The sequence below is a fragment of the Elaeis guineensis genome, chromosome 15, assembly GCF_000442705.2.
Source record: "Elaeis guineensis isolate ETL-2024a chromosome 15, EG11, whole genome shotgun sequence".
Lineage (NCBI taxonomy): Eukaryota > Viridiplantae > Streptophyta > Magnoliopsida > Arecales > Arecaceae > Elaeis > Elaeis guineensis.
In genome coordinates this window covers 67,333,994-67,406,082 of record NC_026007.2, presented here as the reverse complement: position 1 = coordinate 67,406,082, position 72,089 = coordinate 67,333,994, and positions in this window count along the sequence as shown.

The following is a 72,089-nucleotide window of genomic DNA, read 5'->3' as shown; positions in this document are numbered from 1 at the left end:
GCCTATCGGTGCAGTATCTAATACCCATCTTCGACTTGTAGTCGTTGAACTCCTTCACCGCAATGGCTTTAGTGAATGGGTCGGCCAGGTTCTCCTTCCGTCGATCTTCTGAAGGTCGACGTCACCTCGATCCACGATCTCCCGGATGAGATGGTAGCGGCGCAGAATATGCTTCGTCCGCTGGTGTGCCTTTGGTTCCTTCGCCTGAGCAATGGCTCCAGAGCTGTCGCAGTAGAGCAGAACTGGACCAACAAGGGAGGGTGCTACTCCGAGCTCGGTGATGAATTTCTCAGCCACACCGCTTCTTTGGCAGCATCTGATGCAGCAATATACTCCGCCTCGCATACTGAATCAGCCACAGTGTGCTGCTTGGAACTCTTCCAGCAGACAGCCCCACCATTAAGGGTAAAAATAAATCCTGACACACTCTTGCTATCATCGCGATCAGACTGGAAACTAGAGTCTGTAAACCCTATAAGTCTCAAGTCCGATTCACCATATATAAGCCACTGGTCCTTAGTATTTCTTAAATACTTCAGGATGGTTTTAACAACCTTCCAGTGATTCTCTCCTGGATCAGATTGGTATCTACTCACTACCCCTAGTGAGTATGCCACATCTGGTCGTGTACATGTCATGGCGTACATGATAGATCCCACTGCCGAAGCATATGGAATCCTACCCATACGCTCTCTCTCTTGAGGTGTTGTCGGACAATCCCTCTTCGAGAGAGAAAATTCCATGGCCTATCGGTAGATAGCCTTTCTTGGAATTTTCCATGCTGAACCTTTTCAGCATAGTATCAATGTACGTGGACTGGGATAAGCCAAGCAACTTTTTGGATCTATCCCTATAGATCCTCATTCCTAGGATGTAGGAAGCTTCTCCCAAATCCTTCATGGAGAACTGTGACAATAGCCAAATCTTTATTCTCTGTAATGCAGGGATATCATTCCCGATTAAGAGAATTCATCCACATACAATACAAGAAATACTACTGCTGGACCATAAGCCCACTTATAAATGCAGGGTTCTTCTCCGTTCTTAACGAAGCCATACGTTTTGATCGTCCTATCAAAACGTATGTTCCAACTCCGAGATGCCTGCTTAAGTCCATAAATGGACCTCTGTAGCTTGCACACCTTAGACTCATCTGTGGATGTGAACCCTTCAGGTTGTATCATATACACCTCTTCGTCCAGCTCTCCGTTTAGGAAAGCTGTCTTCACATCCATCTGCCAGATTTCATAGTCCAGATGGGCAGCTATCGCAAGCATAATCCGAATGGATTTGAGCATTGCCACAGGAGAAAATGTCTCGTCATAGTCTATACCATAACGTTGACGATATTCCTTGGCAACCAGACGGGCTTTATAGGTCTTCACCTTTCCGTCTACGCCCCTCTTCCTTTTGAAGACCCACTTACACCCTATGGGTTTTACTCCTTCGGGTGGGTTAACCAATGTCCACACATCATTGACCTTCATGGACTCCATTTCGGATTTCATGGCCTCTAGCCATTTTTCAGAGTCAGGTCTCTGCATTGCATCCATGTAGGTGATCGGATCCTCATCGTTTTCATCAAGTTCGATAGGATCACCATTCCGGACCAAGAAACCATAATATCTGTCCGGTTGATGTGGTACTCTACCAGAGCGTCTTAAGGGTGCATAATTAATGGGCTCCGGATCTGATCTAATCAAATCCGGTTCAGGTTCAGTAACATGTGTCGGTTTTTTCACCTGTCGAACTTCGTCAAGTTCGACTTTAGAGGCAACAGTTCCTTCACTAAGGAACTCCTTTTCTAAAAGATTGTCTTAAGGCTGACAAACACCTTTTGCTCATCAGCAAGGTAGAAATAATACCCTTTGGTCTCTTTTGGGTACCCTATAAATTACACTTGTCAGACCTAGGTCCAAGCTTGTCTGTAATTAAACGTTTAACATAAGCCAGACACCCCCAAACCTAAGGTGCGAGAGTACTGGCTTACGTCCATCCATATCTCATATGGCGTTTTGGCTACAGACTTACTCGGAACTCTATTTAGAAGGTAACAAGCCGATTCGAGCGCATATCCCAGAGGGAGATCGCAGACTAGCAAACCCCATCATGGATCGAACCATGTCTAACAGGGTTCGATTCCTCCTTTCAGACACACCATTATGCTGTGGTGTTCCAGGAGGAGTCCACTGAGAGAGAATCCCATTCTCCCCTAGATACGTCAGAAACTCATTGGAAAGGTATTCACCTCCTCGATTAGATCGAAGAGTTTTAATACACTTTTCAGTTTATTTTTCTACCTCATTTCGGAATAGTTTGAACATTTCAAATGATTCCGACTTATGCTTCATTAAATAGACATACCCATACTAGATAGGTCGTCTGTGAAGGTTATGAAGTAGAAAAATCCACCTCTTGCGCTTGAGCTCATGGGTCCACATACATCAGAATGTACCAGACCTAAGAGTTCACTGGCTCGCTCACCTTTTTCAGTAAAAGGTGACTTGGTCATCTTTCCAAGAAGACAGGACTCACAGGTTGGAAGTGATTCACAATCACTAACTTCAAGAATTCCTTCTTGAGCCAACCTGTTATCCTGTTCTTATTGATATGACCTAGCCTACAGTGCCAAAGGTAGACTTCTGACACATTATCTATTCTAGAGCGTTTACCGAATTTTTGAACCACATTAACAGGCTGTGATAGTAAGTAAATTCTATTATTTAATTATCCAACAAATATTGTAACACCATTCAAAATGATATTGTAAATATTTTTTTTTATTAAAAAATCATAACCGTACATGGCCAAAAGGCCTACAGAAATAATATTTAATAAAAAACTTGGACAATAGTGACATTCACTCAGAATTACATTACAAGAATTGATTACAAGACTCATAATTCCTAAAGCTAGAATTGGAACTTTGCTTCCATCTCCAACATTCAGGAACCTCTCGCCTTCATCAAATCTCCTACTGACCTGCAGACCCTGCATCGAATTACAAATATGATAAGGGCTTCCGGTATCCAATACCCAGGCAGTAGTATCACAAATCGAAAAGTTGCAAGGAGTTATCATATAATTACCTTGCTTCTTCTTTGGCCTGTTCGGGTCCAGGGAGGCAATGTATTGAGGACAGTTCCTCTTCCAATGCCCGTGCTTCTTGCAAAAGAAGCACTCCGCCTGGCTCTGGTCATGCTTGCGCTTCTTGGTCTGACCCCGTGCTACTGTCCCAGCATGAGATTGCACCTTCTTATTTTTCTTCTTCTTGTTCTTCTTCTCCTTCCCAAAGGGTTGACGACGAGAAGAAGACCCTCCCACTACATTCACCGACTCCTTATGGAGTTGGTGATCCTTCTCAAAGTTCTGCAGCAACCCAACAATCCGTGGTAATTTACTGCAGGCTTTGTCATTCGAAAATGAGTAAGAAATGGGAGGAAGGACTTGGGTAAGGAATTAAGGATCGCATCCTTACCGAGCTGCTCGTGCAGAGGAAAGCCCAATTTGCTTAGGCGCTCAATCATCTCGATCATGTACAGTACATGATCAGTGACTGAGGCCCCATCCCTCATCCGAGCATTAAAAATGGCACAACTAGTTTTGTGCCTTTCAACGTCGTCAGGCGTGCCAAAGGAGTCGTTCAACATTTGAAGCATCTCCTGTGGCTGGGCATTCTCAAACCTTCGGCTGAACTCGTCATTCATTGCTGCCAGCATAATACATCGAACGGTGGTGCGGTCATTGAGCCACTTCAAGTAAGTGTCTCGGATCGCTTTACTAGCGTTCGGAGCTGGCTCCTCAAGTGCTGGATCCGTTACTACATAAAGGATCCGTCATGCTCAAGGACGATTTTCAATTTTCGATACCAGCTATCGAAATTGGATCCCATGAGCTTGTCATTATCTAATAATGACCGGAGCGACAGGGTAGTGGCCATAGCTGCTTAAAGAAAAACGAGACCTCTATTAGTACATAAATTAATACTAAAGACTTGGACTTTAGTCTAAAGTTTTTTCCAATATTTTTACGAACTGGTAGCCTCATCCTCCAATTCGAGAATTACTTTAATTCCTTAATGGGTACTAGAATCCACACAGACTACACACGAGCCCAACTTTGGTTGGTCAACCCATGTGCATCTATGGGTAGGTTCTTAACCAGTTGTTTCTCTAAACAACTTCTAGTAATTATTTTGTCCCAGAACCTAATCAGTAGGCTTTGGCCTCCACTGAAAAGATCTGGTTAGGTCCAACCATTAACATGACTTAATTTAGTGAATCGGACCAATAAATGATCAGGCCCGACTTTGGCCGGCCAACCTAACCACCATCAGAAAGACTCAATCAAATTATCATATTATGAATAATAATTCCATTAGCCAATGAGCACCAGGCCTTTGGGCCTCCAATGATCATTGAACTAATGGACTCATTATCATTCACTTAATGGGAGGCTATGACTTAGTTATCATTATAACTTAATCATTTTAGGGACCTAATAATTTTGAGGATTTTATTAAAGAATAGTAGAGAAGAAATCATCCAGCCAATTTCAATCCTCCCACTGACTTCACCAAGTCAGATTAAAAAAAAGGATTTAATTAAAGCTGGCATTAGGAGCACCTAAATCAGTCATACTGATTTACCTAATGACATGGGTGAGCTCTAATCACCAAGTGATCTAATCAAAATCTAACTTACCAGATTGGTCAGGTAAGTGAGATCAGTGGTGGGGATTTGCCATTAACTCGTCAATGATCGAATCAATGCGAGTAGCTCCCACTTAAGAACCACTGGTCAAAACTGTCAAACTTACCTTAGACACCAACCGGTTCATTAGTTTTAATTTTGATCAACTTAGTAAATAGAGCTCCACCGCGTAGCCATGAATTAAGTCCATCTTGGTCTAGTTAAAGACATGGACCCATTCAACTACAACTATTGAAGTTGAGTCTAGAGTATCCTTGACCTAATCTAATTCAACTTTTGATTAGATTTGACCAATTACTCCAATTAGTCCATTTTTTAAACTAACCTTAGGTCTAACCCAATTATGGACCTAATTCATCTAACCCATTGACCCAAAAGTTTATGCAATTGTCTTAGGTCTTAATTCACAATTCTAGACCTACTAGACAACACTTAATTCTTTTAATTAAGTACTTGGGCTGATGGGTCAGGGTTTGGTATTTCGAAAATAATTTTCAAATTTGAAAGATTTTATTTTCTGTTCACCAAATGTGTTAACTCATTTCACAAACGGGTCAGCACATTTCATAAACAGCAATTCTATTGCTCATTTCATAACAGAAAATAACTCAAAATAAATCATAAATTTTTTTTTAGATCTAATCTAACACATTCATGATAAATTTCTTAATTAAGTCATTTCGCTGCTTCATCGGCATGGGATATAATTGCATCGGCACCCCTACCGCCATAGGAGACCCCATCGAATGGGAAGAGAGGGCCTTTAAACCCTACTTTTCTCCTATGACCGGACGGCCATGGCAACCAACCCAATTAGATTACTTGCTACTTGGATCAAGTATATCTAAATATACAAATTTCAAAATTTAAATTTTAAATTTCAAATTTTAAATTTCAAATTTCAAATTTTAAATTTCAAATTTGAGATTTCAACCAAATTTCAAATTTCGAATTTTCAATCTTTGAATTTTAAATTTTGAATTTTGAATTTCAAATTTCAAATTTCAAATTTCAAATTTCAAATTTCAAATTTGAGATTTCAACCAAATTTCAAATTTCAAATTTTGAATTTTGAATTTCAAATTTCAAATTTCAAATTTCAAATTTCAAATTTGAGATTTCAACCAAATTTCAAATTTCAAATCTTTTTGAATTTCAAATTTTTGAATTTTAAATTTCAAATTTAAACTTATAGATTACACCTTAATCTACGCATGTATATGTATATCATATTCTAGAACCTGCTCTGATACCAATTGAAGCAAAAATTTAGTGCAGGGGCAAAATGGTAATTTTAAAACTTTTTCAAAATTACTATTTTACAGTGGAATTATTAATTAATCTCATTAATTAATACTAATTAACCCTACACTAGGATCTAAATATGATACAACAGCATACATTTAAATTTGAAATTCAAATTTGAATCAGTAAACGTTTTACAGTACTGTGTTCAGAACACATCACCTTTTGTGGGTAGTCGATCACTGCAATCTGATTACCGTCAGAGGGCTCTGATTATCATATTGCAGCCACCCAACTGTCTGGCCTCTGCGGATCGTCCACACGAAGCTCCCGTCTGATCAGCTCCTCACGAATGCTAGTTCGTGATTTCACTCTTTTGATGGCAGATGTTGATCGAACTCCTTCGATCGATGTGTGCCGACTTCTCGGATGTTCCAGATCGTCTGCACAGTTACTTGAGAGGCTGATGGATCTCTCTCTGAAATTTGGTGGACTCACGACACTCGTGGCACACCAATCTTACTTCCCGAACCCTAGGTAGAAACCCTAGGGTACACACCAAAAACCTTGCGCCCAATTTTCTCTCTTTTCTTTCTTTTTCTCTCGAAAGGTTTTGGACCTTCACCTTGCGCAGAAGCCTTCCTCACGCCCCAAAGTTTCTCTCCTAATTTTTCTACGCACGTCCCACCTTTCTCCTCTTTTTTAAAACAATGTCGAACGTGTCTTATCCGCATGAGAGGATAAAGACAAGAGGTTACACATTTGAATTCAAATCAAATTTGAATTCAAACGAAAACCAACTTATCCCTATCCTTTTGGGCATGAGAAGAGAAGGGGCGTGGCTCTTTGTGCGTGGAAAAAGTTTCACGAGAAACCTTTTCTCGTGTAAGTAATGTGGCGCACAAAATGGATAAGGATGAAAGGGCAAGTGATAAGTTATCCATTCAAATTCAAACATGCTTTGAATTTGAATGGCTAACTAATTATTTTATCCATCTATATGGCGCACAAATGAGGACGTGGGGAAGAGTTTTGCGTGAGAAAAATTTCACGAGAAGTTTCTTCTCGTGAATTCAAATGGGTGCAAGGAAGTTGGGTGACGCAGGGAATTTAAAACAAGGTGGTTTGATTCAAATTGAGCCAACCTAGTTTAAAATAGGTTGAGCACAATTAGACCAAATTAAACCCAACATAATTAGGCTTAATTAGGCTTAATAAAATTCTAATCAAATCAGGAATTAACTAAACCTAATCCCTGATCAAATCAGGGACTAAACCACCTTAGCGATTAGGTCAACATTTAACCTAATCGGGTCAATCCAAACTGAATCCAATTCAATTGGACTTGATCCAAAAATAATTACTCAATCAAATTGAGTTAATTAGTGATTAAATCACTAATTAAACCTCTCATAAATGTTGAGTCCAAATCCGATGGGCAATCAGGCATCAGAGACCATCGATATGAAACCCTGATCAAAGAGTTCAAATTTCAAATTCAAAATTCGAAATTCAAAATTTTGACCCCGGTACCCAAAATGTGTGGAACTCATGATTAGAGAATCCTAATTCTCAATCATAGAGTTCCAGATAGATAAGACTCATAATCAACCATCAGATCAGAAAGGAACCTCTAATGTGTGTGACCCCGCAGGTTCGAACCTAAGCCGGTAGCACAGGAACCAATTTCTGTACTAATCGAAGTGACCATCTAGCAATGGTACCCGACGATCGGATAGGTCGAATAATCGCAATCGCAACATTCAGAACCTACGTGAATATGGTTACCGTATAATTCATCCCTTTTGACCCATGTGTTTAGGATGACTCAGAGTTAAACTGTCAACCCTGATGATATCATCCGAATCATGCTCAACTCAATTAGTCCTGTGACTCCTCACTAGGACTACCCTGGCCAAGGTTTTGCTAAATTGAAACACGACTGTACACAGCTCCTAAACTGGAGTGGTCAATCCCATCTTGACACACGCACCGACAAGTCAAGTACTTGACTACACCCAGCAACCTTCCGTCACTGAATTAGAAATTCAGGTAGTCCAGTGCCTAAGTGTAGTGAGTTGCTTGCAAGTCACCGTGACGGTCTCAGGTCGGAGGGACATTTATACCCATATCCCATCGGAGCAAATCTTGACAGCAGAAATAGCTCCGGAGTTGGTCACGTTCAGTGCAGATGTACCATTACATCTCACCTGTATGCCATACCAGTGTCTCCACACTCTTTGGTTATGAGGACAACCAATCCATATGGCACACAACGACCTATGCTCGATAAATATTGTCGTCCTTGGTAACAACGTATCATTTGGTCGCGAACATGTTTAAGGACTAAACGACAAATCCTCCTTTGTCGAGTCTAAATAGTCCTAAGGACTTCACCACAACACAGGAGTTCATTAGAAGATGAAACATTTGTGATGAAAAAATACCAAAATAACTTTTATTTATTTATAATTCATGTACTAATACAAAAGGAGCACAACCGTCAACAGGCTGACGATTGGCTTTGGGACACTATTCCCAACAGGCTCGACCATAATTTTTTTTTATAATCAGACTGACTATTAAAGTTTTATCTGAACCTACAAAATAAATTTCTGACCGAAAGATTTTTTGGTGGAGACCCTTCAACGCTCAAGTTAGCTTGAAATTGGAGAACAATAGTAAAAGAGCATTTCGAGACCTTTCGAGAGCTTACCTTGGGGGTCTCCGTGCCTCTCTATTTATAGAAGAGGAGTTAGAGTCGTACACGTCATGGAGTCTGGTCAGTTTTCGATTATTGTGCGTAGATTAGACTGGTGGAAAGTTATTTCCATTCGGGGCATGATCCAATCATGGAGATATTCTTCCTTATCTTGACTTTCTTGAATTGAAGGAAATACGGGATCAGTTAACGAAAATTACTGTACATCATAGTCGGAGGTTGGCTCGAGCCAATCTGAGAGAACGACGGTTCTGGCCCGAGGCGAATCCAATATACTAGCATCGGGGGCCATGGCCCATGACGGCCCAAGCCCGAAGCCCATAATTACATTAAATTTTTTGCTGGCCCCTGCCCCCAATGGTGAGACCCTCCTCCACGACTCATTAAATTTTTTACTGGCCCCTGCCCCCAATGGTGAGACCCTCCTCCACGACTTCGCGACTCCTCCGGCGCCTAGCTCCATGACTCTATCAGTCCCAGCCCCATGTTCAGACCTTCTATTCCAGAACTCTGCCCGCCGCCCACTGCTCCGCACTCCACCGCCGTCAACCCCAATCCTAAGCCCGAAACCCTCCTTCTCCATGCTCCGCCGGCAGCCCGACACCCACTGGCCATTGCTCCGTGACTCCTCCAGCGCCCACTGCTCCGTGACTCTGCCGGCCCCAGCACCGCCCCAGCTCCGTGCTCCGTGACTTCATGACTCTGTTGGCCCCAACCCTCCTTCAGACCTTCTTCCCCGTGACTCCGCTCGTCGTTGGGTGCCCATTGCTCCGCGATTCCGTCTGGCGCCCATTGCTTAATTTGCGACTCTCTCTGCCCACTGCTCCTCTTCCTCCCTTCCAACGGCGACGACCGATGAGCCAACGTGAATGAGGCAACGACCGGAGACGATAGAGAATCAGAGGGTCACTTAATTGCTCCTTCTCCTCTCCTTGCTCAATTGTTGTATTTACATTTTTACTAATTTAAGAGAGTGATAAACATGAGTTTATTTTGATCTAGGGTTTTTCTTTTTCTGAAGTCTGTTTCGGGACTGGGTGAGGGCCGACCTACCTTGGCAGTTGGTTCGCTGCATATTATCTTCGACTCTTCTCTTCTCCGGCCATCCCATACAATATCTTTGTCAAGTAGTAAGTTTTTATTGATCTAATTGTATTTACCTTAAATTGATTAATTATCATGTATAAAAAGCTTATTAACGAAGGAATTTATCATTTTGTGATTTTTTCAGATAAAATTATGGAGAATTTTTTGAAAAAACAAACTCCCTCCGGCAAAATGGTGTAATTTATCTTTTGTTATACATTGGATCTATGAGAATCATATATTTTTATTGTCATTATATATAATGTGCCCTAGCGATAAATTTTTTTAGATTCGCCATTGGTTCTGGTCGAAATTCGAACTGAATCTTAAAGATGATTATTGCTGACTCTAACGTACCTTGGCCATATAGTCAATCGAGGCTGAGGCGACAGTCATAACAGTATCATAATCAATATGGTGGAATATCTTGCTCCTCCATCTTGTCCTTCAAAAATAATACTGGTTTTAGATCAAGCTGAACAAGTAGAGAGATGGAAAATACAACGATAACACTCGCCAAAAGTTTCATTCCACCCATTTGATTTCCTATTGGATAATGTCCACCTGCCCTTCTGTATACGCTTGTAACCAACAATCAAAATACTCCCTTCTGCATGGATCTTCAAATGTGTAGCAAAATATTGCTCGACAAATAATCATGCAATGCTGTATCACGATGGCATTGACTAAGTTCAATGGAAGTTGATTAGCATAAATCCATCTGGTTGAGTTGCAATCTGTGATGTCAATGATTGCACTAGGCCATATATTCATTAATACAAAATTACATAAAGAGGGTATTTGCAGCTTCTTACACCAATCCTTTTTTGCTATAATGAAGTTTTCACTTAGTTCTCGTCTTTTATAACTGTACATTGAACATGGAACAGTGGATGTTCCTTGCCTCAGACATCCCCGTAGAATACAATTGCGTTGATCTAGTTAACGCATGCCCTTTTGGAAACCAAACAATGTTTCAAGATGGCCACCCACAACTCGAAACCCAGCCACTGTTATCAACACAAGAAATACGGCATGCACTATGGTTTGCACTACCGAAGGGGAAAAGATTCTCTCATGTAGAACACCGGGAACAGAACTTGGTTACCAATCGTTGCACTTGTTACTGCAAACTTTATTTTTTCTTTGAGAAAATTACTAGAAGGAGAACTTGAACAGCATGTAATGTCTGTAAACCTTCCCAAGATTCACAATCTGGGATGGAAAGTTGGGATGGTACACAACATCTGAAAACCCATTTTTCTGGAGGCGTAGAGCAGCATACTGACCATAAAGAAAGCCACGTTTCCCCTTGACTGTCTTCAAAAGGTTGCGAGTGTGAAATTGTACACACATGCATACATAATACATGCATGCATGCATGCATACATGCAAACATGTATGTATGTATGTATGAAATTTAGTTATACAAATATCTTAATTTCCTTATAAAACTAACTAAAATTTTCATATGTCATGAATGTGCGCCAAAGGAATCACTGAAACACCTCGCGTGAAATTTAACATATACAGCGTATAGGATATCAGAGTTCCTGCATGGAGTTCACTGATGTGTTACAATATTATTGAAGCTTGCCAAATGCAGGCTTGCTTCCTATAGTGATTAATTATTAGGGGTGAAAATAAGTCTAAGCCAGTCAGGAGTGTGGAAATGTGTTATTATCCATTCCCAGTTCTAATGGGTGAATGTTGAACTGTTTCCAGCATTACATGGCTGGTGTCTGCGGTAACCGCAGGGGATGACCAGCTTTGTCTTTGCAGCTTCTCGAAAGCCTCATCATGAGCACGTAAAACCCAAATGCCCATAAATATTGTATACCGGTGGCAAATAGTTGTCCCTAAGAAATTTTATGTTGACTGTCAAATAATATATTTAATTCTTGCATTAAAAGCTAATATAAGTGATTACAATGATGATGATGATGACGACAGAAGAACAACCCATTTGGCTTCCTCCAATGAACCAATGCCTGTTGAAGGAACCTTGAAGAAAACCAAAGGGAAGCTTATAAGGCTGCAAACGATAGCTCGAAAGACCGTCTTTAATTTTGTTGGATAACACCTAGAGTTCCCCCAAACACTTCAGTAGGGTCTGTGCTCCCCTTCATTGAAGAGAACGGCCTAATGAAGTGTCTGAGGGAACTCCAGAGGACAACCAACTTGCCTGATTAATTACACTTCTCGTCCACTAAATGGTTCTCGATAGAGGCTCGGAATTTGTTGAGTGACACCCAGAGTTCCCCCAAACACTTCAGTAGGGTTTATCCTCTCCTATATTGAAGAGACGGCCTAATGAAGTGTCTGAGGCAACTCCGGGGGACAACCAACTTGCCTGATCGCACTTCTCGTCCAGCAACTTGGCCCAGTAAATGGTTCTTGTTAGAGGCTCAGAATTTGTTGAGTGACACCCGGAGTTCCCCCAAACACTTCAGTAGGGTTTATGGTCTCCTATATGGTAGAGAACGGCCTAATGAAGTGTCTGAGGGAACTCCAGGGGACAACCAACTTGCTGACCTGCCTTATCCTCACAAAAAATATATGAGGAAAGCCCCGCATCAAACGTTTGAGAAGCTCACAAGGCTCACATCCTCGCTTCTTTACCAACTTGTTTTGGAGAGCACCACCCTTGGTCCCTATTTATAAGATTTTCCCTCGACCGAAAGCTTCTGATCAGCTCACAAAAATGGTATCCATTAGCACGGGGCACAAAGAAACACCTGGTATGCATGAGCTAGCCTGCATACATTGAACCTAGCCTCATTTTCGGCTCCTGCATGTGGAAGGAAGGGAATCCCACATGCACGCCTTTATCTCAACCTGTTGGTAGGAATCGTTTATGGGTCTCTCATGTCCCTTTTTATCCATATGTCGGTCTCTCAGAGATGCCAACCCCCTCAAAAAAACTGGTCTCGGAGCGAATACTCCTTATAGTCTGCTTCTCGATGTTCTTCACCCACTTGAAGTGATGCACACACATTCCTTTCATCACATGTTCAGAGCCGGCGGCCCAAGATCAAAAGAAGATTATGATCAAATTATATGTTGGCGTGTCACAGAGATCCACAGTTGGTTTTTACGATCAGCGAATTAGGTTTTGAGGGATGGCCAGATGGACAAGTAGAAGTAGAAGAGAGCAGAGAGCCCACCTCCTGACTTCATGGCTGAGGCCATTGAAGCTTATTTGGCATGGTATCTGGAGATAGAGACGTAGCCAGTAAGGATAACCACAGGTGGCACTGTGACCACCAAGGATACCTTATTCCCCTTCCTTCCATGCATAGGATGGGATAGCGTCTAGGTTCATCGAATGTGGCCGGTGCCTATAGAATTTCGGAACCCCTTATCAAGATAAATGAACAGAGAGATATCGCGTCATAAATAGGCCTTAGAAGTGGCGTTCCTGAAGCAAGAGTGGAGCAAGAGTTGGGTGTCCCCTGGAGTTTCTCGCCATCCACTTCGGTAGTCTAGCTTAGCACCGCCATGAGAGCCAGTTGTTGCTCCATACATAGTCCATACTACGTGATTGGGGGAACTCTGGTCTCTGGATGAGAACTAATATAATTAACAGCCGTGGGATGTTGTTAAGGAGATAGCTCATGGCCTTGTAGTTGGCTGTCCCTTGGATTTCCCTCGGACACTTCATTAGGCCTCTCTCATAGGAGGAGCAAACCTACTGAAGTGTTTGGGGGAACTCTGGGTGTCACTCAACGTAGTAAATATAGGCTTTTGAAGATATTGATGAGCTGCTTCCAAGCTGAGCTGAGCTTTTCTCATGAGTTCACTCTAATCAGCGTAAGTTCTTCAAGGAAAGCCGAATTGGCTAAGTGGTGACCTCTAAACATGGGCAGTCCAATGGCACACGTCAAAGACTAGCCAGTGCCATCTTGTTTGCCCCATATCTACTTAATGTAGATAGCATCTTGATCATAGTTTCTATTCGCATATGCAATAAAGTTAATTAAACAAAATATTGGTTTTGAATTTTCTTCTGTCTTCCATGTTGTTGTTCGTCCAGCTTCTAGAACAAGATGTATACATGCTTTAATAGATTTTGTAATTTAATTGTCTACTTATTTAGTGGAAATAATTCATTATATGCGAGAATATTGTTGGGAGTAAGAAAATATATATTCTCCTAAAATTCAATTAGCTCAACAACTATGTGATTGCATTTAGAGAATATATATTCAATATAAGCTACAGTATATCAGCTAGCTTTGTTATTTCATCATACCATTGTGTGCTCGACGGTTATAGTTATGGATGTATTAGGACATACAATTGCATGCTTCAGTCTTTCATTCGGTAACTGCTAATCAATTATTATACATTTCTGTCCTTTTCCAACACATGAACCTGTTTCAAAGGAAGTATTTTATGCACCTCAAACCAAATAAAATGAATAGCCTAAAATGGCCCACAGACAATGGCGGATCTAAAAATTTTGCTTGGTAGGGTCAATATAATAAAAGAAGCAAAAAAGCTATAGAGAGAGAAAAAAAATATTAATAATAATAATAAAATATTTTTTAAAAAAATAATAAAATTTATAAAAAATAATAATGTATAATATCTTAAATATCTTTTATAATAAAATATTATAAAAGAGCATCGTATGTACCATCCATCGCATGATGGACGACTACGCGCGGTCATGTGTGGGCATGCATCATACAGCATGCGGCCCCACGAGACCCCACTTGGTCATCCATCGCATGATGGATGGTGTGTGCTGTCACAATAGAGAATATGCACTCTTAAATATAAGAGGTGCATGAATGGGATTGGGATGAGATATTAAAAAATAAATAAATAAGTAATTAATAAACAAAGAGAAAGAAGGAGAAAGAGAAGGAGACAGGGAGAGAAGTCAAAGTGATGTGAGAGAGGGAGAGGAATAGAGAAGTAGGATATGTGAGTCATTAAAGAGAAAGAGTGTATGTCATACTTACTCTTTTGATGTAATCTTTTTCATCCTTTACTTCAAAATTTTACATGAAATATGAGGTCAATTCATAAAATTAGTGGGGTCAATTTTGACTTTTTTTCATTAGTATATATACATATCTAATAGTTTTTCATTTCTTTTTGTGATGTCAATTGACCCCACATTCACCCATATGCATCCACCAGTGCCCATAGGGAAGCCAAGATGTCCATGAACAATATTCTACATTTGTTTAAAAACTTCAAAATACTTACCAAGAACAGTGCTGGTGCAATAGTGGCTTGAACCAACTGTTGAAGCAGAACACCCTTAAATTACTGATGACTTTGGCACCAAATTTGCCATGCTACAAATCCAAAACATCCGGTTCGACCATGTAACACAGCCGCATAAAGTCTAAAACGAAACCCTAGAGATCATGCTAGACCTATTACTCAAATGCTAGGTCAAACACATCCGAAACTATGTATTCTGGAATTTTGAAAAAGAAAAGAAAGATCGTAAGCTTTACAGCCTAATAAGAATCCCTCACACTCACACTAGCATGAACATGAACTATCTTTTAATAAATATATATAACTAATAAGAAAATAATAAAATTATGTTCACTAAGTTAGCATTTTTGAACTGGACAGCAGGATCCTTGTGTAAAACTACCTTGTAAAACTCTATTGCTAAACCCCCTATGGAGACGAAGACATATTATTGTTCCGCTATCTTTTTTCTATCCCCCGTGCTTAAATCATCTAACTCTACTTTATAAATTATTTTAGTATCTATTGCGGCCAAAACCCAAACTGGTGAGGTCGGATTTTATCTCCCCGAAAGAAGATGCGGCGAATGGATCTTTGTCAGAAAATGAGGTAGAGGAGACCTCAGCTAGAGATGAGATGGAAGTATCTTCGGCTGGAGATGAGGTAAAAGTGTCTTCAGCTCGAGATGAGGTAGAAGTATCCTCAACCGGAGATGAGGTGAAAGTGTCTTCAGCTCGAGATAAGGTGGGAGTATCCTCATCTGGAGATAAGGTAAAGCCCTTGGCTAGATATGAAGTGGAAATATCCTCATCTGGGGATGTGGTAGAAGTATCCTCATCTAGGGATGAGATGGAACTATCCTCATCTGGGATATAGAAGCTTCCTCATCTAGGGATGAGGTAGAAATATCCTCATCTGGGGACAAGGTAAAGCTCTTGGCTAGATGTGATGTAGAAATATCCACATCTAGGGATGAGAAAGAAGTATCCTCATCTGGGGATGAGATGAAAGAGTTCTCGATTGGAGGTGAGGTGGAGTCCTCCTGGATGCCAGAGCTGGACCTGCAAAACAAGTTTCTAACCAAAAAAAATTTTAAGTGGAGACCCTCCGACGCTCAAATTAGCTTGAAATTGGAGAACAACACTAAGAGAGTATTTCGAGGCCTTTCGAAAGCTTACTTTGGAAGTCCCCGTGCCCCTCTACTTATAGAGGATAAGTTAGAGTCGTACACGCAATGGAGTCTGGTCAGTTTTCAATTATTGTGTGTAGATTAGACTGACGGAGAGTTATTTCTATTCGGGGCATGATCGAGATATTCTTCCTTATCTGAACTTTTTTGAATTGAAGGATGCACAGGATCAGTCAACGAAAACTACTGTGCATCACAGTCGGAGATTGGCTCGGACCGACTTGACAGTACCACGATTCTGGCCAGGGGTGGATCCAATATACTGGCATCGATGGCCATGGCCCTCGACAGCCCAAGCCTGAAGCCCATAATTTCATTAAATTTTTTACTAGCCCCCTGCCGTCAACAGTAAAATGCGACTCTGTGACTCCTTCGATGCCTAGCTCCGTGACTCTACCAGCCCCACGTTTAGACCTTCTATTCCATGACTCTGCCCGCCACCCACTGCTCCGGGACTTCGCCGCCGTCGGCCCCAGTCCTAAGCCCAAAACCCTCCTTCTCCATGACTCCGCCGCAGGCCTAGCACCCACTGGCCACTGCTCCGCAACTCCTCCAGCGCCCATTGCTCAGCACCGCCCCAGCTCCGTACTCCATGACTTCGTGACTCCGCTGGCCCCAACCCTCCTTCAGACCTTCTTTTCAGCGACTCCGCCCGTCACCGGGCGCCCACTGCTTCGCGACTACGTCCGGCGCCTATTGCTCCATGACTCTCTCTGCCCACTGCTCCTCTTCCTTCCTGCCAACGGCGACGACCGACGAGCCAACGTGAATGAGGCAATGACTGAAGATGATAGAGAATCAGAGGTTCACTCAATCGCTCCTTCTCCTTTCCTTGCTCAATTGCTGTATTTAACATTTTTACTGATTTGAGTGAGAGATAAATATGAGTTTATTTTGATCTAGGGTTTTTCTTTTTCCGAAGTCTGTTTCGTGACTGGGTGAGGGCCAACCTATCTTGGCAGTTGGTTCGCTGCATATTATCTTCGACTCTTCTCTTCTCCAGCCGTCCCATACAATATCTTTGTCAAGTTGTAAATTTTTATTGATCTAATTGTATTTACCTTAAATTGATTAATTATCATGTATAGAAAAGCTTATTAGCGAAGGAATTTATCATTTTGTGATATTTTTCAGATAAAATGATGGAGAATTTTTTGAAAAGAAAACTCTCCGACAAAATGACGTAATTTATCTTTTGTTATACATTGGATCTATTAGAAACGTATACTTTTATTGTTATTATATATAATGCGCCTTCAGCGATAAAATTTTTTGGGTTCGTCATTGGTTCTGGCCGAGGTCCAAGCTGAGTCTTAAAGATGATTATGGCTGACTCTTGTTTATCTCGGCTATACAGTCGGCCAAGGTGACGGTCCACAATAGTATCATAATCAATATGGTGGAGTATCTTGCTCCTCCATCTTATCCTTCAAAAATAATGCTGGTTTTAGATCAAGCTGAAAAGTAAAGAGATGGGAAATACTATGGTAACACTCGCCAGAAGTTTCAGTCCACCCATTGCATTTCCGATTGGATAATGTCCGCCTGCCCTTCTGTATAGGCTTGTAGCCGACAATCAAAATACTCCCTTCTGCATGGATCCTCAAATGTGTAGCAAAGCATTGCTCGACAAATAATCATGCAATGCTGTATCATGATGGCATTGACTAAGTTCAAGTTGATTAGCATAAATCCACCTGGTTGAGTTGCAATCTGTGATGTTAATGATTGCACTAGGCCATATATTCATTAATACAAAATTAAATACAGAGGGTATTTGCAGCTTTTTACACCAATCCTTTTTTGCTATAATGACGTTTTCACTTAGTTCTCGTCTTTTATAATTGTACATTGTACATGGAACAGTGGATGTTCCTTGCCTCAGACATCCCCGTAGACAACAATTGCCTTGATCTAGTTAACGCATGTCCTTTTGGAAACGAAACAATGTTTCAAGATGGCCACCCACAACTCGAAACCCAGCCAGTGTTATCAACACAAGAAATACGGCATGCACTATGGTTTGCACTACCGAAGGGGAAAAGATTCTCTCATGTAGAACACCGAGAACAGAACTTGGTTACCAATCGTTGCACTTGTTACTGCAACCTTTATTTTTTCTTTGAGAAAATTAGTAGAAGGAGAACTTGAGCGGCATGTAATGTCTGTAAACCATCCCAAGATTCACAATCTGGTATGGAAAGTTGGGATGGTTCACAACATCTGAAAACCCTTTTTTCTGGAGGCGTAGAGCAGCATACTGACCATAAAGAAAGCCACCTTTCCCCTTGACTGCCTTCAAAAGGTCGCGAGTGTAAAATTGAACACACATGCATACATACATACATGCAAACATGTATGTATGTATGTACGAAATTTAGTTATACAAATATCGTAATTTTCCTTATAAAACTAACTAAAATTTGCATATGTCATGAATGTGCTCCAAAGGAATCACTGAATCACCTCGCGTGAAATTTAACATATACAGCGTATAGGATATCAGAATTCCCTGCATGGAGTTCACTGATGTGTTACAATATTCATATTGAAGCTTGCCAAATGCAGGCTTGCTCCCTATAGTGACTATTATGGGTGAAAATAAGTCTAAGCCAGTCAGGAGTGTGGAAATGTGTTACTATCCATTCCCAGTCCTAATGGGTGAATGTTGAACTGTCTCCAGAATTACAAGGCTGGTGTTTGCGGTAACTGCAGGGGATGACTAGCTTTGTCTTTACAGCTTCTTGTAAAGCCTCATCATGAGCATGTAAAACCCAAATGCCCATAAATATTGTATACAAGGTGGCAAATAGTTATCCCTAAGAAATTTTATGTTGACTATCAAATAATATATTTAATTCTTGCACTAAAAGCTAATATAAGTGATTACAATGATGATGACGACAGAAGAACAACCCATTTGGCTTTCTCCAATGAAGCAATGCCTGTTGAAGGAACCTTCAAGAAAACCAAAGGGAAGCTTATAAGGCTGCAAACGATAGCTCGAAAGACCGTCTTTAATTTTGTTGGATAACACCTAGAGTTCCCCCAAACACTTCAGTAGGGTCTGTGCTCCCCTTCATTGAAGAGAACGGCCTAATGAAGTGTCTGAGGGAACTCCAGAGGACAACCAACTTGCCTGATTAATTACACTTCTCGTCCACTAAATGGTTCTCGATAGAGGCTCGGAATTTGTTGAGTGACACCCAGAGTTCCCCCAAACACTTCAGTAGGGTTTATCCTCTCCTATATTGAAGAGACGGCCTAATGAAGCGTCTGAGGGAACTCCGGGGGACAACCAACTTGCCTGATCGCACTTCTCGTCCAGCAACTTGGCCCAGTAAATGGTTCTGATTAGAGGCTCAGAATTTGTTGAGTGACACCCGGAGTTCCCCCAAACACTTCAGTAGGGTTTATGGTCTCCTATATTGTAGAGAACGGCCTAATGAAGTGTCTGAGGGAACTCCAGGGGACAACCAACTTGCTGACCTCCCTTATCCTCACAAAAAAATATATGAGAAAAGCCCCGCATCAAACGTTTGAGAAGCTCACAAGGCTCACATCCTCGCTTCTTTACCAACTTGTTTTGGAGAGCACCACCCTTGGTCCCTATTTATAAGATTTTCCCTCGACGAAAGCTTCTGATCAGCTCACAAAAATGGTATCCATTAGCACGGGGCACAAAGAAACACCTGGTATGCATGAGCTAGCCTGCATACATTGAACCTAGCCTCATTTTCGGCTCCTGCATGTGGAAGGAAGGGAATCCCACATGCACGCCTTTATCTCAACCTGTTGGTAGGAATCGTTTATGGGTCTCTCATGTCCCCTTTTATCCATATGTCGGTCTCTCAGAGATGCCAACCCCCTCAAAAGAACTGGTTCTCGGAGCGAATACTCCTTATAGTCTGCTGCTCGATGTTTTTCACCCACTTGAAGTGATGCACACACATTCCTTTCATCACATGTTCAGCGTTGGCAAAAATGTTGAGAAGAAGATCAGGGTGCTGATTTTGCTAGCGTCACTTTTTCCTTCGTACGAGTCCTTGGTGACTGCTCTTCTAGTGGGAAAGAGCACCATCAAAATGGATGAAGTCACCACGGTGATACTTCAGAACGAGGTTCTCAGGAAGGAGAACCCGGCTTCGAGCTCAGGTGATAGTAGCTCAGCTTTGATGGCTTCTGGAGAAGCAGGAGGCGATAGACGGAGCGACAGGAGATCGCAATGAGGACGGTCCAAGTCTAGGAGGGATTTGAGCAAAATCAGGTGTTATCGGTGTGAGGAGTTGGGGCATCTAGTCAGAGTTTGCCCTCAACTCAAAAATCGGATGATGACTGCTGTAGCGACGGCCGACAGCGATTCAGATGGAGATATCTTGGAGATATCTGATGTGATATCTACTTCTTCCCAGCAGTGGATATTAGATTCTGCATGTCCCTATCATGTATGTTGTAGAGATAAGCAGTTTGACTTTCTGGAGAATAGTAAGGGCACTGTATATCTGTTGGATGGATCGAGCTGTGCGATCAGAGGCATTGGGACGGTCAACTAGAGAACACATGACGGTGCAGTGAGAAAATTGGGAGAGGTCCGATACATCCCCAATTTCAGACGGAATCTTATCTCACTTAGCAGACTGGATTTGAGAGGCTACAAGATGGTAGTTGGTGGAGGAATCTTGAGGGTGCTACGCGGCGATAGGATTGTGCTTGAGGAGAAAAAAATGAGCAGAGGATATTATTATCTAGCAGGAAGCTCAGTGCAAGGTGGAGCTTCGAGAGCTAGGTGGAGTCCAGATCGAGGTGGAGCTCCAAGAGGCGAATCAGACACGAGACAGAAAACTCGGGAGGACGAGAGGCGACGTCGCAAGGTGAGATTTCTATTGCCACAGGACGATGCCCCGAGCAGGTCTTAGGTCAGGAGGAGCACAGCATACGATGGAGATGGGATCGAGTAGCCTGGCTCGACTCCCATGTTTGCCCACCATGATCAGCAAGCGATTGCCCCAAGGTATGGGGGCGAGGAGATCCAGAATTGCTCTCGGAGTTTGGAGGAGGCCGAATTCGAGTCGAGGTAGAAATTGTTAGGATTTGACACCTTAAGATTCAGCCCACATTGAGCCCATGACGAGGTTCGCGGTGAAAAATGGAGTCCAATGAGACTAAGATCAACCCAAATGGAGCTCGGACGGAAGAGATACGAGCTTTTGAAGTCAGCACGAGATTCGAAGTGGTGGAGCGACGTCAGCACGGCGGCGGCGGTGGAGCGCGGCCCAGGCGGGGCCAACGCATGGGACGCGTGGCCCAGGTGCGCTGCCCAGGCGGGCGTGCGGCCCAACCGGGTGCCCGGCTCAGGCGGGCACGCGGCCCAACCCACGCATGCGCGGGGCCCAGCCCTGGCCCAGGCGCTCGGTGCTGGTGCGGCCCAGGCCCGCGCGTGCGGGCCGGCCCAGGCCCAGGCACCGTGCCTGGCCCTTTATCCCGGTCCACCATGGACCTCCTGGTCCATGACTGGACCTGTGGACCGCATGGGCGTTTCCCACGCATTTCATGCGGTCCACGGCACTATTCTGTGGATCGATCGCTATCAAACGGCATGGGTTGATCCTGCTTTCGATCCGACAGCTGGAGAAGGTTATTTAAGGTCTATTTGAGCCAAATTAGGATTTTTAATCCTAATCTAACTCTTGTTTAAGGCCTATAAAGGGTTGGGAACGGGAACAAGTGGCCTGAGTGTGTAGCGGCTTAGTTTTATCTCATGAAAATCCATGAGGTCTGTATTCGTGCGGAAACCAACCCGAGAGAAGAAGAGAGAGGCACGAGGTCGCTGAGAGAGGAGCAGGAGGCTCCTGGACAGCGGATGCCAGTTACTTCAGGGGGATCTTCCAAGAAAGAATTTTTGTGAGGAAGAACTTCCTGTGATAGAGAATTGGGTGTACAAGGGTTGAGGGTGATGTCTCCTCTTGTAAATTTTTTTTTCATAGTGAAGTTTGCATGTCTCGTGGAGACGAATCCTTTTGTGGCTGATCCACGTATTTTGATTGTTTTGTTTTGTTTCTTCTTTTTTCCTGCTACATCGCGTGGTACTGAAAAGGTCCTAGGAGGTGGTGTCCTGACCAGACATCCATCCAACACATGGTGTTTAAAGAGTTCGATATTTTTTATTCCATCTCCCAGGAAAAGAAGCCCAAGCATATGAATTGTCAGAACTTGCCACAGGTGGATTCCTGTGTTCATAGGTTATCTGGGGATCCTTTGAGAAACTATCCACATTAGGAGCCAAGCAGACCGCATAATTTGTGATTGAGGCATTCATTGTGCCTGGTGACCGCAGGAGGGAAAGAGATGATGTTTGGGCTCAGCATATGGAATTTGAGGGTTAATTTCCACTCAATGGAACTTTTAGAAGAGTGGAAAAGATATGTGAGGTTCAGTTGTTGCTAGTTTGTCTATTCCTGAGTAGGAAAGATTATCCCATGGAGGCAGATATCACCAGCTTGGCTCTCTGTTTCTCTGGGGCGTCTTCTGTCCATGAAGCTGTGAAATAATAAGTACTACTAAATTCATGTAGATAGCCGGAATGCTTACCCAGAAAGAGGCTATTGTTTCTCTCAGAACAGCCCGCAACAATGCAGCCACCATCTATGCACATGTTCGGCCAATCTCCTCGTCGCCTGGTCGCCGGGAACAAGCGCCTGCAAAAGAAAGTCCGCACTGACCGGAGGCGGCTCCGGCGGGGACCCTCCGACGGTCAAGTCAGAGAGGAGACTAGGCAATAGCGAAAAAGAAACAAGGAACTCAACGAGAGAGGGAGAGAGAGAGAGAGGAAGAGCTTGAGAGTTTTTTGAAGGAACCTCTTGAGCACTGTTGCCTTCCCAGATTTATAGTAGGAGGTGGTATGGCCCCGCCGTCGGTGATGTAGACAACTGGAGGGTTGTCAAATCACCGGAGGTTGTCATGTCGTTGATGAGCTGACAGGTCTTAGGAATTAATTTGCATCCTTGGCAGGACAGCGCCCCAGGTTTTCTGGTAGGGCAATGCCCCCTGGCGCTCGTACGGCATTTGCTTGATAGGACTGCAGCCCATGCTGCTTATTCGGCATCTAGAAGGGCCTGTAGAGGTAGGACGTCAGTTATCCAAACCGATGGTGAGTCGGCGGTGCCCCACCCGATAGGGAGTCGGTGACGGGGGATCGGCTCTCAGGCGATCAGGGGCGACGTTGACTTGTTAGGCCGATCCACTCCGGTCGGACACGATCGGTAGTCACTGTCGGTGTTGCCCACCGTCGGTCGGGCGAAGTCGGTCAGGCAAAGTCGATCGGGCGAAGTCGGTCGGCCCATTCTCATGGATAGTCGGGATCGGGACCCGTAGTCGAGTCGGCATTGAGGACAGTGGGCGCTGGTGAGTTGGCAATAGGGTCGGTCGATATATCCCAACAGTTGCCCCCCCACTCCAAAGCCTGATATCACATTGGCTCGCGTCTCCACGCGGGTGGGGCGTTGGGCGAAAGGAGTGGATTCTTTATTGCGTCCTACCTTAAATTTGCTGATCTCACCAGCGGACGATCCGGACAAATCGATGTCAGGTGTCCCGTCATTCGATGACTCGACGTCAGACAATCTGGTGTCAGGTGATCAGGTGTCAGATGATCGAGTGTCGGACGATCCGATGTCAGACGATCGGGTGTCGGACGATCCGTTGTCAGACGATCGGGTGTTCGGCACCTTCTGGGAAACGCAAACCGCCATCCGACGCCGGCTTTGGGAGCGCGGGCCGCCGTCAGGCATCCCATCGGGGATGCGAATCACCGCAGGCAATTTAATTCTGGGGTGCGGCCCTTCTGCCACGCGTCGGGAGGTCGTTGGGCCGACGTCATCCGCATTAATGAAGGCGATGTGGCCCGATCTGGGATGGGTACGCCGAACCGTCGGGCCGGAAGAGGGCCCGGGTGCTGCCACGTGTCGAACATCCGAGAGGTCTCGGTTGGCGCAACCACATCCCGACCGTCGGACAACCCTATATATATGGGGCCACTCGTACTCAAAGCTTCATTTCTCATGGTCTTGCTGCGGAGACTCTGCCCAAACGGTCTCTCCGTCGTCGCCGGCAGCTGCCCCCATCCCCGTTCTCGCAAAGGTTCATCAGGGGTTCGTGCCCCCTTTTGCTTTGCTTTTGCTTCCTTTGAAATCTTTTCTTTTCTTTCTCCTTCTTCTCCGGTTTTCCCTTCTTTTTGGTTCCGGTGTCATGGTCAGGACCTCTCCTCAGGAGCCTCGGTCGGGGAACCCGACCGATGATCTTCGGTCGACCCCGAAAGTTGAGGTTTCCTCGCTTTCGGGGTCGAATGTCGATCGGCTTCGGGATCAGTATCGTATCCCGGGGCAGTTCCGACTCTCCGTCCCTGGGGCCGGGGGTCGGGTTAACAATCCGCCCGTGGGCCAGGTGGCTTTGTACGTCGAGGACCTTCGGGCTGGTCTTCGACTTTCGATTCCGGAGTTCGTTCGGAATCTGCTAGATTATTACGGACTTTGTCCGGCGCAACTGGCACCGAACTCAGTTCGGCTAATAATCAGCTTCGCCCTGTTGTGTCAGCTCTTGCCGACCAACCCTCGGATCTCTCTCTTCGGACATTTTTTGTCCTCCGACCCCACCCTAAGGCCCGAGGGTGGTGGCTCTTCAACCTCCAGAAGGGTCTTTCCTTCATCACTGGCCTTCCATCGTCCATTCATGGGTGGAAGAATCAGTTTTTTTTCGTTTCCTCTTCTTCTCCCTGGGGCTTCCCTTCTCACTGGGGCGTGCCTCGAACCGAGGCAAACGAGAACAGCCGAGTGGAGGCGGACGACCGGGAGGACTTCCACCGACTCAAGGATATGTCGGTCCCGAAGCAGAGGGAGCTTGTTACCGAACAAGCCCTCTATGATGCTGGCCTGAGCCTGGTCCCCCATCTAGGTACCGCCCGATCCATCGGTTGTCTTTTCATTTCGCCTTTGTCTCCGAACATACACTGATCCTCTTGTCAAAATCGCAGGGACACCGCCGAGGATGAGGCCGACCGACGTCGAAATCAGACAGTATGCGGCGAGGAAGAGGCCGACATCCGGGGCCGGACCCTCACGACCGCCGAAAAAACCCTCAACAGCAGTGCCGACCGTCGTCGCATCGGCGGCCGATCAGTCGGAGCCAGTAATTGCACTCTCGGCTCCGACAGCGCAATCGGAGGAGCAGCCGACGGAGGAAGCGGTCGAAGGAACGTCGGTGGCTTCGTCGATAGGAGAGGCATCGGACGCCGTTCGGGAACCCGAATGTCATCCGTCGGCGCCTGCTGCTACGACGTGGGGTGCTCAGTCAAGCTCGAGCATCCCCTCCTTACTCGATCTACGGGCCTGGGCAGTCGATCGGGGAAAAGCCCCGATGGCCCCGCTGACGACCCAAGGTCGGGAAGTCGCGTCGCGTCACCTGGCGCTCAGGCCTTCGAAGGAGCGTCGGCCCTGGCCGACCACAACTTGGCCAGGAGGCTATGTCAGGGAATCCTCCTCTCAGCCGACGTGGAGGTCCTGAAGGCTCGGCAGGTGACCGAGATGCTGTCTTCGTTTTACCCGACCATGGTCGGGGTAAGTTCTGCTTCGTCCCTTTCCTTCTTATTGTCTTCATTATTTCGCCTTCCTGATGGTTAGTCCACGTTTGCAGTTGATTTACACTATGTTCGAACTGGAGGTCGGATACCTGAGGTTCGGGGACATCCAGGCGGCCTGAAAGGACAGGGCGACGGCTGTCGAAGCTGACAAGGTGGTGCTGGTCGAACATCTGAAGCAGTCGATCGATCGAGAGGCGAGGCTGGAAGATGAGATCTCTCATCTCGGGTCCGAACTTAAGTCGGCCCGAAAGGAAGCCAAGCGCAAGGGTCCGACCGCGCACCGACTGCGGCGTGAACGGGATGGCATCGCCACCGAGTTTGAGGCTGAACGCGAGCAGCTCCGGATTAGCCTGGAGAATCTCGCCAAGGTCGAGGAGGACTTGTCGATTGCCCAAGCCGATGCCGACATAGCGAAGGCAGAGGCAGAGTCGGCGAAAGACTCCTTCGATCGGGTGGAAGCGGAGGTGAGGTCGGCGAAGGAGTCACTGAGTCGGGCGGTGGACGACTTCCGTGGCTTCGACAGATATCGGGAGGAACTCCTGAAAACCGACTTCGCATCGTACCGGGTGGGGTACGAAGATGGTCAGGATGCAGTCCAGGCCTTGTACCCGGAGCTGGACCTCAGCGGTATCATTCCCCCAGAAGCTGAGGACCAAGCTACGAAAGAGGTGGCCGACCCGTCGTCGGGAGACGCCGCTGCGGCGGAAGAGACCGTCCCAGAGCAGATCGCCGAAGAAGAGACGGTCCCAACTCCCGAACCGACTTCGATCTCCGATCCAGCACCGACCTTCGATCCAGCGTCGACCTTCGATCCAGCATCGATCATGGTGGATACACCGATCATCCCCGAGCTTTTCTCGGTCGAAGAGATTGACTCCGAAGAATGATCGGGGTCTTATCTTCTTTTGTTTTTCTTTGCGCACTTGTAACTGGGCTTCGGCCCAATTTTGTAGACCTGAATGTACTTAAGAAATTTTTGATTTCATTTTCAACTTCTTTTTCTTGCCTGTCAGGATGTGCTGCGACTTAGAGTCGTGGAGTCATAGGGTCGGAGAGTCGCAGTCCCGACGTACCACATTAGGACACTTAACGACATCCCAAGTTGTTAGTCGAGATAGTCGGTAGCACGCCGTAGGTAGGCAAGACGAACTCTGACCACTAACCGCCCATCCTAAGGCCTGAGCCGAACGTCCGTCGCTAAGTTGTAAATCGTAGGCCAGAGACGAACGTACGTCGTCCTGACATGAGTCGGGGGTCGACCGTCTTCCAGGCGCGAGTCCGTTGAGTCGGGCGTGCTAGCGAAGTCGAAGGTCATTCGCAGGGACGAAGGTCGACCGACCTTCGGGCACACCCCGATGACCCGAATGTCGTCTGACACGATCAGTCGGATGGCGTCTGATACATCATCGTACGGCGTCGACGCATTTGGTCGAAAAAGCGATGGTAAGTTGAGTTCCCACTACCCAGACTTAGGTCGGATACTTGCGTCGCGCCGTGTGATAAACGGTGGTAAGCCGAATACCCTCCGATTGATCGCGATCGGGTCGGTAAGTCGCGAACGCGATGTCGGTTGCGTTGGCACTTTGCCTTTCCCGGCCGGAGCTGGGTCGGCAAGTCGGCCGATCATTTTGCTCGATCATTTTGGCCGAGAGTTTTAGATGTAGAAGGAGTGTAACTCCCGTCGTCGCAGATGCGTCGGTCCTTTAAGCATCCGATGCATCGTTGGCGGTCGGCCCGTCGGCCCGCAGTGGAATGTCAAGTCCGAGTCGGGACGTCGGGGGCTCGCATCTCTTGGTGAGCACCGAACAACAGTCGAAGAGTCGAAATTCCAGACTCCAAAGTTTAAAACTGAGTTCGTATTCCAAATGGGGAGATACAGAGTTCATTGATAGAACAACCTCAGATTGTCGACGTTCCAAGTCCGTGGGATGGCCGTCCCTTCTAGGGTCTCTAGCCAGTAAGCTCTCGGCCCATAGGTGTCGGCTATCTTGTAGGGTCCCTCTCAATTCGGGGACAACTTTCCCCGATCCAGGGGTTTCGAGACTTCTGCCTTTCTCAAGACCAGGTCTCCAAGTCGAAAGAGCTTCGGCTTCATCCTGGCGTTGTAGTATCGGGTCACCTTTTATCGGTAGGAAGCCATACGAAGTTGTGCCTCGCATCGGAGCTCAGATAAGAGGTCCAAGTCGGCTCTCCGACACTCGGAGTTGTCCGGCTCACGATACTGCTCAACCCTGGTTGATGGCAACCCGATCTCCAGCGGGATCATGGCTTCCGTTCCATAGGCCAAGCTGAAAGGTGATTCCCCGGTCGGGACCCGGGGTGTCGTCCGGTATGCCCACAGGACAGAGTTCAGCTCCTCGACCCAGAGGCCCTTGGCTTCATTCAGTCGATTTTGAGTCCATGCAGTATGATCCGGTTGGTCACCTCGACCTCACCGTTGGACTGTGGATGCCCGATCGAGGTTAGTCGGTGCGTGATTTGAAACCTTGCACAGAAGTCTCTGAAGTCCTGATTGTCGAACTGTCATCCATTGTCGGTAATGATGGTGTTTGGCAGTCCGAACCTGAAAATGATGGACTTCAGTACGAAGTCCTCCATCTTTCACTCAGTGATTTGCGCTAAGGGTTCGGCTTCCACCCACTTAGTGAAGTAGTCGATCGCGACGACGATGAACTTCCGTTGTTCGGATGCCAGAGGAAAGGGTCCAAGTATGTCGATTCCCCATTGGGCGAAGGGCCACGGGGCGACGACCGGAGCAAGTTGGCTGGCGGGTCGGTGTTGTATGTTGGCATACCTTTGGCATGGTTCGCACCTCCGAACCAACTCAGCCGCGTCCCTTTTCATAGTGGGCCAGTAGTAGCCCTGTCGCAGGACTTTGTAAGCCAAGGACTTGCCCTCCAAGTGATCACCACAGATTCCTTCATGTACTTCTCTGAGGGCATAGTCTGCATCGGTCGACCCTAGGTACTTCAGCAAAGAAAGGGAGAATGACCTTTTATACAGTCGGTCGTCGATCATCACATATTGGGAAGCCTCCCACCGGAGTCGTTTGGCTTCCGCAGGGTCTTCAGGGGTGGATCCGTCGGTCAGGTACTGAGCGATCGGGTCCATCCAGCTCGGCTCTGCCGCCAATTGCAGCACCCCTTCGACCTTGTCGATGCTCGGCCATTCAAGACTTTCCATGAACATCCAGCCCAAGGTGCCGTAGTCGGATGTCGCGAGCCTGGAGAGCACGTCAGCCCGAGCATTTTTCGCCCTGGGGATGTGAAAGATCTCGAAGACTTGAAGGGTGCTACGAGATCTTTTACTTTTTGGTGGTATTTGGCCATGGTCGGATCCCGCACTTCAAACTCGCCTTTGATTTGCCCAACAATCAGTTGAGAGTCGGAGAAGACTTTGAGTCAGTCGACCCCGAGCTTCAGTGCCAACCTCAGGCCCGCGACGAGCGCCTCATATTCGGCCTGATTGTTGGAGGCTTTGAAGTCGAATCGGAGGGCGTGCTCGGTATCCACTCCCTCCGAGTTGGTAAGCAGAAAATCGGCCCTGCTCCCTCAAGCGTTGGAGGCTCTGTCGATGTGCAACACCCAGATTGAATCGGGGTCACATTCGGAGGTCCCGACCTCCTCGGGCCCCTCTTTTTCCGACGGTCGGTCGGTCGTCGGGCATTCGGCGACAAAGTCGGCCAGAACCTGGGCTTTGAGAGCAGGCCGCGGTCGGTATTGAATGTCGAATTCGTTCAGTCTCACAGCCCATTTCGCCAGCCGTCCCGACGTGTCAGGGCGGTGCAGGATTGCTCTCAGAGGTTGGTCGGTGAGGACCACGATAGCATGTGCCTGAAAGTACGGATGGAGCCGCTGTGCTGAAATGACCAGAGCGAAAATTATTTTCTCTGTCTTTGAGTATCGAGTCTCAGCTTCGTGAAGCACTTTGCTGATATAATATATCGGTTGGTGGACTCGGTTCTCGTTCTATCGGACGAGTACCGAACTAACCGCCTCCGGAGAGGTAGCCAAGTAAAGGTACAGGATCTCCTCGACTTTCGGCCTTACAAGTAGTGACGGAGAAGCCAGGTATTTCTTCAGTTCCTCGAAGGCTTGTCGGCACTCGTCCGGCCAAGAGAAATGCTTGGCTTGTCGCAGGGTTTTGAAGAACGGGATGCATCTCTCAGCCGATCGAGAAATGAATCGGCTGAGCGCGATGATCCTTCTGTTGAGTTGCTGCACCTCCTTCTTGGTGTTCGGATATCGCATATCGATGATGGCCTTGATCTTCTCGGGGTTGGCCTCGATTCTCCGTTGCGAGATGAGGAACCCCAGGAACTTCCCCGAGGTCACTCCGAAGGCGTACTTAGTCGGGTTCAGCTTCATCCGGTGTCGTCGTAAAGTGCTGAAGGTTTCTTCGAGATCCCGCACATGATCCGAAATTTGCGCACTCTTCACCAGCATGTCGTCGACATACACTTTCATGTTGCGCCCGATCTGATCTTTGAAGACCTTGTTGACAAGTCGTTGGTAGGTGGCGCCAGCATTCTTCAGTCTAAAAGGCATTACTCTGTAGCAGTAGAGGCCCTTGATGGTCACAAAGGTGGTGTGTTCCTCATCTTCGGGCACCATTCAGATCTGGTTGTACCTGACAAAAGCATCCATGAAGCTGAGCAGTCGATAACCGAACGTCGCATCCACCAGCTGGTCGATCTTCGAAAGTGGAAAGCTGTCCTTTGGACAGGCCCGATTCAAGTCGGTGTAGTCGATGCAGATCCTCCACTTTTCGTTGGCTTTTTTCACCATTACGACATTGGCGAGCCAATCGGGATAGGTGGTCTCTCTGATGAAGCCTGCCTCGAGTAGCTTATCCACCTCCACGTCAATGACCTTCTGTCTTTTTGGAGCAAAAGATTTTTTCTTCTGCCTTACCGGCCTCATCGCTGGGTCGATGTTGAGTCGGTGTGTCATCGTCTCTGGAGGAATTCCCGACATATCCGTCGCCGACCAGGCGAATACGTCGATATTGGCCTTTAGTAGCTCAGCCAAATGTCGTCGCTCGGGGTCGAGTAATTGAGACCCGACCCACATCTTTCGGTCGGGATTTTCCACTATTGAGATGGGAACGAGCTGTTCGGTCGGTTCACCACGCTCTTCTTCTTCCCGTTGGTCCAGCTTGTCGACCGTTAGGGGGCCCTTCGATTCGTTGCTTTGAGTAGAGATCTGAAAGCATCGACGGGCGAGGCGTTGATCTCCGCGCATCTCTCCGACTCCATTTTTGGTAGAAAATCGAACCAGGAGATGATACGTCGAAACTATCGCCTTGAGGGCATTTAGTCCGGGTCTTCCAAGTATGGCGTTGTAGGCCGAGAGCACTTGGACAACTGTAAAAGTCAAGTGGACTGTGCTTTGTCGTGGTTCGGCTCCAACCGTCACAGGTAGGGTAACTTCTCCTTCCACCACGACAGCATCTCCAGCGAAGCCTATCAGGGGCGTAGAGACTCTCTTTAGTCTGTCGGCTGACAGTCGCATTCGGGAGAAGGTCGAGTAAAACAGAACGTTTGTTGAACTTTCATTATCTACAAAGATTCTTTTTACATCATAATTTGCTATTGTTGCCGAGACAACAACAGCGTTATCATGGGGAGTTTGGATACCCCGAACATCTTCTTCTGTAAAAATAATTACATCGTCCGGGCATGGCTTCTTCGTCGGCTCCCCTCCAGCAGACGTCCCCGGGCTCAGTCGTTTGGAAATCATATTGATGACCCCAGCCGTAGGTCGGTTATTCGTCGCTTCTTCAGTCGGCTGGGGTCGTTGATCGACGACGGGCCGGGTCGACAGATTCCTCCGAAACTTGTCAAGGTACCCCCGGCGTATGAGGGCTTCAATTTCATCCTTAAGTTGGATGCATTGCTCGGTATTGTAGCCGTGGCCCCGGTGGAATCGACAGTACTTCCGTCGGTCGAGGCCCTTTGCCTTCAAAGGTGGAGGCCGTCGCAGGTACTCTTCCCCTTTGATCTCCATCAAAATCTGTGCACGAGGAGCAGAGAGAGGAGTGTAGGAGTCATACCTGGGGCGTGTCGGCCTTGGGCTCCGCCGTCGGGGCGACCTCTGGTTCTGTTGTGGGGGTGAGACCCGACTGTCGGTCGGGGGCTTGCTAGGCAAGGCGGGGTCCTGACCCTTCCTTCACTTCTCCTTCGGGCCCTTGGGCTCGACCAAGCGCCGGTCGGAAACTCCTTCATCCGCGCGCATGTACTTGTATGCACGCTCCAGCAATTCAGCGTACGTTCGGGGGAGAGTTTTGTCCAAGGAGTAGGTGAATCGAGATGCCCTCAGCCCGCGCTTCATGGCCGAGATGGCCATGTCTTCATTGAGGTCCCGAACTTCAAGTGTGGCCGCGTTGAATCATGCCACGAAGTGTCGAAGCGTCTCATTTTCTCCTTGTTTGAGGGAGAAAAAGCTGTCCGATGTTCGCGACGGCTTCCGACTGGTGCTGAAGTAGACCACGAAGGAGTGCTCGAGCTTCCCGCAAGAGTGGATACTTTCCGATCAAAAATCGGAGTACCAGGCCCTGGCAGCTTTGTGGAGCGTGGCGGGGAAGCCGATGCAAAAGAGAGCGTCGGTTGCCCCTTGGATCGTCATGAGAGCTTTGTAGCTCTCCAGGTGGTCGATTGGGTCGGTGGAGCCGTCGTAAGGCTCCACGTGCGGCATCTTGAACCAACTGAAGATCGATTCGTCGAGGATGAGTCGGGAGAGAGGTTGGATGGTCTGGAAGTCAACATCGTTCGAGGACTTCTGCCCGTCCATCTGCAACTGGGCAAGCCGACAGTCAATTTTTTCGAACCTGCGTTCGTAGTCGTCGATCCGTCGGTGCTGAGAGACCCCAGGGGTGGAGTCTCCCGACGAATCCGAGAGGAAAGCAGACGGTGTTCGCGGCCGCTTCTCCTTCCTCGCTCGTTCCAGCAGGGAAGGAGATGGCCGTCGAGACCGACGGGTGTCACGCCGCGGGCGCCCCTCCTCCTCTTCCCGGGTGGGAGTGCTGTGGCAGGTGCTCCGGAGGAGGCGACGGAGATCGGTGCGGACGTCGGCGGCTGCTCCTGGAGGGCATCGAACGTGCCACCGATTGCTCGACCGGTGAAGGCAGTAGCCGGATCGGTTGCTGCTGAAGGCTTTTGACCGCGTCTGTCAGCACGGTCATCTGCCGCACGATTGCCACGATCTGTGCCTCCATGGTCACCGTGGGGTGCGGAAAGCTAGGTTCCGCCATGGAGGGTGGAGGAGAGGCCTCTTCCCGACGGGAAGAGCGCCTCGTCGATCCAGTGACCCTCGACCGCTGAGCTCTTGTCTTTGTCATCTCAAATTTTATGGGGGCTATAATCTCTGATGCTGTCGGTCGTGTGATACCATTACCCTCTTTCCTGGTGCGCCAATCTGTTGCGGCCAATCCCCTCGTCGCCTGGTCATCGAAAATAAACGCCCACAAAAGAAAGTCTGCACTGATCGGAGGTGGCTCCGGTGGGGACCCTCCGATGGTCAAGTCAGAGAGGAGACTAGGCAATAGCGAAAAGGAAACAAGGAGCTCAATGAGAGAGGGAGAGAGAGAGAGAGAGGGAGAGCCTGAGAGTTTTTCGAAGGGACCTCTTTAGCACTGTTGCCTTTCCCGATTTATAGTAGGAGGTGGTATGGCCCTGTCGTCGGTGATGTAGACAACTGGAGGGTTGTCAAATCGTCGGAGGTTGTCAAGTCATTGACGAGCTGACAGGTCCTAGAAATTAATTTGCGTCCTTGGCAGGACAGCACCCCAGGTTTTCTGATAGGGCAATGCCCCCTGGCACTCGTACGGCGTTTGCTTGATAGGACTGCAGCCCATGCCGCTTATTCGGCGTCTAGAAGGGCCTGTAGAGGTAGGACGTCAGTTATCCAAACCGATGGTGAGTCGGCGGTGTCCCACCCGATAGGGAGTCGGTGACGGGGGATCGGCTCTCAAGCGATCAGGGGCGACGTTGACTCGTTAGGCCGATCCGCTCCGATCGAGCACGATCGGTAGTCACTGTCGGTGTTGCCCACTGTCGGTCGGGTGAAGTCGGTCGGGCGAAGTCGGTCGGCCCATTCTCATGGATAGTCGGGATCGGGACCTGTAGTCGAGTCGGCGTTGAGGATGGTGGGTGCTGGTGAGTCGGCAATAGGGTCGGTCGGTATATCTCAACAGCACATAATAAAACATTTGGAAGGAAAGAAACCAACGGATTTTCATATTTGAAGCAGTCTCATCAACAGTGATAGGAAGGAATGTATTATTTCTATTTGGAGACTGGATCTCAACCGCCAAGAAGAAAGTGCTCAGCCAGGTTTACAGCATTCTCCATCAGCCTCCAACTTAACATCTGAATGAATCACTAGAAACCTAATTGTTGCTTACTTTTGCTCCTGGGACTGGATGTTAATAGTCGAAAAAATCTAATTTGAAAATGGCCTAAAGAAATTCTGTTCACTAAGTGAGCAGTTTTGAACTGGACAGCAAGATCCTTGTGTAAAACTACCTTGTAATTCTCTATTGCTAAACCTCATATGGAGGCGGAGACATATTATTGTTCCGCCATCTTTTTTTCTATCCCCTGTACTTAAGTCATCTAACCCTACTTTGTAAATTATTTTAGTATCTGCGGTGGCCAAAACCCAAGCTGATGAGGTCGGATTTTGTCTCTCGGGAAGAAGATGCGGTGAATGGATTTTTGTCAGAAGATGAGGTGGAGGAGTCCTCGGCTAAAGATGAGATGGAAGTATCCTCGACTGGAGATGAGGTGAAAGTATCTTTAGTTCGAGATGAAATGAAAGTATCCTCGACTGGAGATGAGGTCAAAGTATCTTCAGCTCTAGATGAGGTGGGGGTATCCTTGTCCAGGGATGAGGTAGAGCCCTTGGCTAGATATGAGATGGAAATATCTTCATTTGGAGATATCATAGAAGTATCCTCATCTGAGGATGAGGTGGAACTGTCCTTATCTTATCTGGGGATGAGGTAGAAGCTTCCTCATCCGGAGATGAGATGAAAATGTCCTCGTCTAGGGATGAGGTAAAGCTCTTGACTAGATATGAGGTAGAAATATCTTCATCCGAAGATGAGATAGAAGTATCCTTATCTGGGGATGAGGTGAAAGGATCCTCGAATGGAGATGAGGTGGAGCCCTCCTGGATGCCAGAGCTGGACCTGTAGGATAAAACTTCTATAGTCAGTCCGACCATGAAAAATTTATGGTCGGGCCGTCATTGTCTGCCACGTGTCCCCCACCCCACGAATCACAAAGCAAAAGCAAATAGAGAGGAAAAAAGGAAGGAGAGGAGGGGGAGGGAGGGGGTTGATGGTGCCGGAGCCGGAGGAGGGGAGGGGTAGGGACGATGCGGACGGCGGTGGGGTAGGGCTGCGATGGGGGCCAGTATGCAACCGATCGGGGGTCGGGGTGCTGGCATCGAGGCGGGGGGCTAGGGCAAGGGTGGGCAGCTAGGGTGCAGGGGTCCATGGCGGGGGCGGCACGGACGTCGAGGGGTCGGGGTGCAGGCGGTCGGGGGGGTCAGGGTGCAGGCGTCGGGGCGGGGGGGTGAAGCAGGGGCGAGGGGCCGGGGTGCAAGTGCCAACGGGGCGGAGGCGAGGGGCTGGGGGGCAGGCATCGGGGCGGAGCCGCCGAAGGGGGATGGTTTGGGCATGGAGGCATCGGGGCGGGAGGCCACGGCAAGGATGATGCAGAGGCATCGAGGTGGGGGGCCGCGGTGGGGGCGACCCGAACATCGGGGATCAAGGTGCAAGTGGTCAGGGCTGGGGTGCAGGCATCGGGGCAATGGGCCGGGACAGGGGGCGGAGTGGGGGTGGGGGGCGGAGTGGGGGTGGGGGCGCCGGCGGGGTGGGGGTGGGGGGCTAGAGTGCAAGCGTTGGGGTGGAACCGCCGAAGGGGGGTTTGGGCGTGGAGAAAAAGAAACATTTTTTTTTATGGATGGAGGACACGAGGCAGATGATGATGGCTCGACCATAATTTTTTTTTATAGTCAGACTGACTATTAAAGTTTTATCTGAACCTACAAAATAAATTTCTGACCGAAAGATTTTTTGGTGGAGACCCTTCAACGCTCAAGTTAGCTTGAAATTGGAGAACAATAGTAAAAGAGCATTTCGAGACCTTTCGAGAGCTTACCTTGGGGGTCTTTGTGCCTCTCTATTTATAGAAGAGGAGTTAGAGTCGTACACGTCATGGAGTCTGGTCAGTTTTCGATTATTGTGCGTAGATTAGACTGGTGGAAAGTTATTTCCATTCGGGGCATGATCCAATCATGGAGATATTCTTCCTTATCTTGACTTTCTTGAATTGAAGGAAACACGGGATCAGTTAACGAAAACTACTGTACATCATAGTCGGAGGTTGGCTCGAGCCAATCTGAGAGAACGACGGTTCTGGCCCGAGGCGAAGCCAATATACTAGCATCGGGGGCCATGGCCCATGACGGCCCAAGCCCGAAGCCCATAATTACATTAAATTTTTTGCTGGCCCCTGCCCCCAATGGTGAGACCCTCCTCCACGACTCATTAAATTTTTTACTGGCCCCTGCCCCCAATGGTGAGACCCTCCTCCACGACTTCGCGACTCCTCCGGCGCCTAGCTCCATGACTCTATCAGTCCCAGCCCCATGTTCAGACCTTCTATTCCAGAACTCTGCCCGCCGCCCACTGCTCCGCACTCCACCGCCGTCAACCCCAATCCTAAGCCCGAAACCCTCCTTCTCCATGCTCCGCCGGCAGCCCGACACCCACTGGCCATTGCTCCGTGACTCCTCCAGCGCCCACTGCTCCGTGACTCTGCCGGCCCCAGCACCGCCCCAGCTCCGTGCTCCGTGACTTCATGACCCTGTCGGCCCCAACCCTCCTTCAGACCTTCTTCCCCGTGACTCCGCTCGTCGTCGGGTGCCCATTGCTCGGCGATTCCGTCTGGCGCCCATTGCTTAATTTGCGACTCTCTCTGCCCACTGCTCCTCTTCCTCCCTTCCAACGGCGACGACCGATGAGCCAACGTGAATGAGGCAACGACCGGAGACGATAGAGAATCAGAGGGTCACTTAATTGCTCCTTCTCCTATCCTTGCTCAATTGTTGTATTTACATTTTTACTAATTTAAGAGAGTGATAAACATGAGTTTATTTTGATCTAGGGTTTTTCTTTTTCTGAAGTCTGTTTCGGGGCTGGGTGAGGGCCGACCTACCTTGGCAGTTGGTTCGCTGCATATTATCTTCGACTCTTCTCTTCTCCGGCCATCCCATACAATATCTTTGTCAAGTAGTAAGTTTTTATTGATCTAATTGTATTTACCTTAAATTGATTAATTATCATGTATAAAAAAGCTTATTGACGAAGGAATTTATCATTTTGTGATTTTTTCAGATAAAATTATGGAGAATTTTTTGAAAAAAAAAAAAACTCCCTCCGACAAAATGGTGTAATTTATCTTTTGTTATACATTGGGTCTATGAGAATCATATATTTTTATTGTTATTATATATAATGCGCCCTAGCGATAAATTTTTTTAGATTCGTCATTAATTTTGGCCAAAATTCGAGCTGAGTCTTAAAGGTGATTATTGTTGACTCTTGTGTACCTTGGCCATATAGTCAACCGAGACCGAGGCCACGGTCCATAACAATATCATAATCAATATGGAGTACCTTGCTCCTCCATCTTGTCCTTCAAAAATAATACTGGTTTTAGATCAAGCTGAACAAGTAGAAAGATGGAAAATACAACGATAACACTCGCCAAAAGTTTCAGTCCACCCATTTCATTTCCTATTGGATAATGTCCACCTGCCCTTCTGTATACGCTTGTAACCGACAATCAAAATACTCCCTTCTGCATGGATCTTCAAATGTGTAGCAAAACATTGCTGGACAAATAATCATGCAATGCTGTATCACGATGGCATTGACTAAGTTCAATGCAAGTTGATTAGCATAAATCCACCTGGTTGAGTTGCAATCTGTGATGTCAATGATTGCACTAGGCCATATATTCATTAATACAAAATTACATAAAGAGGGTATTTGCAGCTTCTTACACCAATCCTTTTTTGCTATAATGAAGTTTTCACTTAGTTCTCGTCTTTTATAATTGTACATTGAACATGGAACAGTGGATGTTCCTTGCCTCAGACATCCCCGTAGAATACAATTGCCTTGATCTAGTTAACGCATGCCCTTTTGGAAACGAAACAATGTTTCAAGATGGCCACCCACAACTCGAAACCCAGCCACTGTTATCAACACAAGAAATACGGCATGCACTATGGTTTGCACTACCGAAGGGGAAAAGATTCTCTCATGTAGAACACCGGGAACAGAACTTGGTTACCAATCGTTGCACTTGTTACTGCAACCTTTATTTTTTCTTTGAGAAAATTAGTAGAAGGAGAACTTGAGCGGCATGTAATGTCTGTAAACCATCCCAAGATTCACAATCTGGTATGGAAAGTTGGGATGGTTCACAACATCTGAAAACCCTTTTTTCTGGAGGCGTAGAGCAGCATACTGACCATAAAGAAAGCCACCTTTCCCCTTGACTGCCTTCAAAAGGTCGCGAGTGTAAAATTGAACACACATGCATACATACATACATGCAAACATGTATGTATGTATGTACGAAATTTAGTTATACAAATATCGTAATTTTCCTTATAAAACTAACTAAAATTTGCATATGTCATGAATGTGCTCCAAAGGAATCACTGAATCACCTCGCGTGAAATTTAACATATACAGCGTATAGGATATCAGAATTCCCTGCATGGAGTTCACTGATGTGTTACAATATTCATATTGAAGCTTGCCAAATGCAGGCTTGCTCCCTATAGTGACTATTATGGGTGAAAATAAGTCTAAGCCAGTCAGGAGTGTGGAAATGTGTTACTATCCATTCCCAGTCCTAATGGGTGAATGTTGAACTGTCTCCAGAATTACAAGGCTGGTGTTTGCGGTAACTGCAGGGGATGACTAGCTTTGTCTTTACAGCTTCTTGTAAAGCCTCATCATGAGCATGTAAAACCCAAATGCCCATAAATATTGTATACCAGGTGGCAAATAGTTATCCCTAAGAAATTTTATGTTGACTATCAAATAATATATTTAATTCTTGCACTAAAAGCTAATATAAGTGATTACAATGATGATGACGACAGAAGAACAACCCATTTGGCTTTCTCCAATGAAGCAATGCCTGTTGAAGGAACCTTCAAGAAAACCAAAGGGAAGCTTATAAGGCTGCAAACGATAGCTCGAAAGACCGTCTTTAATTTTGTTGGATAACACCTAGAGTTCCCCCAAACACTTCAGTAGGGTCTGTGCTCCCCTTCATTGAAGAGAACGGCCTAATGAAGTGTCTGAGGGAACTCCAGAGGACAACCAACTTGCCTGATTAATTACACTTCTCGTCCACTAAATGGTTCTCGATAGAGGCTCGGAATTTGTTGAGTGACACCCAGAGTTCCCCCAAACACTTCAGTAGGGTTTATCCTCTCCTATATTGAAGAGACGGCCTAATGAAGCGTCTGAGGGAACTCCGGGGGACAACCAACTTGCCTGATCGCACTTCTCGTCCAGCAACTTGGCCCAGTAAATGGTTCTGATTAGAGGCTCAGAATTTGTTGAGTGACACCCGGAGTTCCCCCAAACACTTCAGTAGGGTTTATGGTCTCCTATATTGTAGAGAACGGCCTAATGAAGTGTCTGAGGGAACTCCAGGGGACAACCAACTTGCTGACCTCCCTTATCCTCACAAAAAAATATATGAGAAAAGCCCCGCATCAAACGTTTGAGAAGCTCACAAGGCTCACATCCTCGCTTCTTTACCAACTTGTTTTGGAGAGCACCACCCTTGGTCCCTATTTATAAGATTTTCCCTCGACTGAAAGCTTCTGATCAGCTCACAAAAATGGTATCCATTAGCACGGGGCACAAAGAAACACCTGGTATGCATGAGCTAGCCTGCATACATTGAACCTAGCCTCATTTTCGGCTCCTGCATGTGGAAGGAAGGGAATCCCACATGCACGCCTTTATCTCAACCTGTTGGTAGGAATCGTTTATGGGTCTCTCATGTCCCCTTTTATCCATATGTCGGTCTCTCAGAGATGCCAACCCCCTCAAAAGAACTGGTTCTCGGAGCGAATACTCCTTATAGTCTGCTGCTCGATGTTTTTCACCCACTTGAAGTGATGCACACACATTCCTTTCATCACATGTTCAGCGTTGGCGAAAATGTTGAGAAGAAGATCAGGGTGCTGATTTTGCTAGCGTCATTTTTCCTTCGTACGAGTCCTTGGTGACTGCTCTTCTAGTGGGAAAGAGCACCATCAAAATGGATGAAGTCACCACGGAGATACTTCAGAACGAGGTTCTCAGGAAGGAGAACCCGGCTTCGAGCTCAGGTGATAGTAGCTCAGCTTTGATGGCTTCTGGAGAAGCAGGAGGCGATAGACGGAGCGACAGGAGATCGCAATGAGGACGGTCCAAGTCTAGGAGGGATTTGAGCAAAATCAGGTGTTATCGGTGTGAGGAGTTGGGGCATCTAGTCAGAGTTTGCCCTCAACTCAAAAATCGGATGATGACTGCTGTAGCGACGGCCGACAGCGATTCAGATGGAGATATCTTGGAGATATCTGATGTGATATCTACTTCTTCCCAGCAGTGGATATTAGATTCTGCATGTCCCTATCATGTATGTTGTAGAGATGAGCAGTTTGACTTTCTGGAGAATAGTAAGGGCACTGTATATCTGTTGGATGGATCGAGCTGTGCGATCAGAGGCATTGGGACGGTCAACTAGAGAACACATGACGGTGCAGTGAGAAAATTGGGAGAGGTCCGATACATCCCCAATTTCAGACGGAATCTTATCTCACTTAGCAGACTGGATTTGAGAGGCTACAAGATGGTAGTTGGTGGAGGAATCTTGAGGGTGCTACGCGGCGATAGGATTGTGCTTGAGGAGAAAAAAATGAGCAGAGGATATTATTATCTAGCAGGAAGCTCAGTGCAAGGTGGAGCTTCGAGAGCTAGGTGGAGTCCAGATCGAGGTGGAGCTCCAAGAGGCGAATCAGACACGAGACAGAAAACTCGGGAGGACGAGAGGCGACGTCGCAAGGTGAGATTTCTATTGCCACAGGACGATGCCCCGAGCAGGTCTTAGGTCAGGAGGAGCACAGCATACGATGGAGATGGGATCGAGTAGCCTGGCTCGACTCCCATGTTTGCCCACCATGATCAGCAAGCGATTGCCCCAAGGTATGGGGGCGAGGAGATCCAGAATTGCTCTCAGAGTTTGGAGGAGGCCGAATATCGAGTCGAGGTAGAAATTGTTAGGATTTGACACCTTAAGATTCAGCCCACATTGAGCCCATGACGAGGTTCGCGGTGAAAAATGGAGTCCAATGAGACTAAGATCAACCCAAATGGAGCTCGGACGGAAGAGATACGAGCTTTTGAAGTCAGCACGAGATTCGAAGTGGTGGAGCGACGTCAGCACGGCGGCGGCGGTGGAGCGCGGCCCAGGCGGGGCCAACGCATGGGACGCGTGGCCCAGGTGCGCTGCCCAGGCGGGCGTGCGGCCCAACCGGGTGCCCGGCTCAGGCGGGCACGCGGCCCAACCCACGCATACGCGGGGCCCAGCCCTGGCCCAGGCGCTCGGTGCTGGTGCGGCCCAGGCCCGTGCGTGCGGGCCGGCCCAGGCCCAGGCACCGTGCCTGGCCCTTTATCCCGGTCCACCATGGACCTCCTGGTCCATGACTGGACCTGTGGACCGCATGGGCGTTTCCCACGCATTTCATGCGGTCCACGGCACTATTCTGTGGATCGATCGCTATCAAACGGCATGGGTTGATCCTGCTTTCGATCCGACAGCTGGAGAAGGTTATTTAAGGTCTATTTGAGCCAAATTAGGATTTTTAATCCTAATCTAACTCTTGTTTAAGGCCTATAAAGGGTTGGGAACGGGAACAAGTGGCCTGAGTGTGTAGCGGCTTAGTTTTATCTCATGAAAATCCATGAGGTCTGTATTCGTGCGGAAACCAACCCGAGAGAAGAAGAGAGAGGCACGAGGTCGCTGAGAGAGGAGCAGGAGGCTCCTGGACAGCGGATGCCAGTTACTTCAGGGGGATCTTCCAAGAAAGAATTTTTGTGAGGAAGAACTTCCTGTGATAGAGAATTGGGTGTACAAGGGTTGAGGGTGATGTCTCCTCTTGTAAATTTTTTTTTCATAGTGAAGTTTGCATGTCTCGTGGAGACGAATCCTTTTGTGGCTGATCCACGTATTTTGATTGTTTTGTTTTGTTTCTTCTTTTTTCCTGCTACATCGCGTGGTACTGAAAAGGTCCTAGGAGGTGGTGTCCTGACCAGACATCCATCCAACACATGGTGTTTAAAGAGTTCGATATTTTTTATTCCATCTCCCAGGAAAAGAAGCCCAAGCATATGAATTGTCAGAACTTGCCACAGGTGGATTCCTGTGTTCATAGGTTATCTGGGGATCCTTTGAGAAACTATCCACATTAGGAGCCAAGCAGACCGCATAATTTGTGATTGAGGCATTCATTGTGCCTGGTGACCGCAGGAGGGAAAGAGATGATGTTTGGGCTCAGCATATGGAATTTGAGGGTTAATTTCCACTCAATGGAACTTTTAGAAGAGTGGAAAAGATATGTGAGGTTCAGTTGTTGCTAGTTTGTCTATTCCTGAGTAGGAAAGATTATCCCATGGAGGCAGATATCACCAGCTTGGCTCTCTGTTTCTCTGGGGCGTCTTCTGTCCATGAAGCTGTGAAATAATAAGTACTACTAAATTCATGTAGATAGCCGGAATGCTTACCCAGAAAGAGGCTATTGTTTCTCTCAGAACAGCCCGCAACAATGCAGCCACCATCTATGCACATGTTACGGCCAATCTCCTCGTCGCCTGGTCGCCGGGAACAAGCGCCTGCAAAAGAAAGTCCGCACTGACCGGAGGCGGCTCCGGCGGGACCCTCCGACGGTCAAGTCAGAGAGGAGACTAGGCAATAGCGAAAAAGAAACAAGGACTCAACGAGAGAGGGAGAGAGAGAGAGGGAAGAGCTTGAGAGTTTTTGAAGGAACCTCTTGAGCACTGTTGCCTTCCCGATTTATAGTAGGAGGTGGTATGGCCCCGCCGTCGGTGATGTAGACAACTGGAGGGTTGTCAAATCACCGGAGGTTGTCATGTCGTTGATGAGCTGACAGGTCTTAGGAATTAATTTGCATCCTTGGCAGGACAGCGCCCCAGGTTTTCTGGTAGGGCAATGCCCCCTGGCGCTCGTACGGCATTTGCTTGATAGGACTGCAGCCCATGCTGCTTATTCGGCATCTAGAAGGGCCTGTAGAGGTAGGACGTCAGTTATCCAAACCGATGGTGAGTCGGCGGTGCCCACCCGATAGGGAGTCGGTGACGGGGGATCGGCTCTCAGGCGATCAGGGGCGACGTTGACTTGTTAGGCCGATCCACTCCGGTCGGCACGATCGGTAGTCACTGTCGGTGTTGCCCACCGTCGGTCGGGCGAAGTCGGTCAGGCAAAGTCGTCGGGCGAAGTCGGTCGGCCCATTCTCATGGATAGTCGGGATCGGGACCCGTAGTCGAGTCGGCATTGAGGACAGTGGGCGCTGGTGAGTCGGCAATAGGGTCGGTCGATATATCCCAACAGTTGCCCCCCCACTCCAAGCCTGATTCACATTGGCTCGCGTCTCCACGCGGGTGGGGCGTTGGGCGAAAGGAGTGGATTCTTTATTGCGTCCTGCCTTAAATTTGCTGATCTCACCAGCGGACGATCCGGACAAATCGATGTCAGGTGTCCCGTCATTCGATGACTCGACGTCAGACAATCTGGTGTCAGGTGATCAGGTGTCAGATGATCGAGTGTCGGACGATCCGATGTCAGACGATCGGGTGTCGGACGATCCGTTGTCAGACGATCGGGTGTTCGGCCTTCTGGGGAACGCAAACCGCCATCCGACGCCGGCTTTGGGAGCGCGGGCCGCCGTCAGGCATCCCATCGGGGATGCGAATCACCGCAGGCAATTTAATTCTGGGTGCGGCCCTTCTGCCACGCGTCGGGAGGTCGTTGGGCCGGCGTCATCCGCATTAATGAAGGCGATGTGGCCCGATCTGGGATGGGTCGCCGAACCGTCGGGCCGGAAGAGGGCCCGGGTGCTGCCACGTGTCGAACATCCGAGAGGTCTCGGTTGGCGCCCACATCCCGACCGTCGGACAACCCTATATATATGGGGCCACTCGTACTCAAAGCTTCATTTCTCATGGTCTTGCTGCGGAGACTCTGCCCAAACGGTCTCTCCGTCGTCGCCGGCAGCTGCCCCCATCCCCGTTCTCGCAAAGGTTCATCAGGGGTTCGTGCCCCCTTTTGCTTTGCTTTTGCTTCTTTGAAATCTTTTCTTTCTTTCTCTTCTTCTCCGATTTTCCCTTCTTTTGGTTCCGGTGTCATGGCCAGGACCTCTCCTCAGGAGGCTCGGTCGGGGAACCCGACCGATGATCTTCGGTCGACCCCGAAAGTTGAGGTTTCCTCGCTTTCGGGGCCGAATGTCGATCGGCTTCGGGATCAGTATCGTATCCCGGAGCAGTTCCGACTCTCCGCCCTGGGGCCGGGGGTCGGGTTAACAACCCGCCCGTGGGCCAGGTGGCTTTGTACGTCGAGGACCTCGGGCTGGTCTTCGGCTTTCGATTCCGGAGTTCGTTCGGAATCTGCTAGATTATTACGGACTTTGTCCGGCGCAACTGGCCCGAACTCAGTTCGGCTAATAATCAGCTTCGCCCTGTTGTGTCAGCTCTTGCCGACCAACCCTCGGATCTCTCTCTTCCGGACATTTTTTGTCCTCCGACCCCACCCTAAGGCCCGAGGGTGGTGGCTCTTCAACCCCCGAAGGGTCTTTCTTCATCACTGGCCTTCCATCGTCCATTCAGGGTGGAAGAACAGTTTTTTTTCGTTTCCTCTTCTTCTCCCTGGGCTTCCCTTCTCACTGGGGCGTGCCTCGAACCGAGGCAAACGAGAACAGCCGAGTGGAGGCGGACGACCGGGAGGACTTCCACCGACTCAAGGATATGTCGGTCCCGAAGCAGAGGGAGCTTGTTACCGAACAAGCCCTCTATGATGCTGGCCTGAGCCTGGTCCCCATCTAGGTACCGCCCGATCCATCGGTTGTCTTTTCATTTCGCCTTTGTCCCGAACATACACTGATCTCTTGTCAAATCGCAGGGACACCGCCGAGGATGAGGCCGACCGACGTCGAAATCAGACAGTATGCGGCGAGGAAGAGGCCGACTCCGGGGCCGGACCCTCACGACCGCCGAAAAAACCCTCAACAGCAGTGCCGACCGTCGTCGCATCGGCGGCCGATCAGTCGGAGCCAGTAATTGCACTCTCGGCTCCGACAGCGCAACGGAGGAGCGCCGACGGAGGAAGCGGTCGAAGGAACGTCGGTGGCTTCGTCGATAGGAGAGGCATCGGACGCCGTTCGGGAACCCGAAGTCATCCGTCGGCGCCTGCTGCTACGACGGGGGTGCTCAGTCAAGCTCGAGCATCCCCTCCTTACCCGATCTACGGGCCTGGGCAGCCGATCGGGGAAAGCCCCGATGGCCCCGCTGACGACCCAAGGTCGGGAAGTCGCGTCGCGTCACCTGGCGCTCAGGCCCGAAGGAGCGTCGCCCTGGCCGACCACAACTTGGCCAGGAGGCTATGTCAGGGAATCCTCCTCTCAGCCGACGTGGAGGTCCTGAAGGCTCGGCAGGTGACCGAGATGCTGTCTTCGTTTTATCCGACCATGGTCGGGGTAAGTTCTGCTTCGTCCCTTTCCTTCTTACTGTCTTCATTATTTCGCCTTCCTGATGGTTAGTCCATGTTTGCAGTGATTTACACTATGTCCGAACTGGAGGTCGGGTACCTGAGGTTCGGGACATCCGGCGGCCTGAAAGGACAGGGCGACGGCGTCGAAGCTGACAAGGGGTGCTGGTCGAACATCTGAAGCAGTCGACCGATCGAGAGGCGAGGCTGGAAGAGAGATCTCTCATCTCGGGTCCGAACTTAAGTCGGCCCGAAAGGAAGCCAAGCGCAAGGGTCGACCGCGCACCGACTGCGGCGCGAACGGGATGGCATCGCCACCGAGTTGAGGCTGAACGCGAGCAGCTCTGGATAGCCTGGAGAATCTCGCCAAGGTCGAGGAGGACTTGTCGATTGCCCAAGCCGATGCCGACATAGCGAAGGCAGAGGCGGAGTCGGCGAAAGACTCCTTCGATCGGGTGGAAGCGGAGGTGAGGTCGGCGAAGGAGTCACTGAGTCGGGCGGTGGACGACTTCCGTGGCTCGACAGATATCGGGAGGAACTCCTGGAAACCGCTTCGCATCGTACCGGGTGGGGTACGAAGATGGTCAGGATGCAGTCCAGGCCTTGTACCCGGAGCTGGACCTCAGCGGTATCATTCCCCCAGAGCGAGGACCAAGCTACGAAAGAGGTGGCCGACCCGTCGTCGGGAGACGCCGCTGCGGCGGAAGAGACCGTCCCAGAGCAGATCGCCGAAGAAGAGACGGTCCCAACTCCCGAACCGGCTCGATCTCCGATCCAGCACCGACCTTCGATCCAGCGTCGACCTTCGATCCAGCATCGATCATGGTGGATACACCGATCATCCCCGAGCTTTCCTCGGTCGAAGAGATTGACTCCGAAGAATGATCGGGGTCTTATCTTCTTTTGTTTTTCTTTGCGCACTTGTAACGGGCTTCGGCCCAATTTTGTAGACCTGAATGTACTTAAGAAATTTTTGATTTCATTTTCAACTTCTTTTTCTTGCCTGTCAGGATGTGCTGCGACTTAGAGTCGTGGAGTCATAGGGTCGGAGAGTCGCAGTCCCGACGTACCACATTAGGACACTTAACGACATCCCAAGTTGTTAGTCGAGATAGTCGGTAGCACGCCGTAGGTAGGCAAGACGAACTCCGACCACTAACCGCCCGTCCTAAGGCCTGAGCCGAACGTCCGTCGCTAAGTCGTAAATCGTAGGCCAGAGTCGAACGTACGTCGTCCTGGCATGAGTCGGGGGTCGACCGTCTTCCAGGCGCGAGTCCGTTGAGTCGGGCGTGCTAGCGAAGTCGAAGGTCATTCGCAGGGACGAAGGTCGACCGACCTTCGGGCACACCCCGATGACCCGAATGTCGTCCGACACGATCAGTCGGATGGCGTCTGATACATCATCGTACGGCGTCGACGCATTTGGTCGAAAAGCGATGGTAAGTTGAGTTCCCACTACCCAGACTTAGGTCGGATACTTGCGTCGCCCGTGTGATAAACGGTGGTAAGCCGAATACCCTCCGATGGTCGCGACGGGTCGGTAAGTCGCGAACGCGATGTCGGTTGCGTTGGCGCTTTGCCTTTCCCGACGGAGCGGGTCGGCAAGTCGGCCGATCATTTTGCTCGATCATTTTGGCCGAGAGTTTTAGATGTAGAAGGAGTGTAACTCCCGTCGTCGCAGATGCGTCGGTCCTTTAAGCTCCGATGCATCGTTGGCGGTCGGCCCGTCGGCCCGCAGTGGAATGTCAAGTCCGAGTCGGGACGTCGAGGGCTCGCATCTCTTGGTGAGCACGAACAACAGTCGAAGAGTCGAAATTCCAGACTCCAAAGTTTAAAATGAGTTCGTATTCCAAATGGGGAGATACAGAGTTCATTGATAGTACAACCTCAGATTGTCGACGTTCCAAGTCCGTGGGATGGCCGTCCCTTCTAGGGTCTCTAGCCGGTAAGCTCTCGGCCCATAGGTGTCGGCTATCTTGTAGGGTCCCTCCAATTCGGGACAACTTTCCCCGATCCAGGGGTTTCGAGACTTCTGCCTTTCTCAAGACCAGGTCTCCAGGTCGAAAGAGCTTCGGCTTCACCCTGGCGTTGTAGTACGGGCCACCTTTTTCGGTAGGAAGCCATACGAAGTTGTGCCTCGCGTCGGAGCTCGGATAAGAGGTCCAAGTCGGCTCTCCGACACTCGGAGTTGTCCGGCTCACGATACTGCTCAACCCTGGTTGATGGCAACCCGATCTCCAGGGGATCATGGCTTCCGTTCCATAGGCCAAGCTGAAAGGTGATTCCCCGGTCGGGACCCGGGGTGTCGTCCGGTATGCCCACAGGACGGAGTTCAGCTCCTCGACCCAGAGGCCCTTGGCTTCATTCAGTCGGTTTTGAGTCCATGCAGTATGGTCCGGTTGGTCACCTCGACCTCACCGTTGGACTGTGGATGCCCGATCGAGGTTAGTCGGTGCGTGATTTGAAACCTTGCACAGAAGTCTCTGAAGTCCTGGTTGTCGAACTGTCGTCCATTGTCGGTAATGATGGTGTTTGGCAGTCCGAACCTGAAAATGATGGACTTCTGTACGAAGTCCTCCATCTTTCGCTCAGTGATTTGCGCTAAGGGTTCGGCTTCCACCCACTTAGTGAAGTAGTCGATCGCGACGACGATGAACTTCGTTGTTCGGATGCCAGAGGAAAGGGTCCAAGTATGTCGATTCCCCATGGGCGAAGGGCCACGGGGCGACGACCGGAGCAAGTTGGCTGGCGGGTCGGTGTTGTATGTTGGCATACCTTTGGCATGGTTCGCACCTCCGAACCAACTCAGCCGCGTCCTTTTCATAGTGGGCCAGTAGTAGCCCTGTCGCAGGACTTTGTAAGCCAAGGACTTGCCCTCCAAGTGATCACCACAGATTCCTTCATGTACTTCTCTGAGGGCATAGTCTGCATCGGTCGACCCTAGGTACTTCAGCAAAGAAGGGAGAATGACCTTTTATACAGTCGGTCGTCGATCATCACATATTGGGAAGCCTCCACCGGAGTCGTTTGGCTTCCGCAGGGTCTTCGGGGTGGATCCGTCGGTCAGGTACTGAGCGATCGGGTCCATCCAGCTCGGCTCTGCGCCAATTGCAGCACCCCTTCGACCTTGTCGATGCTCGGCCATTCAAGACTTTCCATGAACATCCAGCCCAAGGTGCCGTAGTCGGATGTCGCGAGCCTGGAGAGCACGTCGGCCCGAGCATTTTTCGCCCTGGGGATGTGAAAGATCTCGAAGACTTGAAGGGTGCACGAGATCTTTTACTTTTTGGTGGTATTTGGCCATGGTCGGATCCCGCACTTCAAACTCGCCTTTGATTTGCCCAACAATCAGTTGAGAGTCGGAGAAGACTTTGAGTCGGTCGACCCCGAGCTCCAGTGCCAACCTCAGGCCCGCGACGAGCGCCTCATATTCGGCCTGATTGTTGGAGGCTTGAAGTCGAATCGGAGGGCGTGCTCGGTATCCACTCCCTCCGAGTTGGTGAGCAGGAAATCGGCCCTGCTCCCTCAAGCGTTGGAGGCTCTGTCGATGTGCAACACCCAGATTGAATCGGGGTCACATTCGGAGGTCCCGACCTCCTCGGGCCCCTCTTTTTCCGACGGTCGGTCGGTCGTCGGGCATTCGGCGACAAAGTCGGCCAGAACCTGGGCTTTGAGAGCAGGCCGCGGTCGGTATTGATGTCGAATTCGTTCAGTCTCACAGCCATTTCGCCAGCCGTCCCGACGTGTCAGGGCGGTGCAGGATTGCTCTCAGAGGTTGGTCGGTGAGGACCACGATAGCATGTGCCTGAAAGTACGGATGGAGCCGCTGTGCTGAAATGACCAGAGCGAAAATTATTTTCTCTGTCTTGAGTATCGAGTCTCAGCTTCGTGAAGCACTTTGCTGATATAATATATCGGTTGGTGGACTCGGTTCTCGTTCTATCGGACGAGTACCGAACTAACCGCCTCCGGAGAGGTAGCCAAGTAAAGGTACAGGATCTCCTCGACTTCGGCCTTACAAGTAGTGACGGAGAAGCCAGGTATTTCTTCAGTTCCTCGAAGGCTTGTCGGCACTCGTCCGGCCAAGAGAAATGCTTGGCTTGTCGCAGGGTTTTGAAGAACGGGATGCATCTCTCAGCCGATCGAGAAATGAATCGGCTGAGCGCGATGATCCTTCTGTTGAGTTGCTGCACCTCCTTCTTGGTGTTCGGATATCGCATATCGATGATGGCCTTGATCTTCTCGGGGTTGGCCTCGATTCTCCGTTGCGAGATGAGGAACCCCAGGAACTTCCCGAGGTCACTCCGAAGGCGTACTTAGTCGGGTTCAGCTTCATCCGGTGTCGTCGTAAAGTGCTGAAGGTTTCTTCGAGATCCCGCACATGATCCGAAATTTGCGCACTCTTCACCAGCATGTCGTCGACATACACTTCATGTTGCGCCCGATCTGATCTTTGAAGACCTTGTTGACAAGTCGTTGGTAGTGGCGCCAGCATTCTTCAGTCTAAAAGGCATTACTCTGTAGCAGTAGAGGCCCTTGATGGTCACAAAGGTGGTGTGTTCCTCATCTTCGGGCACCATTCAGATCTGGTTGTACCTGACAAAAGCATCCATGAAGCTGAGCAGTCGATAACCGAACGTCGCATCCACCAGCTGGTCGATCTTCGAAAGTGGAAAGCTGTCCTTTGGACAGGCCCGATTCAAGTCGGTGTAGTCGATGCAGATCCTCCACTTTTCGTTGGCTTTTTTCACCATTACGACATTGGCGAGCCAATCGGGATAGGTGGTCTCTCTGATGAAGCCTGCCTCGAGTAGCTTATCCACCTCCACGTCAATGACCTTCTGTCTTTTGGAGCAAAAGATTTTTTCTTCTGCCTTACCGCCTCATCGCTGGGTCGATGTTGAGTCGGTGTGTCATCGTCTCTGGAGGAATTCCGACATATCCGTCGCCGACCAGGCGAATACGTCGTATTGGCCTTTAGTAGCTCAGCCAAATGTCGTCGCTCGGGGTCGAGTAATTGAGACCCGACCCACATCTTTCGGTCGGGATTTTCCACTATTGAGATGGGAACGAGCTGTTCGGTCGGTTCACCACGCTCTTCTTCTTCCCGTTGGTCCAGCTTGTCGACCGTTAGGGGCCCTTCGATTCGTTGCTTTGAGCAGAGATCTGAAAGCATCGACGGGCGAGGCGTTGATCTCCGCGCATCTCTCCGACTCCATTTTTGGTAGAAAATCGAACCAGGAGATGATACGTCGAAACTATCGCCTTGAGGGCATTTAGTCCGGGTCTTCCAAGTATGGCGTTGTAGGCCGAGGCACTTGGACAACTGTAAAAGTCAAGTGGACTGTGCTTTGTCGTGGTTCGGCTCCAACCGTCACAGGTAGGGTAACTTCTCCTTCCACCACGACAGCATCTCCAGCGAAGCCTATCAGGGGCGTAGAGACTCTCTTTAGTCTGTCGGCTGACAGTCGCATTCGGGAGAAGGTCGAGTAAAACAGAACGTTTGTTGAACTTCATTATCTACAAAGATTCTTTTTACATCATAATTTGCTATTGTTGCCGAGACAACAACAGCGTTATCATGGGGAGTTTGGATCCCCGAACATCTTCTTCTGTAAAAATAATTACATCGTCCGGGCATGGCTTCTTCGTCGGCTCCCCTCCAGCAGACGTCCCGGGCTCAGTCGTTTGGAAATCATATTGATGACCCCAGCCGTAGGTCGGTTATTCGTCGCTTCTTCAGTCGGCTGGGGTCGTTGATCGACGACGGGCCGGGTCGACAGATTCCTCCGAAACTTGTCAAGGTACCCCCGGCGTATGAGGGCTTCAATTTCATCCTTAAGTTGGATGCATTGCTCGGTATTGTAGCCGTGGCCCCGGTGGAATCGACAGTACTTCCGTCGGTCGAGGCCCTTTGCCTTCAAAGGTGGAGGCCGTCGCAGGTACTCTTCCCCTTTGATCTCCATCAAAATCTGTGCACGAGGAGCAGAGAGAGGAGTGTAGGAGTCATACCTGGGGCGTGTCGGCCTTGGGCTCCGCCGTCGGGGCGACCTCTGGTTCTGTTGTGGGGGTGAGACCCGACTGTCGGTCGGGGGCTTGCTAGGCAAGGCGGGGTCCTGACCCTTCCTTCACTTCTCCTTCGGGCCCTTGGGCTCGACCAAGCGCCGGTCGGAAACTCCTTCATCCGCGCGCATGTACTTGTATGCACGCTCCAGCAATTCAGCGTACGTTCGGGGGAGAGTTTTGTCCAAGGAGTAGGTGAATCGAGATGCCCTCAGCCCGCGCTTCATGGCCGAGATGGCCATGTCTTCATTGAGGTCCCGAACCTCAAGTGTGGCCGCGTTGAATCATGCCACGAAGTGTCGAAGCGTCTCATTTTCTCCTTGTTTGAGGGAGAAAAAGCTGTCCGATGTTCGCGACGGCTTCCGACTGGTGCTGAAGTAGACCACGAAGGAGTGCTCGAGCTTCCCGCAAGAGTGGATACTTTCCGATCAAAAATCGGAGTACCAGGCCCTGGCAGCTTTGTGGAGCGTGGCGGGGAAGCCGATGCAAAAGAGAGCGTCGGTTGCCCCTTGGATCGTCATGAGAGCTTTGTAGCTCTCCAGGTGGTCGATTGGGTCGGTGGAGCCGTCGTAAGGCTCCACGTGCGGCATCTTGAACCAACTGAAGATCGATTCGTCGAGGATGAGTCGGGAGAGAGGTTGGATGGTCTGGAAGTCAACATCGTTCGAGGACTTCTGCCCGTCCATCTGCAACTGGGCAAGCCGACAGTCAATTTTTTCGAACCTGCGTTCGTAGTCGTCGATCCGTCGGTGCTGAGAGACCCCAGGGGTGGAGTCTCCCGACGAATCCGAGAGGAAAGCAGACGGTGTTCGCGGCCGCTTCTCCTTCCTCGCTCGTTCCAGCAGGGAAGGAGATGGCCGTCGAGACCGACGGGTGTCACGCCGCGGGCGCCCCTCCTCCTCTTCCCGGGTGGGAGTGCTGTGGCAGGTGCTCCGGAGGAGGCGACGGAGATCGGTGCGGACGTCGGCGGCTGCTCCTGGAGGGCATCGAACGTGCCACCGATTGCTCGACCGGTGAAGGCAGTAGCCGGATCGGTTGCTGCTGAAGGCTTTTGACCGCGTCTGTCAGCACGGTCATCTGCCGCACGATTGCCACGATCTGTGCCTCCATGGTCACCGTGGGGTGCGGAAAGCTAGGTTCCGCCATGGAGGGTGGAGGAGAGGCCTCTTCCCGACGGGAAGAGCGCCTCGTCGATCCAGTGACCCTCGACCGCTGAGCTCTTGTCTTTGTCATCTCAAATTTTATGGGGGCTATAATCTCTGATGCTGTCGGTCGTGTGATACCATTACCCTCTTTCCTGGTGCGCCAATCTGTTGCGGCCAATCCCCTCGTCGCCTGGTCATCGAAAATAAACGCCCACAAAAGAAAGTCTGCACTGATCGGAGGTGGCTCCGGTGGGGACCCTCCGATGGTCAAGTCAGAGAGGAGACTAGGCAATAGCGAAAAGGAAACAAGGAGCTCAATGAGAGAGGGAGAGAGAGAGAGAGAGGGAGAGCCTGAGAGTTTTTCGAAGGGACCTCTTTAGCACTGTTGCCTTTCCCGATTTATAGTAGGAGGTGGTATGGCCCTGTCGTCGGTGATGTAGACAACTGGAGGGTTGTCAAATCGTCGGAGGTTGTCAAGTCATTGACGAGCTGACAGGTCCTAGAAATTAATTTGCGTCCTTGGCAGGACAGCACCCCAGGTTTTCTGATAGGGCAATGCCCCCTGGCACTCGTACGGCGTTTGCTTGATAGGACTGCAGCCCATGCCGCTTATTCGGCGTCTAGAAGGGCCTGTAGAGGTAGGACGTCAGTTATCCAAACCGATGGTGAGTCGGCGGTGTCCCACCCGATAGGGAGTCGGTGACGGGGGATCGGCTCTCAAGCGATCAGGGGCGACGTTGACTCGTTAGGCCGATCCGCTCCGATCGAGCACGATCGGTAGTCACTGTCGGTGTTGCCCACTGTCGGTCGGGTGAAGTCGGTCGGGCGAAGTCGGTCGGCCCATTCTCATGGATAGTCGGGATCGGGACCTGTAGTCGAGTCGGCGTTGAGGATGGTGGGTGCTGGTGAGTCGGCAATAGGGTCGGTCGGTATATCTCAACAGCACATAATAAAACATTTGGAAGGAAAGAAACCAACGGATTTTCATATTTGAAGCAGTCTCATCAACAGTGATAGGAAGGAATGTATTATTTCTATTTGGAGACTGGATCTCAACCGCCAAGAAGAAAGTGCTCAGCCAGGTTTACAGCATTCTCCATCAGCCTCCAACTTAACATCTGAATGAATCACTAGAAACCTAATTGTTGCTTACTTTTGCTCCTGGGACTGGATGTTAATAGTCGAAAAAATCTAATTTGAAAATGGCCTAAAGAAATTCTGTTCACTAAGTGAGCAGTTTTGAACTGGACAGCAAGATCCTTGTGTAAAACTACCTTGTAATTCTCTATTGCTAAACCTCATATGGAGGCGGAGACATATTATTGTTCCGCCATCTTTTTTTCTATCCCCTGTACTTAAGTCATCTAACCCTACTTTGTAAATTATTTTAGTATCTGCGGTGGCCAAAACCCAAGCTGATGAGGTCGGATTTTGTCTCTCGGGAAGAAGATGCGGTGAATGGATTTTTGTCAGAAGATGAGGTGGAGGAGTCCTCGGCTAAAGATGAGATGGAAGTATCCTCGACTGGAGATGAGGTGAAAGTATCTTTAGTTCGAGATGAAATGAAAGTATCCTCGACTGGAGATGAGGTCAAAGTATCTTCAGCTCTAGATGAGGTGGGGGTATCCTTGTCCAGGGATGAGGTAGAGCCCTTGGCTAGATATGAGATGGAAATATCTTCATTTGGAGATATCATAGAAGTATCCTCATCTGAGGATGAGGTGGAACTGTCCTTATCTTATCTGGGGATGAGGTAGAAGCTTCCTCATCCGGAGATGAGATGAAAATGTCCTCGTCTAGGGATGAGGTAAAGCTCTTGACTAGATATGAGGTAGAAATATCTTCATCCGAAGATGAGATAGAAGTATCCTTATCTGGGGATGAGGTGAAAGGATCCTCGAATGGAGATGAGGTGGAGCCCTCCTGGATGCCAGAGCTGGACCTGTAGGATAAAACTTCTATAGTCAGTCCGACCATGAAAAATTTATGGTCGGGCCGTCATTGTCTGCCACGTGTCCCCCACCCCACGAATCACAAAGCAAAAGCAAATAGAGAGGAAAAAAGGAAGGAGAGGAGGGGGAGGGAGGGGGTTGATGGTGCCGGAGCCGGAGGAGGGGAGGGGTAGGGACGATGCGGACGGCGGTGGGGTAGGGCTGCGATGGGGGCCAGTATGCAACCGATCGGGGGTCGGGTGCTGGCATCGAGGCGGGGGGCTAGGGCAAGGGTGGGCAGCTAGGGTGCAGGGGTCCATGGCGGGGGCGGCACGGACGTCGAGGGGTCGGGGTGCAGGCGGTCGGGGGGGTCAGGGTGCAGGCGTCGGGGCGGGGGGTGAAGCAGGGGCGAGGGGCCGGGGTGCAAGTGCCAACGGGGCGGAGGCGAGGGGCTGGGGGGCAGGCATCGGGGCGGAGCCGCCGAAGGGGGATGGTTTGGGCATGGAGGCATCGGGGCGGGAGGCCACGGCAAGGATGATGCAGAGGCATCGAGGTGGGGGGCCGCGGTGGGGGCGACCCGAACATCGGGGATCAAGGTGCAAGTGGTCAGGGCTGGGGTGCAGGCATCGGGGCAATGGGCCGGGACAGGGGGCGGAGTGGGGGTGGGGGGGCGGAGTGGGGGTGGGGGCGCCGGCGGGGTGGGGGTGGGGGGCTAGAGTGCAAGCGTTGGGGTGGAACCGCCGAAGGGGGGTTTGGGCGTGGAGAAAAAGAAACATTTTTTTTTATGGATGGAGGACACGAGGCAGATGATGATGGCTCGACCATAATTTTTTTTTATAGTCAGACTGACTATTAAAGTTTTATCTGAACCTACAAAATAAATTTCTGACCGAAAGATTTTTTGGTGGAGACCCTTCAACGCTCAAGTTAGCTTGAAATTGGAGAACAATAGTAAAAGAGCATTTCGAGACCTTTCGAGAGCTTACCTTGGGGGTCTTTGTGCCTCTCTATTTATAGAAGAGGAGTTAGAGTCGTACACGTCATGGAGTCTGGTCAGTTTTCGATTATTGTGCGTAGATTAGACTGGTGGAAAGTTATTTCCATTCGGGGCATGATCCAATCATGGAGATATTCTTCCTTATCTTGACTTTCTTGAATTGAAGGAAACACGGGATCAGTTAACGAAAACTACTGTACATCATAGTCGGAGGTTGGCTCGAGCCAATCTGAGAGAACGACGGTTCTGGCCCGAGGCGAAGCCAATATACTAGCATCGGGGGCCATGGCCCATGACGGCCCAAGCCCGAAGCCCATAATTACATTAAATTTTTTGCTGGCCCCTGCCCCCAATGGTGAGACCCTCCTCCACGACTCATTAAATTTTTTACTGGCCCCTGCCCCCAATGGTGAGACCCTCCTCCACGACTTCGCGACTCCTCCGGCGCCTAGCTCCATGACTCTATCAGTCCCAGCCCCATGTTCAGACCTTCTATTCCAGAACTCTGCCCGCCGCCCACTGCTCCGCACTCCACCGCCGTCAACCCCAATCCTAAGCCCGAAACCCTCCTTCTCCATGCTCCGCCGGCAGCCCGACACCCACTGGCCATTGCTCCGTGACTCCTCCAGCGCCCACTGCTCCGTGACTCTGCCGGCCCCAGCACCGCCCCAGCTCCGTGCTCCGTGAATTCATGACCCTGTCGGCCCCAACCCTCCTTCAGACCTTCTTCCCCGTGACTCCGCTCGTCGTCGGGTGCCCATTGCTCCGCGATTCCGTCTGGCGCCCATTGCTTAATTTGCGACTCTCTCTGCCCACTGCTCCTCTTCCTCCCTTCCAACGGCGACGACCGATGAGCCAACGTGAATGAGGCAACGACCGGAGACGATAGAGAATCAGAGGGTCACTTAATTGCTCCTTCTCCTATCCTTGCTCAATTGTTGTATTTACATTTTTACTAATTTAAGAGAGTGATAAACATGAGTTTATTTTGATCTAGGGTTTTTCTTTTTCTGAAGTCTGTTTCGGGGCTGGGTGAGGGCCGACCTACCTTGGCAGTTGGTTCGCTGCATATTATCTTCGACTCTTCTCTTCTCCGCCATCCCATACAATATCTTTGTCAAGTAGTAAGTTTTTATTGATCTAATTGTATTTACCTTAAATTGATTAATTATCATGTATAAAAAAGCTTATTGACGAAGGAATTTATCATTTTGTGATTTTTTCAGATAAAATTATGGAGAATTTTTTGAAAAAAAAAAAACTCCCTCCGACAAAATGGTGTAATTTATCTTTTGTTATACATTGGGTCTATGAGAATCATATATTTTTATTGTTATTATATATAATGCGCCCTAGCGATAAATTTTTTTAGATTCGCCATTGATTTTGGCCAAAATTCGAGCTGAGTCTTAAAGGTGATTATTGTTGACTCTTGTGTACCTTGGCCATATAGTCAACCGAGACCGAGGCCACGGTCCATAACAATATCATAATCAATATGGAGTACCTTGCTCCTCCATCTTGTCCTTCAAAAATAATACTGGTTTTAGATCAAGCTGAACAAGTAGAAAGATGGAAAATACAACGATAACACTCGCCAAAAGTTTCAGTCCACCCATTTCATTTCCTATTGGATAATGTCCACCTGCCCTTCTGTATACGCTTGTAACCGACAATCAAAATACTCCCTTCTGCATGGATCTTCAAATGTGTAGCAAAACATTGCTGGACAAATAATCATGCAATGCTGTATCACGATGGCATTGACTAAGTTCAATGCAAGTTGATTAGCATAAATCCACCTGGTTGAGTTGCAATCTGTGATGTCAATGATTGCACTAGGCCATATATTCATTAATACAAAATTACATAAAGAGGGTATTTGCAGCTTCTTACACCAATCCTTTTTTGCTATAATGAAGTTTTCACTTAGTTCTCGTCTTTTATAATTGTACATTGAACATGGAACAGTGGATGTTCCTTGCCTCAGACATCCCCGTAGAATACAATTGCCTTGATCTAGTTAACGCATGCCCTTTTGGAAACGAAACAATGTTTCAAGATGGCCACCCACAACTCGAAACCCAGCCACTGTTATCAACACAAGAAATACGGCATGCACTATGGTTTGCACTACCGAAGGGGAAAAGATTCTCTCATGTAGAACACCGGGAACAGAACTTGGTTACCAATCGTTGCACTTGTTACTGCAAACTTTATTTTTTCTTTGAGAAAATTACTAGAAGGAGAACTTGAACAGCATGTAATGTCTGTAAACCTTCCCAAGATTCACAATCTGGGATGGAAAGTTGGGATGGTACACAACATCTGAAAACCCATTTTTCTGGAGGCGTAGAGCAGCATACTGACCATAAAGAAAGCCACGTTTCCCCTTGACTGTCTTCAAAAGGTTGCGAGTGTGAAATTGTACACACATGCATACATAAATACATGCATGCATGCATGCATACATGCAAACATGTATGTATGTATGTATGTATGAAATTTAGTTATACAAATATCTTAATTTCCTTATAAAACTAACTAAAATTTTCATATGTCATGAATGTGCGCCAAAGGAATCACTGAAACACCTCGCGTGAAATTTAACATATACAGCGTATAGGATATCAGAGTTCCTGCATGGAGTTCACTGATGTGTTACAATATTATTGAAGCTTGCCAAATGCAGGCTTGCTTCCTATAGTGATTAATTATTAGGGGTGAAAATAAGTCTAAGCCAGTCAGGAGTGTGGAAATGTGTTATTATCCATTCCCAGTTCTAATGGGTGAATGTTGAACTGTTTCCAGCATTACATGGCTGGTGTCTGCGGTAACCGCAGGGGATGACCAGCTTTGTCTTTGCAGCTTCTCGTAAAGCCTCATCATGAGCACGTAAAACCCAAATGCCCATAAATATTGTATACCGGTGGCAAATAGTTGTCCCTAAGAAATTTTATGTTGACTGTCAAATAATATATTTAATTCTTGCATTAAAAGCTAATATAAGTGATTACAATGATGATGATGATGACGACAGAAGAACAACCCATTTGGCTTCCTCCAATGAACCAATGCCTGTTGAAGGAACCTTGAAGAAAACCAAAGGGAAGCTTATAAGGCTGCAAACGATAGCTCGAAAGACCGTCTTTAATTTTGTTGGATAACACCTAGAGTTCCCCCAAACACTTCAGTAGGGTCTGTGCTCCCCTTCATTGAAGAGAACGGCCTAATGAAGTGTCTGAGGGAACTCCAGAGGACAACCAACTTGCCTGATTAATTACACTTCTCGTCCACTAAATGGTTCTCGATAGAGGCTCGGAATTTGTTGAGTGACACCCAGAGTTCCCCCAAACACTTCAGTAGGGTTTATCCTCTCCTATATTGAAGAGACGGCCTAATGAAGTGTCTGAGGGAACTCCGGGGGACAACCAACTTGCCTGATCGCACTTCTCGTCCAGCAACTTGGCCCAGTAAATGGTTCTTGTTAGAGGCTCAGAATTTGTTGAGTGACACCCGGAGTTCCCCCAAACACTTCAGTAGGGTTTATGGTCTCCTATATGGTAGAGAACGGCCTAATGAAGTGTCTGAGGGAACTCCAGGGGACAACCAACTTGCTGACCTGCCTTATCCTCACAAAAAATATATGAGGAAAGCCCCGCATCAAACGTTTGAGAAGCTCACAAGGCTCACATCCTCGCTTCTTTACCAACTTGTTTTGGAGAGCACCACCCTTGGTCCCTATTTATAAGATTTTCCCTCGACCGAAAGCTTCTGATCAGCTCACAAAAATGGTATCCATTAGCACGGGGCACAAAGAAACACCTGGTATGCATGAGCTAGCCTGCATACATTGAACCTAGCCTCATTTTCGGCTCCTGCATGTGGAAGGAAGGGAATCCCACATGCACGCCTTTATCTCAACCTGTTGGTAGGAATCGTTTATGGGTCTCTCATGTCCCTTTTTATCCATATGTCGGTCTCTCAGAGATGCCAACCCCCTCAAAAAAACTGGTCTCGGAGCGAATACTCCTTATAGTCTGCTTCTCGATGTTCTTCACCCACTTGAAGTGATGCACACACATTCCTTTCATCACATGTTCAGAGCCGGCGGCCCAAGATCAAAAGAAGATTATGATCAAATTATATGTTGGCGTGTCACAGAGATCCACAGTTGGTTTTTACGATCAGCGAATTAGGTTTTGAGGGATGGCCAGATGGACAAGTAGAAGTAGAAGAGAGCAGAGAGCCCACCTCCTGACTTCATGGCTGAGGCCATTGAAGCTTATTTGGCATGGTATCTTGAGATAGAGACATAGCCAGTAAGGATAACCACAGGTGGCACTGTGACCACCAAGGATACCTTATTCCCCTTCCTTCCATGCATAGGATGGGATAGCGTCTAGGTTCATCGAATGTGGCCGGTGCCTATAGAATTTCGGAACCCCTTATCAAGATAAATGAACAGAGAGATATCGCATCATAAATAGGCCTTAGAAGTGGCGTTCCTGAAGCAAGAGTTGGGTGTCCCCTGGAGTTTCTCGCCATCCACTTCGGTAGTCTAGCTTAGCACCGCCATGAGAGCCAGTTGTTGCTCCATAGTCCATACTACGTTATTGGGGGAACTCTGGTCCCTGGATGAGAACTAATATAATTAACAGCCGTGGGATGTTGTTAAGGAGATAGCTCATGGCCTTGTAGTTGGCTGTCCCCTGGATTTCCCTCAGACACTTCATTAGGCCTCTCTCATAGGAGGAGCAAACCTACTGAAGTGTTTGGGGGAACTCTGGGTGTCACTCAACGTAGTAAATATAGGCTTTTGAAGATATTGATGAGCTGCTTCCAAGCTGAGCTGAGCTTTTCTCATGAGTTCACTCTAATCAGCTTAAGTTCTTCAAGGAAAGCCGAATTGGCTAAGTGGTGACCTCTAAACATGGGCAGTCCAATGGCACACGTCAAAGACTAGCAGTGCCATCTTGTTTGCCCCATATCTACTTAATGTAGTTAGCATCTTGATCATAGTTTCTATTCGCATATGCAATAAAGTTAATTAAACAAAATATTGGTTTTGAATTTTCTTCTGTCTTCCATGTTGTTGTTCGTCCAGCTTCTAGAACAAGATGTATACATGCTTTAATAGATTTTGTAATTTAATTGACTTCTACTTATTTAGTGGAAATAATTCATTATATGCGAGAATATTGTTGGGAGTAAGAAAAGATATATTCTCCTAAAATTCAATTAGCTCAACTACTATGTGATTGCATTTAGAGAATATATATCTAATATAAGCTACAGTATATCAGCTAGCTTTGTTATTTCATCATACCATTGTGTGCTCGACGGTTATAGTTATGGATGTATTAGGACATACAATTGCATGCTTCAGTCTTTCATTCGGTAACTGCTAATCAATTATTATACATTTCTGTCCTTTTCCAACACATGAACCTGTTTCAAAGAAAGTATTTTATGCACCTCAAACCAAATAAAATGAATAGCCTAAAATGGCCCACAGGCAATGGCGGATCTAAAAATTTTGCTTGGTAGGGTCAATATAATAAAAGAAGTAGAAGAGCCATAGGGAGAGAAAGAAAAAATAATAATAATAAAATATTTTTTAAAAAAATAATAAAATTTATAAAAAATGATAATGTATAATATCTTAAATATCTTTTATAATAAAATATTACAAAAGAGCATCGTATATACCGTCCATCGCATGATGGACGACTATACACGGTCATGTGTGGGCATGCATCATACAACATGCGGCCCCATGAGGCCCCACTTGGTCATCCATCGCATGATGGATGGTGTGTGCTGTTACAATAGAGGATATGCACTCTTAAACATAAGAGGTGCATGAATGGGATTGGGATGAGATATTAAAAAATAAATAAAAAAGTAATTAATAAAGAAAGAGAAAGAAGGAGAAAGAGAAGGAGACAAGGAGAGAAGTCAAAGTGATGTGAGAGAGGGAGAAGAATAGAGAAGTAGGATATGTGAGTCATTAAAGAGAAAGAGTATATGTCATACTTACTCTTTTGATGTGATCTTTTTCATCCTCTACTTCAAAATTTTACATGAGATATGAGGTCAATTCATAAAATTAGTGGGGTCAATTTTGACTTTTTTTCATTAGTATATATACATATCTAATAGTTTTTCATTTCTTTTTGTGATGTCAATTGACCCCACATTCACCCATATGCATCCACCAGTGCCCATAGGGAAGCCAAGATGTCCATGAACAATATTCTACATTTGTTTAAAAACTTCAAAATACTTACCAAGAACAGTGCTGGTGCAATAGTGGCTTGAACCAACTGTTGAAGCAGAACACCCTTAAATTACTGATGACTTTGGCACCAAATTTGCCATGCTACAAATCCAAAACATCCGTTCGACCATGTAACACAGCCGCATAAAGTCTAAAATGAAACCCTAGAGATCATGCTAGACCTATTACTCAAATGCTAGGTCAAACACATCCGAAACTATGTATTCTGGAACTTTGAAAAAGAAAAGAAAGATCGTAAACTTTACAGCCTAATAAGAATCCCCCACACTCACACTAGCATGAACATGAACTATCTTTTAATAAATATATATAACTGATAGGAAAATAATAAAATTCATACATCATCAATTTGATATTTGAATAATATCATCATGTAAAATTTTATTAAATACGTCAAATATTACAAATCAATAATTCTATTCAATAGTAATTCAATAAGATTACTTATCATTTACTGATTAACACAGTTCTGATCTAGACAATATTATTATTCTAGTACTACACTAGATCCGCCCACGCTCCAACCTATGGTAGGCCAAACACACGCCTCATTTTCGCTTGAGGCTGGCAATTGCATCTCAGCCTAAGCTGATATCACAATACCACATTTCATACATGCCAGCTGATCTAGATATCCTTCAATTAGATATGATTTATCATCTTGGTTTGATTTCTACACTGGACTAGTCACAACCATACTCCAATCCATGGCAAGTCAAAACATCTTAACTTATGACTAATACGTCATATTTCACACATAGTCGACTAGTCCACATGATTCTCTTTTTTCACACTTATAGTTATGCAAATTATGATTTGACTTTTCGATATTGAACTAATTATAACCATGCTCTAGCCCATAGTAAGCCAAACACAATGCTGCATCTCAGCTTAATGCCGACCCATCCAAACATTGTCCATGCCCCATCCATGTTAATAAAGTTATAATTTGATTTTCTGTAATAGATTAGTCACAATCATGCTCTAATTTGTGGCAGGCCAAAAATAATGCCACACCCTAATTTGATGCTAACCTAGTGTATACACTATGTTTCTTATATAACTAATTAACCTAGATGCCAGCCACACACTATTCATTATATTAAATCATGATTTTTCTTATTTAACATGATATCTATAATTAAATATCAATTAATCATGAACCATTAATTCATCAATACATATATAATACACGAGCCGGTATATAAATGAAACACACAATCATACAGGTATAGTTATAAATAATTTTTTTTATAATTATATAGATGATTGTATTAAAGAACCATTGCCTCTATTGATAGCAGAGCCAAGTAATGCGAATACTAACCAACCCCTAGGTCTATAAACTGGAGAGGGCAAGAAGATCGGCCCTACACCATCTTGCCTAAGTAATTGCTCACATATAAAGCCAGCCCTCACGATTAAATCCATTGTAAATGTCCAAGATCTCTAGTGGAAATTATAGAAAATTAGAGTAAATGATTGCACGATGCTAGTTTGGGACCTCTGACAGCACAATCCAGTCTAAGACGCCTTCTAATATCGACATAAACCCATCAAGAAGCTAGATCTTTTATTGATCTATAGGGTATCAAAAAAGTAGAGAGAGAATAAATAAAGAAGAAAGAGAAAAGGAAAGAGAAATTTTTTTTTTTGTTTTCTTTCTCCCTCTCCCATTCTCTTTTTCTTCCTCCCCCTCTCTCATTTTCTGTCCTCTTCATGCAAAACAGGAGAAGGGAGGAGGCCTTGGACCGGCCACCTCCCACCCTCCCATGGCGGTGACATCTGATAACGACCCATGATGATGGAAACAGCCCTCGATAATGCGAGTCATGGTCGGTGGTACGTGGTGTGGGAGAAAAAGAAAAAAAAGGAAAAAATAAGGAAAAAGGAAGTATCTAGCACCAGCCACATCTATGGTAGCAACCATAATCGACGATGACTGCTTGATGGCGGTAGTAGTGGCAATAGCCCCTCGACAATCCAAGCACAGCCACGTCCAACAATGGTGGCCGACTCGACGAAAAAATAGGAGAAAGGAATAAGGGAAAGCCTTATTCACCATAAAATTCGGACACCAACAGCACCAATTAGACCATTAATGGTGGTCTTAGGGTTAGAAAGAAAAAGAAGAAGAAGAGTTAAAGGTCACTATCTCAGTTTTAATGAAAAATCGATGGTGACATAGCAAGGTTTTTCAGCTAATTAAAGGAAAATCAAACACGTTGTCGTCAGCAATTAGTCGAAGATTCAAGAATGAGATCCATAGAGAAAAGAGGAGAAGGATTTTCTAGACTGAATCTAGATACTATTAGATTCCAACATGCCTCAAACTCCTCTGTTCTTTCCAAAATCAGAGAGGAGGCCGACTCCCATAACTAGTCCTCCTCTTTTGCCTCACGTGCCCACCTTTGCTCTGAAATTCGTATGAAAAAAAAAATTCTAGGTTGGCTCATTACAAAGTGCTTCTGCACCACTTTTTTCCTTGTGTGCAATCGATGCTGGTCCAAAGGCTTAGGCAGCAAGAGATGATACATTCCAGCCTAAATCCAATAAACTATGTTGGGGAATACCGACCGACCCCGTTCATGCCGACTTATAATCGGGCATACCCGACCGACCGACCGACCGACCGGTCATCGGGTGCCGTGACCGACCGATCGACGGCTCCCTACCCGACCGAGGATATGTCGGTCGGGCAGACCTTTTTCGCTCTCCCGACCGACTGCACCAGGAAGTCCGATGGCCGACTCCCGCAACGTGCCCGACTGACCGTCGGAGGGGTCTGAATCTCCACCCGATGCCACTCAGTCAGCCACCGACCTAAGGTCGGTCGACTCCTCCGATCGCCGTACTACTGCCAGAGGCTGTCAGTCCTGACAGCAGCATGCGGCACTGCCGCCTAAGGACATCATCCCGCCTAGGGCATTGTCAACCCTAGTGATTTGACAGCCCCACGGCGATGTGACACTTTCACGGCGACTCTGACAGTCTACAGTGAGTTGATAATTCCTCAATTGTCTGCGTCATTAATGACGGCGCCATACTACGCTCCACTATATATATCGGGGAAGGCTACAGTGCTGGGGGCCAGAAGAAAAACTGACAGGCTTGCCCCTCTCTCTCTCTCGTTGGGTTCTTTGCTTTCTTCTCACTGTTGCCTAGTCTCCTCTCTGACTTGACCGTTGGAGGGTCCCCGCCGGAGCCGCCTCCGGTCAATGCGGACTTTCTTTTGCAGGCGCTCGTTCCCGACGATCAGGCGACGAGGGGATTGGCCGCAACAGATTGGCACGCCAAGTAGGGGGGGAGTAGATACTAATGACAAAGACAAGAGCTCAACGATCGAGAGTCACCGGGTCGGCGAGGCGCTCTTCCCGTCGAGAAGAGGCCTCTCCGCCACCCTCCACGGTGGAGCCCAGCTCTCCGCACCCCCGGTCACCACGGAGGCACAGATTGCGGCAATCGTACGGCAGATGACCGTGCTGACAGACGCGGTCAAAAGCCTCCAGCAACAACCGGCACGGCTGCCGCCATCACCGATCGGGCAACCGGCGGCATGTCCGATGCCCTCCAGGAGCAGCCGCCGACGCCCGCGTCGATCTCCGTCGTCTCCGCAGGAGCACCCGCCACAGCGCTCCCACGGAGAGGAGGAGGGGCGGCCGCGGCGCGATGCCCATCGGTCCCAACAGCTTTCTTCCTCCCAGCTGGAACGAGCGAGGAAGGAGAAGCGACCGCGAACGCTATCCGCCTCCCTCTCGGAATCTTCCGGAGACTCTACTCCTGGGATCTCCCAGCACCGACGGACGGACGACTACGAACGCAGGTTCAAGGAAATCGACCGTCGGCTTGCACAGTTGCAGGTGGACGGGCAGAAGTCTTCAAACGATGTCGACTTCCAGACCGCCCAACCTCTCTCCCGACTCATCCTCGACGAACCGATCCCCAGTCAGTTCAAGATGCCGCACGTGGAGCCCTACGACGGCTCCACCGACCCAATCGACCACCTGGAGAGCTACAAAGCTCTCATGATGATTCAGGGGGCAACCAACGCTCTCTTTTGCATCGGTTTCCCCGTCACGCTCCGTAAAGCCGTCAGGACCTGGTACTCCGATCTTCGATCGGGAAGTATCCACTCCTTCGGGCAGCTCGAGCACTCTTTCGTGGCTCACTTCAGCACCAGCCGGAAGCCGTCGCGAACGTCGGACAGCCTTTTTTCCTCAAACAGGGAGAAAATGAGACGCTCCGACACTTCGTGGTGCGATTCAATATGGCCACGCTTGAGGTTCGGGACCTCAACGAAGACATGACTATCTCGGCCATGAAACGGAGGCTGAGGACATCCCGGTTCACTTACTCCCTGGACAAGACCCTCCCCCGGACATATGCCGAATTGTTGGAGCGCGCGTACAAGTATATGCGCGCAGACGAAGGAGCCTCCGACCGATGCTCGATCGAGTTCATAGGTCCGAAGGAAAAATGAAGGAAGGGTCGGGACCCCGCCGAACCTAGCAGGCCCCCGACCGATGGTCGGGCCTCGCCTCCGTGACGAAACCAGAAGTCACCCCGACGGCAGACTCCAGGGCCGACACGCCCCAGGTACGACTCCTACACTCCTCTCTCTGCTCCCCATGCGCAGATTTTGATGGAGATCGAGGGGGAAGAATACCTGCGACGGCCTCCGCCTCTGAAGGCAAAAGGCCTCAACTGACGGAAGTACTGTCGATTCCACCGGGGCCACGGCCACAATACCGAGCAATGCATCCAGCTTAAGGATGAGATCGAAGCTCTCATCCATCGAGGGTATCTCAGTAAATTCGAAGAAACCCGCCGACTCGACCAGTGACCGACCGACGACCCCAACCGACTGAGGAAGCGACCATTAATCAACCGACGGTCGGGGTCATCAATATGATTTCCAAACGACTTGGCCCGGGGACGTCTGCTGGAGGGGAGCCCACGAAGAAGCTGCACCCGGACGACGTGATTACTTTTACAGAAGAAGACGTTCGGGGCATCCAAACTCCCCACGATGACGCTGTTGTTGTCTCGGCAACAATAGCAAACTATGATGTAAAGAGAATTTTTGTAGATAATGGAAGTTCAACAAACGTTTTATTTTACTCAACCTTCTCCCGGATGCGACTATCAACCGACCGACTCAAGAGGGTCCCTACGCCCTTGATAGGATTTGCCGGGGATGCCGTCGTGATGGAAGGTGAAATTACCCTGCCCGTGACGGTCGGCACCGAACCACGACAAAGCACGGTTCATTCGACTTTTGCGGTCGTCCAAGTGCCTTCGGCCTACAACGTCATACTTGGAAGACCCGGACTTAACGCCCTCAAGGCGATTGTCTCAACGTACCATCTCTTGGTTTGATTTCTGACCAGAAACGGAGTCGGGGAGATGCGCGGAGACCAACAGCTCGCTCGCCGATGCTTCCAGATCTCCGCTCAAAGCGACAAGTTGAGGGACTCCCTGACGATCGACAAACTAGACCAATGGGAGGAGGAAGAACGGGGCTCACCGGCCGAACAGCTTGTGTCGATCCCGATCGCAAAAAACCCCGATCGGAAGCTATGGATCGGGTCTCAACTACCCGACCCAGAACGGCAACGATTGACGGAGCTGCTGACGGCCAACGCCGACATATTTGCTTGGTCGGCAGCAGATATGTCGGGCATCCCCTCGGAGACAATAACCCACCGACTCAACATCGATCCGACGATGAGGCCGGTGAGGCAGAAGAAAAGGTCTTTTGCTCCTGAAAGACAGAAGGCCATCGACGAAGAAGTGGACAAGCTGCTCGAGACGGGCTTCATCAGAGAAGCCGCATATCCCGATTGGCTTGCCAATGTTGTCATGGTCAAGAAAGCCAACGAAAAGTGGAGGATTTGTATTGACTACACCGACCTCAATCGGGCCTGTCCAAAAGATAGCTTTCCACTTCCAAAGAACGACCAGCTGGTGGATGCGACGTCCGGATTCCGACTGCTCAGCTTCATGGATGCCTTTGCTGGGTACAATCAGATTCGGATGGCGCCCGAAGACGAGGAGCACACTGCCTTCGTGACCCCCAAGGGCCTCTACTGCTATCGAGTAATGCCCTTCGGACTGAAGAATGCCGGTGCCACCTACCAACGACTTGTCAATAAGGTCTTTAAGGATCAGATCGGGCGCAACATGGAAGTATACGTGGACGACATGCTGGTGAAAAGTGCGCAGATTCTGGATCATGTCCTGGATCTCGAAGAAACCTTCCGCACTCTACGACAACATCGAATGAAGCTGAATCTGACTAAGTGCGCTTTTGGGGTGACCTCGGAGAAGTTTCTCAGATTCCTCATTTTACAGCGAGGAATCGAGGCTAACCCTGAGAAAATAAAGGCAATCATCGACATGCGCCATCCGAACACCAAGAAGGAGGTCCAGCAATTGAACGAAAAGATCGTTGTCCTCAGCCGGTTCATCTCTCGATCGGCTGAAAGGTGCCTCCCGTTCTTCAAAACTCTGAGGCAGGCGAAGGGCTTCTCTTGGTCGAATGAGTGCCAATGGCCTTCGAGGATCTGAAGAGGTACTTGGCTTCCCCGCCGCTGCTTGTGAAGCCGGAGGTCGGGAAGACTTGTATCTCTATTTGGCCACCTCCTCCGAGGCGGTCAGTTTGGTGCTCGTCCGAGAAAATGAGAGCCGAACCCATCAGCCTATCTACTATACCAGCAAAGTGCTCCGCGGCGCTGAAGCTCGATATTCAGAGACGGAAAAGATGATTTTCGCCCTGACCGTCTCCGCACAGCGACTCCGCCCATACTTCCAGGTGCATGCCATTGTGGTTCTCACCAACCAGCCCTGAGGTGATATTGCGCCGACCGGATACATCGGGATGACTGACGAAGTGGGCGATGAAGCTCAGCGAGTTGACATACAGTACCGACCGTGACCTGCCTTAAAGGCCCAGGTCCTGGCCGACTTCATCGCCGAATGCCGACGCCGACCAAGGTCGGAAGGGTAGACCCGGACGAGATGCGGTCCTGAGCCAGACCCAGTCTCCACCTGGGTACTGCACATCGATGGAGCTTCAAACACTCAAGGGAGCGGGGCTGGGTTCCTGCTCACCAACTCGGATGGGGTAGTCACCGAGTACGCCCTCCGATTCGACTTCAAAGCCTCCAATAACCAAGCCGAGTATGAAGCGCTCCTCGCCGGCTTGAGGATGGCAAGGGAGCTTGGGATCGACAGCCTCCGGCATTCTCCGATTCTCAGCTGATCGTGGGCAGGTCAAAGGTGAATTCGAGGTGCGAGATCCAGCCATGGCCAAATATCTCCAGAAAGTGAAGGATCTCGTAACGCGCCTCGGTATTTTGAAATTTTTCACATCCCTAGGTCGGAGAATGCCCGGCCGACGCACTCTCCAGACTGACGACCTCGGCTTTCGACTCTTTGGGTCGGACGTTCGTGGAGAACCTCGAGCAGTCAAGTGTCGATCAGGTCGAAGAGATGCTACAACTGACAGCTGAACCAAGCTGGATGGATCCGATTGTTCGGTTTCTGACCGACGGGATCAGCCCTAAGATCCCACGGAGGCCAGGCGCTCCGATGGTCGGCCTCCCAATATGTGATCATGGATGGCCGACTCTACAAAAGGTCGTTCTCCCTTCCCTTGCTCAGGTGTTGGGACCGATCGATGCAGATTATGCTCTCCGAGAAGTGCACGAAGAATCTACGGGAGTCACTTGGGGGCAAATCTCTAGCCTACAAAGTCCTGCGACAGGTTACTACTGGCCCACCATGAGAAAGATGCGGCTAAGTTGGTCCGGAAGTGCGAACCATGTCAGAAATATGCCAACGTACAACACCGACCGGCCAGCCAAATCACTCCTATTGTCGCTCCATGGCCCTTCGCTCAGTGGGGGGTCGACATTCTCGGTCCTTTTCCTCCAGCATCGGGCCAAAAAAGTTCATAGTCTCGCCATCGACTACTTCACCAAGTGGGTGGAGGCGAGCCCCTGGCGCAAATTACCGAGCGAAAGATGGAGGACTTCGTCCAAAAATCCATCATCTTCAGGTTCGGATTGCCGCATACCATTATCACCGACAATAGGCGACAATTCGACAACCAAAACTTAGAGACTTCTGTGCGAGGTTTCACATCACGCACCGACTGACTTCAGTTGGGCACCCGCAGTCCAATGGCGAAGTCGAGGTGACCAACCGGATCATACTACACGGCTCAAAACCCGACTGAATGAAGCCGAAAGGCCTCTGGGTCGACGAGCTGGGCTCCGTTCTGTGGGCTTACCGAACGACCCCCCGCGTTCCGACCGGGGAGTCACCTTTCAGTTTGGCCTATGGGACGGAGGTGATGATACCACTCGAGATTGGGCTGCCATCTACCAGGGCCAGCGATATCAAGAGCCGGACAACTCTGATTGTCGGAGAGCCGACCTAGACCTCCTCCCCGAACTACGGAACGAGGCTCAACTTCGCATGGCTTCATACCGACAGAAGGTAGCCCGATATTACAACGCCAAGGTCAGACCAAAGCTTTTCAGCCTGGGACTTAGTCCTGAGAAAGGCTGAAGTCTCGAAGCCCCTGGACCAAGGGAAGCTGGCTCCGAACTGGGAAGGGCCCTACATGGTAGCAGACACCTATGGGCCGAGGGCTTACCGGCTGGAGACTCTGGAAGGGAAACCCATTCTCGGACCTGGAACGCCGACAACCTGAAGTTGTATCACCAATGAACTTTGTACTTGTTCATTCGGAATACAAATTCAGTTTCAAATTTCGGAGCTTCAACTCTTCGACTGACGATCGGCGCTCACCAAGAAGGTCGAGTCCCGACGTCCCAACTCGGACTTATTGTCCGCGTGAAACCGACGGCCCGACCGCCGATGATGTATCGGGTGCTGCAAGGGCCGAACCATCCCAGCGACGGGAGTTGACACTCCTTTTACGGTCGAACTTTCGGGCCAGACTATCGGCTAACTTACCGATTGAGCCCCGACCAAAGAAAGGCGAAATGCCTACGCGACCGCCGTCGCAACTTACTGACCGAGCTACGGCCGGTCGAAGGATATTCGGCTTGCCACCGTCTATCACACGACGCGACCACAGTCGCATTCATGACTCACCGACCGAGCTACGACCGACCGAAAGATATTCGGTTTACCACCGTATATCATAAGGCACAGTGTAAATACCCGACACAAGGGTATCGGGATCCGACTTATCATCGTTTCCCTGACTAAATGCGCCGGACGACATCCGACTGAACGCGTCAGAAGAGACCCGACTGCCAAGCTTTATCCGACGGTCGGTCAGCTTTCAACTCAACGGATGCGCCCGACTCACAACCGGGCGAAGGACGCCAGACTTAGGCCCTCGACCATCGAAAGGCCGATCCAAAGTCGGGACTTGTTCTCCGAACGTCCTAACTGATCTATATGGGTTAGCGACTTATGCATTCGAATGCATTCCACAACACATGAAAAGAGAAAAGCAAGCAGAGGAAAAAAAGTTTAAGTCCAAGACTTTGATTCCATTGAAGATCAAAATGGGCTTTACAAAGTTGGGCCGAAGCCCGAATACAAGCCGGAGCAAAAGTAAAAAAGAAAAACAAAAAACCGACTAATCATCGGAGTCGGCCTCCTCCACTGGGTAGCGACGGGGGACGGTCGGCGAATCCGCTCTGGCTTCGGCAGTCGGGGCCACCTGATCTTCGGTAGCCTGCTCTGCGTCTTCTTCGGCTTTCGTCCTGGTGGAAAGGCCTTTCGATACTGGTTCGGCCGTCTCCTCCACAGCTGGGGCCTCCGACTCTGGCAGAACTATGCTGTTGAGATCGAGCTCCGGGTACAGGCCTCGAACGACTTTCGAGCATCCTCGTACCCAACCCGATACGAAAGGAAGCCGCTCTCCAGAAGCTCTTCTCGATACAATTCCGAGTCACGGAAGTCTTCGATGGCCCGACCCAAGGCCT